Source organism: Lithobates pipiens, unplaced genomic scaffold (assembly GCF_037356315.1).
Source record: "Lithobates pipiens isolate NorthernLeopardFrog02 unplaced genomic scaffold, aLitPip1_a1.2 Scaffold_16, whole genome shotgun sequence".
Lineage (NCBI taxonomy): Eukaryota > Metazoa > Chordata > Amphibia > Anura > Ranidae > Lithobates > Lithobates pipiens.
The window spans coordinates 42,250,701-42,322,789 of record NW_027507748.1 but is presented as its reverse complement, the minus strand read 5'-3'; the positions used below and the strand labels follow the sequence as shown (position 1 = coordinate 42,322,789).

Sequence of the window (72,089 nt, the reverse complement as noted above, 5' to 3'; positions counted from 1 at the left end):
TGCAAATGTATCAGGAGCGAATCATCGACCATGTACGGTCACATCTGGTGCTCCCAGGACGGGCACATAGCTCCGCAGTGTGGGCTTTTTTTAACGTGTCCGCTGCTGACAATAGCGTTGCCATCTGCAATCTTTGCAGTCAACGCATTAGTCGCGGTAAGCCCAACACTCACCTAGGGACGACCGCCATAAGAAGGCACATGAGCAGCCATCACCGAGCCCAGTGGGAGCAACGGAACCCACAAAGCCACACTCCAGGCTCTCACCGTCCAGCCTCGTCTTCTACTTCTGCTTCTACTCTCTCCTCACAATTGTCCTCCACTCCACCTTCCATCACGCCAAGCTCACGTTTTTCTGCAAAAAGGCAGGCTTCCGTGGGCCTAATGGTCGAGCGTAAAAAAATTATGACGCCGGATAACCTTCTTGCCCAACGGTTGACAGCTGGCTTGTCAGAACTCATAGCCCGCCAACTACTGCCATATAAACTGGTGGACTCGGAGGCCTTTCGCAAATTTGTGGCCATTGGAACACCACAATGGAAGGTCCCAGGAAGGAAGTATTTCTCAGAGAAGGGCATCCCAGAGCTATATGGCCATGTTCAGCGGCAAGTGAATGTATCTCTGGCACACAGTGTCGGTGCCAAGATACATCTGACCACAGACACGTGGTCTAGCAAACACGGGCAGGGAAGGTATATCACTTTTACTGCCCACTGGGTGAACCTTCTGACGGCCGTCAACATGTAACCCGTGGCACCCGTGTAGATTTGGATTTACCGCCACGGATTGCATGCAGGCCTGGCTCTTCTTCTCCTCCTCCTCCTACTCCATCCTTCTCCCTCTCCTCCTCGGCTGACTCCTCCTTTTCCGCTGCTAGCGTCTCTTCCGCTGCGCCGCCCAAGCTCCCCAGAACCTATTCGACATGCCAGGTGAGACGTTGCCATGCCGTGCTGTGTCTGTTGTGCCTGGAAGCCAAGAGCCACACTGGCCCGGCACTCCTTTCAGCTTTGCATTCACAGGCAGATCAGTGGCTAACACCGCTCAATTTGACAATTGGTAAAGTGGTGTGTGACAACGGTGTCAATCTGCTTAGCGCATTGAAACAGGGCAAAATCACGCATGTGCCATGCATGGCACACGTCTTAAACTTGGTCGTGCAGCGATTCGTTGTCAAATACCCTGGGGTCCAGGACATCTTGCGGCAGGCAAGGAAAATCTCGGCCCATTTCAGAAGATCTTACACGGGCATGGCTTGCCTTGCTGACATTCAGCGGCGACACAATCTGCCGGTCAGACGTCTTATTTGCGATTGCCCGACGCGATGGAACTCAACCTTCTCTATGCTTGATAGGCTGCTCCAGCAGAAACGTGCAGTTAACGTCTACCTGTATGAACTCTGCGGCAGAACAGGTTCTGGGGAGCTGGGGTTTTTTTCACCGCGCCAGTGGCTGCTCATGCGCGACGCATGCAGACTTCTGCAGCCATTTGAGGAGATCACCAAACTGATCAGTCGCAGCCATGGCGCCATCAGTGACATGGTACCTTATGCCTTCTTAATGGAGCGTGCATTGTGTTGTGTCATTGATCAAGCTGTGGAGGAGCAGGAGTGGGAAGATGAGGAAGTCGCAATGCTGGATGAATTCCCGGGGGGGGCTACTCTATCTGAGACAAGTCAACAACAGGAGTCTGAAGAGGAGTCAGAGGAGGATGGTGCCGGGGCGGATGAGGAGGAGCAAGAAGAGCATGCTTTAAACCTTTCTGGGACCCCTGTTGTTGTGCGTGAATGGGGAGAGGAGAATGAAGAGGACGACATTATCCTGGATGATGAGCAGGAGCCAGGCCACCACACCTTCCAGTTTAGCGCAAATGGGGGCCTTCATGCTCCAGTGTTTTAATAGGGACCCCGTATAAAAAGCATAAGGGTCAAGGACCAGTACTGGGTGGCAACGTACTCAAGACATTAAAATCTTAGCAAAAATCCTAGCTACCCGCCTTAACAAGATAATTGGTAAAATCGTTCATAATGACCAAGTAGGATTTATGCCAACCAGGCAAGCAACTGATAACGTACGTCGAGCAACCCTCTTGGCATACATAGCCAAAAAAGACGAATTCCTACATGCTTTCTATCTCTTGACATAAAAAAAGCCTTCGATACAGTAACCTGGCCATATTTACATTACACTCTCCAGAAATGGGGATTTGGCCCCCACTTCACTAGTTGGATAACAGCTCTTTATAACAAACCCCAAGCCTACATAAAGTACACAGTATATAAATCGGAACATTTTAATATAGAAAGAGGCACTTGACATGGTTGTCCACTTTCCCTCTTAATATTTGCCCTTTTAATAGAACCTTTAGCTCAATACCTCAGATTAGAACCAACAGTCCCTGGAATAGAACTTCATCAAAAACGGAATTCATCGTAAACGTAGCTTATTTGCCGACGACATTTTATTGTTCCTATCATCTCCCAAAGTTTCAGGCCCAAATCTAATACCTATTCTCAACATATTTGCTGTCATATCAGGGCTACAGATAAACTCCAAAAAATGTATAGCATTAAATATATCGCTATCAACAATAGAATTAACCACAGCAAAAGTAGCACTCCCTTTCACATGGGTAGTGAAATCAATTCAGTTTTTAGGAATTCACCTTACAGTCTCTTTATCAGACTTATACTTTGCTAATTACACTAACATTTTAAAACACATTACGAACCTAATGAACAGTTGGTCCCACCTTCCCATCTCCTCGTTGGGGAAAATAAATGTTGTTAATGTCGATTTTACCTAAACTACTATATTCATTTAGAGTATTACCGATTGCAGTCCCCGCTCATTACTTACGTATTATCCAGAAAAGAGTATCTAAGTTTATTTGGGGATCCTCAAAATAGCGTATCCCTCTCAAAACATTATACTTACCTAAAAATGTAGGTGGTCTTGGAGTACCAAATTTTGCCACTTACTATAGAGCAGCTCAAATAGCTAGTTTAACTAAATATCATGCCACTAAAGGAAATTCCTTTATGGGTATTGATAGAGGCTTATGATTGTGAACCTTTATCGATCTCCAATATATTATGGCTACATTCCAAAAATCGTTTTAGCTTAAGTAATCCTATTACTAAACATTACTTTTTTCTCTGGCACAGGCTTAAATTTAAAAATAAATTGCAAAATTTGACCCACTTAACCAGTTTTGAATCCACATGTAAAAATGACCCACATGCTAGAGGACGAATTTCCTCCCTCTAGTCTCAACTACTAATAAACTCTGATAAAGATATACCTACTTATGTGCAGAAATGGGAGGAGGACCTGGAATACACTCTAGACGAGTGTCAGGAACCATGAATCAGACTGAGACAATCAAATCACACTTGTTTATTAATAAAAATAAAAAGGTAAATAGAAAAAAGCGTAGTCAAGCATAGCCAGAGTCCAGTAGCCAGATCGGGTAGTCAGCCAGTCCAAAGTTCTTAAACCAGATCGGGTAATCAGCCAGTCCAGACATCAGGGATCCAAGGATCCAACTGCAAGCAGGATAGAAGCCAGCTGGGATGTCAGCAAGCCAGTCTTGAAACAAATAGCAGGAGATGGTTCCCTGGGATGTGACCAATGCGAAGGCAAATGAAAAAGTGAGCAGGAAGGCTTTAAATTGGCAGGTCAGACAAGCATGATCAGGAACAGCTGGTAACTGTGGAGAGAGAAGAGAGCTGGCAATTAGCCGACAGCTGAGCGGCCAGCCCAGAGGAGGAAGGGCTAAGCCAGCCCTGACAACGAGGCAGAGTGGATTAAAATTTGGTCCACAATTAAATCTTCCTCCCCTAATGTACTAGCCATGGAAACCAACTATAAGGTATTAACTCAGTGGTACTTAGTACTAGCCAAATTCGCTAAATTTACCCCTGAATACTCAGATCACTGTTTTTGTGGCTGTCTAGAACAAGGTACATAGAAGCACATTTGGTGGTCCTGTCCAATAGTACAGACATTTTGGAAAGAAATATTTACATATGCCTCCAAAATGTTCAATATTTCCCTTCACCCTAACCCTACAATGACACTATTATGCCTAAAACAAGTGTGTCTAACTCATGCCCAATTTAAACTATTTGTATTTTCGCTCACAGCAGCAAAACAAACTGTGGCGAGAGCTTGGAAAACCCCCATTTTGTTGCTGTCCAAGACCAAACAAAGAATGAATAATTTTATGATACACACTAAAATGGCTGCTATTGAACAAAACCAAATACATAAATTTCATAAACTATAGCAGCCTTGGTTAGAACATTCCTTGCCATTATCATTCAATGACAATCTTTTATGGCCATGGTAGATGATTTAAACTCATACTGACAATACTGGTTGGACTGTGACTTCTGGATCGACCCATGGACCCTTCTTTTTTTTTTTTTTATCTTTTTCACTCTTCACTTTCTACCTTATACTTCCACTCTATACTCTGTCTCTCTTTACATCTTATGATTTAGCTTTACCTTTGGTTACAAAGATATCATTAGTAGTGTAACATATTTCATTAACTCATGATTATTGAGGAAATCTTTATTTCGTTTTTTTATAATTTTAAGTATTGCATGATATTTGAATGTCTCCTTCAATATTGGTTTAGTTCATAATTGTTAACTAATTACTTCAATTTTTCACAATGCCTTACCTCATAATCAATTCTATAATTGTAACCACATATGATTATTATATAAGTATTGTTGTGCTTTTAAGGACATTTTCCCGCACAATATTTACTAAGTAATTTTTAACTAAGATATTTTTAAGATACATAATCAGTCTATATGACACAGTCTATATATGTGAAACTTATTCACGGAGACGAGTGATCATACAAAATAGTTACATTTATTGGTTGACAGAAAACAAATATTTACATGAAATATTAAAATACAGATTGCATTACTTGATCACTTTGACAATTACTGGAAACACCCTCAAACTGGGCGTAGTCGTACCTTGGACACAATTATCACCATTATCACTTCTCGGTAGAATCAATAACCTTTTGATACTTGACAATTAAACAGAATGTCTGTATTTCACACGTCCAACCGTTACTATACTGCAGGTAAGTAAGTGGTTAACAATGTGAAATAAATTAGACATTTGTTTGTCAATAAAATTGGCATCTATGCAAAAAGAAATATAATGAAAAATTTAATTTAGAGAAAAATCTAAAAGGCGGTTATTGATTCGGGAGAAGTATTTCAATAATAGAATATTCAAAAACATCAATATTTAAGAGAACATAGAATAGATGATAAACATATATTTACCCATTTCCAATATGGCTATTAGTGTGGAGTGTTGGTTACCAGGAATTTTAAGATGGCTGCCGTGGCTTCAACATGGATTCTCTTACAGAGGAATTACTTGGTGTGACCTCCGAGTTCCAAGGAGCAGGGATCTTCATGAATGTAAAAATGTGTATTCATGCATGTCTTCCATTGTCCCTTCTCAGGGGGGTCCCTAAGCTTCCCCCTGACTCTCTCCCCCCAGCTCTCCCCGAGCTTTCTCCTCCTTTCCTCCTTTCTATTTCTTAAATATCCTCTTCCACAAAAAGATCATAAAATTATACTAAGTTCTGCCCAGAGGGTATGTGTTCCCTCCTCATTGGCCGGCAACATGTAATGGTTAGCTTTCCCGGGAGTCTCGTGATTTTAAGGTAATATCACCTTCCACCACCAGGTGTCTCACCTGTGTTTGGTGTTTTATTTCTTTAAGTTAATATTTTTCTATTTCTGTAATATGCGCTCGTTATTATATATGTTCTCACGAATATATTTCTAGTGTTCAAGAATTATGGCATAATATAAAATACGCTTTAACATAATTTTCAATAATCACTTGCATAAAATGGTGATATATATGTATATCAATGTATATCTTTAGTCCATTTAGAAAGGACCCAGGTTAGATATATATCAAACAATATCACATACAATTATTATCTATATGGATACATGTATAATTTAGGTATCCAATCAATATTTGTTTATCTAAACATAGGTTAAATTCTTATACAATTATAATCTTGATGATATGTTTTTCATAATACTAATTTGTTGCTAAAACACTTCTACTTATAATCACACTTCATATATAAATTCTTTATGACAAAGTTCTTTAGATCATTAGATACCAAACCACAATATCTCCTTGTTGACCCATGTATAATTTGAATGGCTTAGAAAAATATGGATGATACTGGTATATGAATCTTACAGCATGTTTTGAGATGAACTCTGAGCTTCCAATAAATGATTAAATGGGTTAGCTGTGTCCTTCAATATGTTTCGTTGGATAAGGCATCAGCTATTTGCATGGTTGTATACTATCCAAACAGTCTTTTTACTTACGCACAATGGGGTTCTCTAGTTAAGGGTTATTTCCATGTGATAAAACTTATGCAAGTTGATCTTCTCACCCTAACCAACAAAATAAGTAAACAGCTTTTTGTTTGGTGACAGGAAATACCATTGTTTCAGGCTCTTTTTTCAACACAGGTTTTGTAAAAGTTTAAAAAGAACTAATCCTTTTAACATTTGGAAGAAAAAAAACCTGCGAGATCTTGTACTTTGCTTTAAAGGTCTCCAAGAGGTCACAGTTCAATAATATCAACATTATAGTTCATCCATCTTTTTTTAGGCCTACTGAAATCCCTCATCTCTGCCAGCGAATATTAAATGTATTTTTTCATGAATTCACAACAGTATTCTGAATTGTACAATACTCAATATTAAAATATTTTTGGCAAGGAAAATACCAACTTTAAAAAATTCAGTTGTCTTATCAAAAATACAAATTTTGGGGGGCTTCAAAGGCAGTAGCTGGTTGTGGTGAATGATGGTCATTATGTTGCTTATTATACAGCATGAAAACATCAACAGTAGATGTAGACCCCTAACTAAATAACTTTTTTTACGTCTCAGGGCTGCCATAGTCGCTTCCTGTCTACATAAACTCCAGCAATTGTTGCCATGATTTCTCAGGGCGGATTTCCTGATGGTGATAACAGTGGACCTCCCCTCCATAATGTGTTTGGAAACAGCCATTTGTAGTCTCCATTAGAAGCTCATGTGACAGGGTGACAACGCTGTACAAGGACCTTCACGGTAGAATTGAAAGAGATTAATATAAGGAAATCTGCAGTTTTCAAGCTTTTGAAAATGAGAAATCGCATGAATATATCAATGCTTATATTAGAATTCATTGATTGGGTTTACATACTGTATATGTTAATTAGAGGTCGACCAATATGGGTTTTTTTCTGGCCGATGCCGATATTTAGAAATCATGGCGGCCGATGGCCGATATATAATGCCGATTTTTTTGGGCCGATATGTTAGGCCGATTTTTAATTTTTTTTCCCCCCTTCATCTCATAAAATCTAAGTTAGACACCTTTCACACTGGGGCCTTTTCAGGCGCTTTTGGGCTAAAAATAGCACCTGTAAAGTGCCTGAAAAACGGCTCCCCTGCAGTCTGTGTGAAAGCCCGAGTGCTTTCACACTGAGGCGATGCGCTGGCAGGACGTTAAAAAAAGTCCTGCAAGCAGCACGTTTGGATTGGTGTATACCGCTCCTCCACCACTCATGCCCATTGAAATTAATGGGCACCACTGCCAAAGTGCATGCAATGCGATTTGGCAGCGGCGCTTCACGGGCATATTTAACCTCTTCCTCGGCTGCTAGCTGGGTTATAAGTGCCCCGCTAGTGGCCAAATAGCGCCGCTAAAATGACAGTAATGCGCCGCTAAAACTAGCAACGTTTTACCGTCAACGCCTGCCCGCTCCAGTGTGAAATCAGCCTTAAGTAATAAGTGATACAGCAAATTTCTTACATTTAAACATTTATTAAACAAAACAAACCTCAAATAAGTTCACTTGTATGTATAATTTAGATTTTAAAAAAACTAACTATATATTAAATATTAAATACACAAAAACAGGTCATCAAAACTTTTGGACAAAAAAAATGGGCTAACTTTACTGTTTTCGTTTTTTTTTAATCATTAGTGTCTTTTTTCCAAAAAAATTGCGTTTGAAAGACCTCTGCGCAAATCCCGTGTGACATAAAATATTGCAACAACCGCTACTGTTATTTTAGCAGGGTCTCTGCTAAAAAATATATATAATTTTTGGGGGTTCTAAGTGATTTTCTAGCAGAAAATACAGGATTTGTACTTGTAAGCAACAAGTGTCAGAAAAGATTTAGTCTTTAAATGGTTAAACTGAGAACTCTACACACAGAGCTCAGTTCATTCATAAGTGTAAACATTGTATCACTTTGCTCTTTTCTTGGCAGACCAGAGAGGAAACAAGTCGCTTCACTGAAGACTCAGGCAACTTGCATTGACTTCTATTACAGAAGTCGTTTGCAAGTCACGCTGAAGATATATCGGCCTTTTTTTCAGCACAATCGGCTGATGACGATTAATTAAAAAATGCCAAATATCGGCTGATATATCGGTCGACCTCTAATGTTAATTATATTTCAGTTTTAAAAGGTTGTGTTTTTGTCTGTCTATCACTTTGTATTTATATGCTCTCTCACGGGAAGGCTATTATAAAATAAATAAAACAATTTTCTAATCTTCTATTTACTCAGTGGATTCCCCAGTTAATTCTTCTGTCTCAAACAGCTTGATGGGAATTTGCTAAAGTCTAAAATATGCTAATTTCATGGTTGAATTTCCCAAAACCTTTTCCAATACAAACAGAACTGAGAAAATATCAACACATTACAGTCTGGCTATGGGATTTTAATATTATGAAATCATCTATTCTCACCAAAGGGAATAAAAAATGCGCAGAGGTCGTGTGTATTTTTAGCCACTGGTTTTTATCTTGGACACTTTACAAAACAAAATGGGGTTGATTTACTGAAAGCTCCAATCCACCCTCCCTCAGCTATCAGGAAAGCCCTTCAAGAGTATGAAGTCCCCTGTCAATGGTTGGATTGACCTAATGTTCTCTAATGCAGCCTATCTCAACCGAGGTTCTGTGGAACCCTAAAGTTCCTGCAGAGGTTTCTAGGGGTTCCTTGAGCAAGGAGCAATTTCTGCTTTTTAGATAAGTTCCTACTGACACCAATGATCTCTGAAAGACAAGGATTCTTCCCACTGACCATAAATGTAAAGAACATTCTTCCCACTGATCACCAATGTAAGAAGCTTTATTCCCATTGTCCACCAAAGTAAGTAGCATTCTTCCCACTGCCCCCAATGTAAGGAGCTTTTTTTCCCATTGATCACCAATTTAAGGGGAATTTTTCTCAATTACCACCAATATAAAGAGCATTCTTCTCAATGACCGCCAATGTAAGGGTCATTTTTACTCACTGACCACCAATGTAAGGAGCTTTATTTCCATTGATCGCCAATGTAAGGGGCATTCTTCCCACTGACCACCAATGTAAGAAGCATTCTGCCCACTGATCACCAATATAACTTATACGGCAGCAAGGTGGCAGCAACATACCTAGTACGTGATCGGACACTTCTGCCCTGTTCCTGCTCATCATCAGCCACAGAGAATGGTGGTCTTCCAATGTAAACAAGGCAGATCGCAGTTCTGTCAGTAGGGAAGGCACATGTGTTCCTGCAAAGCAGGGACATGGATCCATGGCTTCCCCTAGTAAAAGCACCTCCCACAGTACAGTAAAACACTGGTCAGACAACAGTTAAAGCGGTAGTGAACCGCAGTTAAAGAGGAAAAAAAAAATATATCCCATAGTTATAGACGTTATAACTTTTGTGCAAACAAATCAACATACTCTTATTGGGATTTTTTTTTTTTTTTACCAAAAATATGTAGCAGAAAACATAATGACCTAAATTGATGAAGAAATGTGATTTTTAAAAATTTTTATTGGATATGTTTTATAGCAAAAAGTAAAAAATATTGGGCAATTGTCAGTTAAAGTAATGCAGTGCCTTATCGCCTGGTCATGGAGGCGGGTAAATCTTCCAGAGCTGAAGTGGATAAAGAGCATTCTTCCCAATGACCACCAATGTAAGGGGCATTCTTACTCACTGACTACCAATATAAGGAACATTCCTCCCACTGACCATAGCACTAATGTACTGTGAGCTGTAGATAAAGTTATAGTAATTATTAGCAATTATTATTAGCAGGGGTTACATATTTACATAGTTACATAGTAGGTGAAGTGTTGAAAAAAGACACAAGTCCATCAAGTCCAACCTATGTGTGTGATTTTATGTCAGTATTACATTGTATATCCCTGTATGTTGCAGTCATTCAGGTGCATTTCTAATAGTTTTTTGAAACTATAGATGCTCCCCGCTGAGACCACCGCCTGTGGAAGGGAATTACACATCCTGGCTGCTCTTAGCCCTTGTACACACGGTCGGATAATCTGTCGGAATGCGTCTTATCGGACCGTGTCGTCAGATAATCCGACTGTGTGTGGTATGCATCGGACTGATTCCGTCTGAATCTCCGTCGGACCCAATTTTCCAACATGTTGGAAATATTTCCCGACCAACTGGGCCGGTCGGACATATTCCGATCATGTGTAGAGAATTTTGATCGGACCAAGTGCCACGCATGCTCAGATCAAATTCCTACATCAAAGCTATTGGCTACTAGCCTGAATGTAGTCCCGTCATAACGAAATGACGTCATCACGTTCTGAAAGATCAGATTTTTCGCCAACTTGGCCCGACTGTGTGTATGCAACAGTTTCGGACACAATCCGTCGGACTAAATCCGACGGGCAAAATCCGACAGATTTGGTTGGCAAAATCTCCGACCGTGTGTACGTGGGCTAACAGTAAAGTACGCAGTTTAAGGTTAAACCTCTTTTCTTCTAATCTTAATGAGTGGTCACGTCTCTTATTAAACTACCTTCCATGGAAAAGTTTTATCCCTATTATGGGGTCAGCAGTACAGTATTTGTATATTGAAATCATATACCCTCTCAAGCATCTCTTTTCCAGAGAGAATAAGTTCAGTGCTCGTAACCTTTCCTCATAACTAATATCCAACGTAAAACTGTAGTTTTACGTCGGCTGTTTGAAGGAGGATATCGTTGTTATGGCAGCAGTGGGCGGTCTACTACAAGATAAAAGTGGTCTCTGCGGCGGATTCGCTGCAAGATCACTTTTATCTGTGGCTGGAGAGGGACTCCTCCTGCCACGATCTGGTGCCCTCCACCACTTACCGGAGCCGTCGGCAGCGGCGGAGGCGATCGCATCCTGTCAGTAGCTGGGTATGGAGACGAGTGAGGGATGGCCCCCACCCGTTTCCATACAATTGCTGGGTGGAAGCGATGTCAAAACATCACTTCCGCCCACAGATCTTAAAGGGCCATTTTTTTAAATGCCAATTTTTTTCATTTTTTTTTTTTTTGCATTTGAGTCTAAATATGAGATCTGAAGTCCTGTCATGATTTTTTCTATTACAAGGGATATTTACATTCCTTGTAATGGGAATAAAAGTGACAATTAAAAAAAAAAAAAACTGTGTAAAAATAAAAAATAAAAGCTAAAATAAATAAGAAAAAAAAACATTTTTTAAATGTGCCCCGTCCCGACGAGCTTGTGTGCAGAAGCGAACGCATAAGTGAGTAGTGCCCGCATATGAAAAGGGTGTTCAAACCACACATGTGAGGTATCACCAATCCAGATACACCACGTCTACAGGCCTTTCTTTATCTAGATGGCAGCTCCCCTCCTCATAGAATGTTAATAAATTGGTTCAGCAAGACCGATTCTTCATGAATCCATGCTGATTACTACTTACCGTTTTCATTACTATAATCTTGTATATAGTCCCTCATCATCCCCTTCAAAAGCTTACATACTACTGAAGTTAGGCTAACTGGTCTGTAATTCCCAGGGATGTATTTTGGGCCCTTTTTAAATATTTGTGCCACATTGGCTTTTCTCCAATCAGCTGGTACCATTCCAGTCAGTAGACTGTCAGTAAAAATTTGAAACAATGGTCTGGCAATTACTTGACTGAGTTCCCTAAGGACCCTCGGGTGCAAGCCATCTGGTCCTGGTGACTTATTAATGTTACGTTTTCCAAGTCTATTTCTAATTCTGTCCTCTGTTATGAGGGTGTTTCCAGTAATGTGTCATGAGGATAAACACTGCAGTTTTGGTTACTAAAGCCCCCTGATTCCCTCGTGAAGACTGAAGAGAAGAATAAATTCAATACATTCACCATCTCCTCATCCTTTGTAACCAGATTTCCTTCCTCATTCTTTATGGGGCCAATATGGTCTGTCCTCCCTTTTTTTACTGTTTATATAATTAAAGAATTTCTTGGGATTTTTTTTGCTCACCTCCACTAGATTCCTTTCGTGTTCTATCTTAGCCGCCCTAATTGCACCCTTACATTTTGTTGCATTCTTTGTAAAGAAGTCTGAATGCTGATGATGATCCTTCAACCTTGTATTTTATGAAGGATTGTGCAAAAATGTGCCCCATTATTGGTGTGAGTGGGAAAAAATGTGCCTCATTGTTGGTGTCAGTGGAAGGAAAGAGCCGTAAAGGTACCTGGGTTTATTGAATTGTCTTCGTATGCAGGCATTTCATGATTGGCTGTGTTACCCTTTAAGTCTGATCTGCCAATACAATTCACTTTTTTTTCTAAAAGGTCAGTGTGTGCCATCTTTGTGTGACTGACGGGAGTTCCCAGCCGGGGTATTCTGGCGATCTCAGTGGGAATGAGGATTTGCAGAGGGTCAGAGAAAGAGCAGAGGACCCAATACTACCAGTGGATCGGCACGCCAGGCAAATAGCTTTCCACTTACCACTTGGACAATGAAGTCAGATGTCAGCAACGACATGATGAACATTAGTCAGGGTCAGAGATGCAAATAATAAAAAAAGGGAAGGCATGTGTTCCAATTGTCTCTAGAATCATGTCTGTCGGTCCTTCCTCTTTGAACAACAAAATGATAGGATCTAAGCAATAACTGAAAAAGTAGGTTATTGTAGAACAGAACCAGCAGCAAACGATTGCAGAGTTCAAAAAGATTGGATTACTTCCTCTTTCTCCATGGGAATGTCCTTCTCAATCCCAATAGGTAGTAAATCAGATTACAGCTGCTATTCACAGACATTTTAATCGGCTTTACATTGAAAATTACCTTTCCAACGTGGCAGATGAAACTGGAAAAAAGATGCAGATCCTTAATAATTTAACATAGAGCTTTCAAAAACTTTACAAACCTGCAGGAATATATTCCAGACATGTACGGAGCTGTATTAAAAAGGAAGCACATGACCTGCGTAGCCCAAATGTCCCCTTTCTTTCTACCCACTGCCACCTCGACCTTCTTATCAACCTTAATAACGAGACCACACCTTCTCTTTGGAGTAAACTGGCCACAACGGGCTTTATTAACACAACCAAAACTTTTTACTCACTCCAAAGATATATATATAAATATATAAATATATAAACATGTATATCAAACCATAAACAACATTTTTTAAACTAAATTCCAGTCTGGTGATCTCTGACGGTGACCCACTTTAAACCAAAAACACCAACCTCACTGCGGTACCTTTAACATACCAGGCCTCTAGCTGTGACCACTCAGAGACAACCAATTCATGCAGTGAAAAACATCCCAGTATTCCGTCCACCGTTCAGGAATACACAACATCCCAGTATTCCGTCCACCGTTCAGGAATACACAACATCCCAGTATTCCGTCCACCGTTCAGGAATACACCGGAGGGGCCCATCTTACCGATGAGCCCCCCACCCCTTTTTGATCACCTCCGTTTACCGCCACCGTCAAAGACCACCAGAAAGATACCGCTGCAGCCCCCCAAAAGGGCCGTTTTCCACCGTTGTGACGACCAGCCATCTGCGCCTGCAAGAAAAACAGAAACGAAAAACACCAGCCAGATACAAAACAGACCCGCACTAAAGAACAACCCCACAGTAGGGAGGGGGGGTGGGAAAGCTGCCTCCTCTGATGATTTCCCTCGTGCACTGGTGCTCGCTCTGGCTCCGCCCCCCTTTTATACCGCTCCTCCCCTTCTTCTATTTTCCTCACCTACCACACCCTCTTCTATCTTCCTGGCTCCTAAGGCACCAGGTCATGCCCGCCCCTCCATTACCCCTCCCCTTGGGGCGGATCATTATGGGGCTCCCTTGACCTGCGTAGCCCAAATGTCCCCTTTCTTTCTACCCACTGCCACCTCGACCTTCTTATCAACCTTAATAACGAGACCACACCTTCTCTTTGGAGTAAACTGGCCACAACGGCCTTTATTAACACAACCAAAACTTTTTACTCACTCCAAAGATATATATATAAATATATAAATATATAAACATGTATATCAAACCATAAACAACATTTTTTAAACTAAATTCCAGTCTGGTGATCTCTGACGGTGACCCACTTTAAACCAAAAACACCAACCTCACTGCGGTACCTTTAACATACCAGGCCTCTAGCTGTGACCACTCAGAGACAACCAATTCATGCAGTGAAAAACATCCCAGTATTCCGTCCACCGTTCAGGAATACACAACATCCCAGTATTCCGTCCACCGTTCAGGAATACACAACATCCCAGTATTCCGTCCACCGTTCAGGAATACACCGGAGGGGCCCATCTTACCGATGAGCCCCCCACCCCTTTTTGATCACCTCCGTTTACCGCCACCGTCAAAGACCACCAGAAAGATACCGCCACAGCCTGAAAGGGTGACCACCTTACCCTTGAGGGCAACCCCACACCCGCAATGCTTTCTGGAGGCCTCCCTGCAAACCCAGGGACCCTAAATCAATGCCGCCATCCAGGAGATGTACCCGATCCCTCCTCAGGTGCAATCCCACATTAGTCTCCAATTCCCTGTGTCTGAGTACCAACCCTCCATGCTTGACTGAAAAACTCCCCACCACCATATTCACCCAAACGAATCCTCGTCTGCTGGATACTTGCCACCGATCTAGCCCACCTTCATTGGGTCCGGTCACGATGTCTGACCACAATATCATTGTGTCCGGGAACCGCGCCGGAGCCGCAGAAAATCCGCCTTTAGGTCCCCGAGCAGTGCCCCAACCTTCCTGACACCCAGGGCATTCCCCCCAGCCCGGAGAACCAACACCTCCGGGGGCCTGGCTAACTGCACATACCTGTCCATCACACACATCGCTCTCTCCCACTGCACGCCCGGGGTTCCCGACCAATGTAACTCCGCTTCACCTGGAAATCCCCAGCTGCCTCCCATCCGGTCTCATGTCTCCTCTCCTGGCCCCCCAGCAAACATAAGAGAGGCCCATGATCCAAAACGAGGCGCACCGCATTTTTGTTTGTTGTTTTGTAGTTTTTCGTTTTTTTAGCAGTAATAACTTTCCAGACCCGCACCTCACCGAGATTGACCAACTGCCAGCTGCGGCCTACCGTAGGACCTGAACCTACGCGACTCCAAACGACCCATCTCACGCACCGACGCTCCATCCAACCCACACTGGGCCGCTTCCGTGGCTGCCCGATGCGGAAGGAGTGTGAAGAATATTCCGCCTCCACTAAACCGCTATTCCCCAAACACTGCCGAAACACCGACGCAGAACTGCAAGCTCGACAGGAAGGACCCAGCCTCGTGCATAAGGAACGGGCCTTCCCCTTCCAGGCGCACCCCGCGAAACCCTTGAGCCGCGGCCACCGGGCAAACCCGGGACCCAGGCAATTGAAAACAAGCAAACCTCCACTCCCTGACCCCGCCAGTCGGTGTTTGATCGCCTGGGCAGGATACAAACCGTAGCAGCCTCTACCCATACGTCCCGATCCAACAGTCCCCCAGCTACTCTTTTGGACAGGCTGACCAACTCCCCCACCCTAGAACGCCCCATAAAAACGATGAGGAAAAAGGCCGCCGTAAACAATAGTGCCTCAAACCGTGACGTGCAAACTGATCCCAAATCCTCACATAAGGCCACCAAAATCCGAAAGTTACCGGACGTCTTGTGTCCCCCCGATTTACCTGTGTCCGAAGAACCCCACAGCATCTGTCGCACCCAAAATCATTCGTCCAACCCTCCGAACCCATTAATTTAAAAAGAAATGACAAGCCTGTCATTTTCTTGTCAATCGCGGCCGCCGAGTGCCCGCCTTCCATATTCCGGACCACAAAATACAGCACCAGCGAACGCCATTCGCCTGCCTCCCCGTCTGAGGACACCTCACCCACTAACCCCTGCCATTCCCGCCATACCATTTTTGTATGCTGACCAGGTAGACCCCCATACGGACCGCGGTATCCAGCCCGCGGCGACTACAAAGGCAGCGCCCACATCCACCCCGGGCAAGGGACTCCTTCCACAGCCGCGCCAGTTCCCTGAACTTGCCCCACCGAAAACGAGACGGTGAGTCAGCCAAGGAATTATCCACCCCCGGGCTGCGAACTGCATACCGTAACATGTTGAAACGCAGGCACCGACGGACTAACGGACTGAAAACTCCAACAACCGGGGGGAGGATGCCGACATGCGCTCCACCACCTGCCCCACCCCCATGTTTTCTCAATTAATACGCAATTTCAAGTACCTGCAACTCCCCCCCCACAGCACCCAAGCAAGCACTCTCTGGAAGAGTTCCAGCAGCCAAATTACCCAGGAAAACCTGCCTCCGTCCATGACTGCGGCCAGGGCGCCGCACTCCACTTGCCCCGAAAGAACGCACCAAAACCCGTTGACCCGGCCGCATCGGTAACCCATGCCACATCGAAAACTGCTCACCGGCCCGGTCATCCATACCACTCGGCCGTTGTACGAGGGCAAAACTCATGCCACACGCCTAATTCACCCCCTGGTTCCGTCGTCAAGCGACTTAAGTGCCTCGGTGATTCTACCCCAGCCGTCGCAGCCGATAGCCGTCGGCGGAATAACCGCCCCATAGAAATAATGCGGCACGCAAAGTTCAGTTTCCCAAGCAAGCATGCAAGCTTTTAACTGAACATTCTTGGCGGCCCGAATCCCCCGAATCACCCCCAGCAAGTCCCCCAGTTTCTTCAACGACAGCCTGCATTCCAGGGCCTCGGAATCGATCGCTATGCCCTGAAAGCACACAACACCTCCCCCGGGCCCTCTGTTTTCCTGCCGCCAAGGGCACCCCGAAAAAGCTTGCGATGTGCTGCAACGTAGCAAGGAGGATCGCACACACAGCGGAAGCCCGGGGGCCAATCGTCCAAATAGCGAATGATTGATTCAAGGCCAGAGACATCCCTCACCACCCAGTCCAAGAACGAGCTAAACTGCCAAACATGGAACACGAAATGGAGCAGCCCATGGGCAAACACTTGACCACGCAGAACCGCCCCCGCCAATGACAACCCCACAGCCAAGAGCTGTCCGGGTGCCCTGGTAGCAGCCTGAACGCGGACTCGATGTCCCCTTTGCCACAAGCGCCCCCCAGGCCGTACCGCCGTACCCACCAGACAGCTGCGCAAAGGTCGTATCTGACACAGCGCAGACCTCCAGATCAAAGAAGCAACCGACCGAACCCCCCTTTGGAAAAGACAAGTGGTGTAGGAGCCGAAACTTGTTCGGCTCCACCTTGGGGACAACCCCCAGTGGAGACACCACCAGGTCCCCCCAAGGCTTCTCCCAAAACGGACCACCCCTGCGTCCCAATGCTATCCCCTCGCCCAACCTGTCGTCCACTACCGTGGGCTGCCGCAAGGCAGACCTGAGGTTCCTTGCCAACGGTCACAAGGTATCCAGAAACCCCCGGCCAATAGCAGCGCAGCCCCCCCGTCCGGATACTGACATAGGAAAGGAAGCATCCATGCCACCCTCGCCGGCGTCCTCCCTCTTGTCAGAAGCGTCGCCGGCACGCTTCCCCTACCCAAAGCACCGAGCCAATGTGCGGGCCCCCCCGCAACCCGACCATACGTGCTGGAATCTGCACGCACCCCCGAATGTGTAGGCGCCCTCGATGAACTGCCAGCCCACTCCCCACTGCTTTCCGGCCGACAGTCCTGAGGAGGGTGTACCCCCCTGGCCCCCCTTGGAAAACCGAGATGGGGCCCGGACCGAGGACATCCGCCTCCACCAAAGGCTGATGTCCTTGTGAACCCACCGTAGTTCCCGACGTACCGCCTTCCGCTGCCGTAACTGTTCATCGGACCAGAGCCATGCGACACCCCCGTACCCGTTGGGCCCCCCCGATGGCGTCTATCAAGCAAAACAACGCCGAGCAGCGTGCGGGGGATCTTCTTACCCCATGACGCTCGCCAAAACCGCAAAACGCCTGCAACCAAGTCGCAAAGTCCGCAGTAGCAGCCTGCAATGCCCCACTCCCCGTCACCTGTTTGGTGGCATTGGGCTTGACCCAATCGAAGCTGAATTTCTCTAACGGGAGGAGTGAGAATATCTCCACACACTCACCTTGTTGTTATCTTCTCACAGACCTCCGGCTTCCGGTGTGCTCCCGGCGGGCCCTCAAAGCAAACGGACACCCCCTCACTTTGCCGCGTCGCCAATCCTAAACCCGTCCGACCGGCCGGACACCACTTCTTCGCCCCCGGACCCTGTATTGGAGGTGCGGGCCCCGGCACAGGCGGGCCAGTCCGCACCACCCGCAGATCCCTCCCATTCCCACTCACCGGCATCGCCGGCATCGTATACCCTGTGGACACACCCTGAACTACCCCCAGCAACCCCTGCAAAGCATCATTAAAAACAGTATGCACCGACTTACCCGGGCCGACCAGGAACATGCCCCACAGCCGCGCTGCCGCTCTCCACCCTGGATCCGCACCTCTTCATCCGTGGGCAGCTCTCCTTCCGACCGCACCGCCACGTCCTTCTCCACCAGTGAAGGGAGCCCCCTGGGCGACCCCCCCAGAGGCCGCATCGCTCCGACGGCCGTAGAGTTGCTTCTCCGCAGGGGCCCCGCCCCCGGTGTGTGCCAGACCCGGGGCCCCCCCGCAACGTCCCTCGACTCCTTGAGCCTGCTGCTGGGCCCAGCCCGACCATCTGCTAAGTTGTGTCCCCTCCCCCGGCTGCCCGTGACCTGCGCACAGTCCTCTGCCCTCCGACCCACCTCCCCCCGTCCCCCGCTCGTGCCGGGGCCCACCCTGGGCTCCCCCACGCGACTGGCTGCCGGGCCGGAAGACGGGGAACCGGCGCCCCTGTCGCCCGTGGCCCCGCCCCCCGGGGTGGGCCGGCGGCGTGCTGACCGCCCCGGGCCCCCGACATTCCCGCTGCCTCCGCTCAGCTGGGGGGACCGACCTGTCCCCCATCAGGCTCCCATCCGCACGAGGTGGCCGAGGGGCGGGGCCCGGCGAAAAGCATGCCGGCGGCCGAGACCGCCGGACCCGCTGCACAGGCACCCCGCTGCCACCCGCATCTGTGTCCTCCCCCATTAGGTCTTCCACTCGCCTGGTAAGCCACGCCGTCGCCTGCACCTCCGCCTCCGTCCGCAGCTTCGTGAGCGCCATGACACGTGGAGGAGCAGCGAGGAAAGCTGCCTCCTCTGATGATTTCCCTCGTGCACTGGTGCTCGCTCTGGCTCCGCCCCCCTTTTATACCGCTCCTCCCCTTCTTCTATTTTCCTCACCTACCACACCCTCTTCTATCTTCCTGGCTCCTAAGGCACCAGGTCATGCCCGCCCCTCCATTACCCCTCCCCTTGGGGCGGATCATTACGGGGCTCCCTGGACATACATGACAGGGTGCAAGGGAATTACTGGGCTAAAGAAAGAGCAGCGTGGGGGTGGTTTAGGATGCAGGCGTACTTACCCCATTGGTGGATGGTCACAAGGGGGGGAGGAGTGTGGGTCCCTCGTCCATGTGCCAGGATGGAGCAAGTCAGCAGTTGGGGGTCAGCAAGCGAGGAGAGACGTTGTGTCCTGCAAGCAGATAGAGAGAGGTTAGTTAGGATGAGTGGGTTGCAAGAGCTTTGGGCGCAGCTTAGGGAAGCAGCCATTCATATCAAGGGGGCAACACTGCAAACGTAAGCCAAACACTTGGCTCTTGGTTGGGACACATCAGTCCCGTTATAAAATACAGTTTTTATAACAATAATAAAAACAGGCATTTAAGTGGTGGCTAGGTCGTCTCCTGAATGCCTGACAGCTGCTGGATTATTTTTAAAAAGGAAAAAATGAAGAAAAATAAAAGGAAAAAGGAGGCTGTTCACATGCTCCTTGCACTCCTTGTTTAAAAGCAACAGGTTTGCTATAACCCATCCCCAGCAGTGTATACTTACCTTTTTTTTTACTCCCCTGATGCTTTATTCAGCCCCCTGTGAAAAAAAAAGAAATACCCAGCACTTTCAGATGGAGCATGTGACTCCCCTTTCGAAGCCATCCACAACTCTGCCCCCAACTGCATCACTAACCTAGTCTCAAAATACGAACCTAATTGTTCTCTTCATTAATTCCAAGACCTCTTTCTCTCTAGCTCCCTTGTCACCTCCTCCCATGCTTGCCTCCAGGACTTTTCCAGAGCCTCTCCCATCCTATGGAATTCCCTACCCCAATCAGAGTACTTTATTTTCTCAATCAGCCCCACAGTTATTACCTTTTGTATCTCTTGACCCTTCCTTTTAGATTGTAAACTCTAACGAGCAGGGCCCCCTGATTCCTCCTGTATAGAATTATATTGTAACTATACTGTCTGCCTTCATTTTGTAAAGTGCTGAGCAAACTGTTGGCTCTATATACAGTAAATAGTGTATAATAATAATAATGATAATATTAGTGTGACAACACTGGCCCAACCAGTACTGTAAAATGGGGAGTTTATAGCCCTGGTAAACCACAACTGCAGTGACTCATAGCTTGAAAAGAACTGTCTCTTTTTTCCTGGTGGCTGAACAAAGCTTGGAAGGGGACATTAAAGTGGTTGTAAACCTACAAAAAAAAAACCTGCAAGAAAAAAGCATATTTCATTATGAAATACTAATAATAAATACTTTATAAAATGTGTGTATTTTACGAGAGGTAGAAATAGAAACCTCAAAGAGGACTAAAAATCCCAGCAATACAGAAACAATGCAGAATACCACCAGCTATAGGGGTGTATATAGAGAGCCATGCATTGTATATAGAGAGATCACTGCACTGTATTGTGTTGTAAAGAGATCCATGTACTGTACTGTATACAGGGAGATTAATACACTGTGCTGTATACAGAGAGACCCATGAATTGTGCTGTATACAGAGAGACCCATGCATTGTGCTGTATACAGAGAGACCCATGCATTGTGCTGTATATGTTACCGGCCTCAAAATGGGAATTAAGAGAGCCGATGATTGTAGACGCGATGAGATAAGGTTGGCGTGGACTGCAAAGAATCACACAAACAGCATGAGATATGACCACTGACTTTATGGCTGGAAGTAGTTTAATTTTTACATAACAATACATCTTTTACATTTTTATAGTCACATGTTTATAACCATTAACAATATATATAATACAGATTTTAACTAAAGTATTTTAAAACGTAGTTATAACAATGAACATTACTATATTTTAATAACATATATATCCCTGTTATTCAGTGTTATAGATAATTATCTTTATCTCTCTGGTACATTTTAAGTGTGCAATAATCATACTAGCAATTGCTTTAATACAAATATTTTCATGGTAGTACTCTTTTTTAACCACTAGATGGTGCACATTGCAAGTCTGTATGATGCAATACATAAGCTTTACATACAATAGGTTTTTTTCTATATTAAATAACAGAAAACATGTGCTTCTATAAATCTATGCAATTTCCAATAAATCAGGTTTAAATATACCTATTTAGAAAGGTTTAGTGTTTATCATAGACATTTGTTCTGACTAATGCAGTATTTTCATGTTCTTATGCACTTTTCACTTGTTTCTGACACATGCTGTTCTAAACTTCTAATTACAGCAAAACTATAGCATAAAATCTGCTGAGACTTTTTCTGCATCTGCTCAAGATGTTTAGGAATCTTTCTATCACAGGTTAATACAGATTAGAAACGATTTAGAGTACATACCTGCAAAGAATCACACAAACAGCATGAGATATGACCACTGACTTTATGGCTGGAAGTAGTTTAATTTCCAGTCACATGGTGTGTGGCCTTATATAGACTCTGTGTACCTTCTCTGCCATCTACTGGTTATTAATAGAATAGAAGGGAGATGTTTAGAAATATAAAAAAAAAATGAATATGTACTTTGCTTTGGGGTGTCTGTTTTGTGACCATATAAACCCCAGTCCGTCACATATACAGAGAGACCCATGCATTGTGCTGTATACAGAGAGACCCATGAATTGTGCTGTATACAGAGAGACCCATGCATTGTGCTGTATACAGAGAGACCCATGCATTGTGCTGTATACAGAGAGACCCATGCATTGTGCTGTATACAGAGAGACCCATGCATTGTGCTGTATACAGAGAGACCTATGAATTGTGCTGTATACAGAGAGACCCATGCATTGGGCTGTATACAGATAGATCCCTTTCATGGGAAATAGAAAATTTTTAAAACTTTTTTTTACCATGTATACCAGGCTCATCTCATTCTACAGAGGTCTCAGGTCACATGACCTTTCTGGTCTAGGCATGCCTTATATCCCTGACAGTAACACAGAGAGATGAGTGGAGGGTTCTCCACTACTGGTTTCTCTATTGTGTTGTATTGAGCTTAGTCTGTAAATGGCTAGATGATGAGAAAAATAACCATTGAGTAAAGAATAAAAATTATTTATTGGAAGATAAGGGGGTTATTACATGAGTGTCAAAATATGAGTTCAAATGGGGATATATCCATGCCAAATACAGGGGGTAGCAAACATAAAGGTTATACACAGCATATAATAATAACTATTGCATAACAGTACTGATGCGTTTCAAACCATGATGTTTGGGGTCTCTTCAGAGGATGAGTTTGCTAAGAAAAAGAAAATTTATAATAATATATCAAATTTATTTAAAAACAAGATATAATATATTCAACGTTTTTTGGTAACACGTTGCACATAATTACCACTGCATTTGGAGAATCTCCCTACACAGCCATCAGATCATTCTGCGCGCCCCCACGCCACAAGGAGACACCGGGAAGAGGATGAGGATCCACTCAATGCGGCTTACAAGGAGTCAAATGCCCCCCACCAAAGCATCCCAGAGGGGGCGGGGCCAGAACCTATGGCAATTACCAGAGCATTAGCTCATGGGCAAACCCATATCAATTATAGTGTATTCAATGTATATATTGAACGGTCAGACTTACACAACATAACTGAACCAGAACTTGCAGCAGACTTGCAGAGTGTTTGCAAAGAAAGTTGATCTGTAGTCATGCAATGCAGACTTGCTGCAATTGTGCAACAAATTTGTAAAGCCTGGCAAGTCTAGCAAGAGCTTAGCAAGTCGCTTTCAAACTTGCAGCACAATTACTTGCTATCTGGGTTGGCATTCATGGTTCCCTCAATGATCTGTAGCCCCCAGTGCTGGCAGCACTCATGTAGCCCCAGACCATGACACTCCCACCACCATGCTTGACCTGTAGGCAAGACACACTTGCCTTTGTCCTCCTCACCTGGTTGCCTCCACACACGCTTCACACCATCTGAACCAAATACGTTTATCTTGGTCTCATCAGACCACAGGACATGGTTCCAGTAATCCCTGTCCTTAGTCTGTTTGTCTTCAGCGAACTGTTTGCGGGCTTTCTTTTGCATCATCTTTAGAAGAGGCTTCCTTCTGGAACAACAGCCATGCAGACCAATTTGATGCAGTGTGCGGCGTATGGTCTGAGCACTGACAGGCTGCCCCCCCACTCCTTCAACCTCTGCTTCAATGCTGGCAGCACTCATATGTCTATTTCCCAAAGACAACCTCTGGATATGACGCTGAGAACGTGCACTCTGTTATGAGTGGAACCTGTCCTGTTAAACCACCAGTTTCAGGGTCTTGGCAAACTTCTTATAGCCTAGGCCATCTTTATGTAGAGCAACAATTCTTTTTTTCAGATCCTCAGAGAGTTCTTTGCCATGAGGTCCCATGTTGAACTTCCAGTAACGGGTATGAGAGAGTGAGAGCGATAACACCAAACTGAAAACACCTGCTCCCCATTCACACCTGAGACCTTGTAACAGAAACGAGTCACATGACACCAGGGAGGGAAAATGGCCAATTGGGCCCAATTTGGACATTTTCACTTAGGGGTGTACTCATTTTCGGTGCCAGCGGTTTAGACATTAATGGCTGTGTGTTGAGTCATTTTGAGAGGACAGTAAATTTACACTGTTATACAAGCTGTACACTCACTACTTTACATTGAAGTAAAGTGTCATTTCTTTAGGCTCGGTTCACACAGGATGCGGCACGACTTGCCGCGCCGCGACCTGCCGCGACCTCAGCGGCGACTTGCAAACGACTTCTGTATAGAAGTCAATGCAAGTCGCCCGAGGTCGCCCAAAAGTAGTACAGGAACCTTTTTTCTAAGTCGGAGCGACTCGAGTCGCTCCTCTTAGAACGGTTCCGTAGTACAGAACGGGGGCGACTTGTCAGGTCGCGGCGCGGCAAGTCGTGCCGCGTCTGGTGTGAACCGAGCCTTAGTGTTGTCACGTGAAAAGATATAATAAAATATTTACAAAAATGTGAGGGATTTATTAACTTTTGTGACATACTGCATATAAATATATATATATATATATATATATATATATATATATATATATATATATATACACACACACACATGCACACATAAACTTACACACATACGCACGCACACATGTTTGAGCTTTGGGATGCATACCCTAATGCAATAGGCTGCGCACACCTATGTCTTTAGCTAACCCATAGTGCTCTGACAATTCTTTGTCATATATATGAAACATTTATTTGTAAAGCAAAGACTGTACCCATAATGTAAAACAAAACACACCAAATAAAATAAAAAATAAAATATGATTATGCATTTAAATAAAATTGACATCTATTATAATTTCCCTTTTAAAGGCACCTAAATGACGGTTGATAGTTTTTACCTCTAGGATAAAAAATCAGAAACTCTTCTTCCTCTACTAGAAAAGGAAGTAGCGTAAGTGATGAAGGTCTAGATAAGGCTGGTGATTTACTATACTTCTGAGCTGTGACTGTCTTCACACGCTCATTCTTTAGAGCGCAGAACTACTGCACCATCATCCGAAAGTGAGAATTATATTGTGTGCAGACTGCATGTTGCTCGCCATACACTCTATTAGCTGAACTGACAGCCCTTGTGTTAAAGCAGTGGCTTCTTCTCTGCACCTTCCTGTTTTTCTGTCTGCAAAACCAAGATTAGGTGCTGGAGAGAAGATGAGGCGTTACAACACTACGAACAGCTACAGCATCAAAACAACATGAGCATGGACGTGTCTGCTCCAGCCTGGGCTCCGTGGCGGAGGGCCCATTCTCTCCTGAATACGGTGCTTGCAGTGACACTGTTAGCTCTTCCATTACCAGGTAATATCTTCTAAATAAAACCATTTAAAAAAATATATCACTTGAAAAAAAAAAAGTATATATATATATATATATATATATATATATATATATATATATATTACACACACATAAAAAAAAAGAGCAGCACTCATGGGTCTTGAAAAGGTGAACGCACAATGGTGGTTTAATTCAACGTTTTTACGAACCGACATCGCGCGTTTACCTTTTCAAGACCCATGGGTGCCACGCTCTTTTTTGCTTTATATGCACTACAGTCTTTGCTGTGCACCTGGGCCCATTTTTTATTCCTCATTTGTGTACGATGACAACCGTTGGATAATATATATATATATATATATTTATAATTATATCTCTATCTATCTATCTATCTATCTATCTATCTATCTATCTATCTATATATATATAATTATATCTATCTATCTATATATCTATCTATCTATATATAGATATAAAAATAAATACAATAAAATTATATATATATATATATATATATATATATATATATATATATATATATATATATATATATATATATAGATAGATAGATAGATAGATAGATAGATAGATAGATAGATAGATATAGATATAGATATAGATATATTATTTTATTTTATTATTTTATTTATTTATTTATTTATTTGTTTATTTATTTATTTTCACATTGCTTTGGGATATAGAATCGATTTGTTTTGGGATATATCACTGAACTTTTGGTAATTTTTCTCTGCACAGATTGCGGACGCTAATCATTTATTGCACATATCCAAATCCTATTTGTATCGAAAAAGTCCAGCATTATATAAAACATTGCTGATAGGAGAATAAAAAAAGGGCATCCATCAAGGTTCAGGATTATTAACACTCATTATTTTGGCGATTCTATATTATCGTGTATTTGATACATTGTAATCAGTACTTTTATATTCAATGCGATGACATTATACATATAGACATTGGCAGATGTATTATGTATAACAGTCACAGCAGTCGTCTGCGCTCGCAGCCCGGCGTGGAGCGGGGAGGTTTCGGTACAGCTGCTCCTGATGCAGGACAAGGTAAGTACACGGAACAAGGTCTTACGATTGTGTAATTTAGCTTAATTCGCACTGCAATGTGTGCATTAAACACATGTGCGTTGACATGCATACGCTTGCATTTTAAAATGCACTGCGATACTTTTTTATTTTATTTGTAACTTCACTAAGCTTTATTTGTAGAATAAATTTCAACTGACTGTTTTAACATTTATGTGTTGTGCTTACATGTATTTGCACGCTTTGTGCCGAAAAATAGTAGGGCCTGTTCTACTTTTTTTTTTCCCCAGTACAGGGCAGTGCATAGGGGTTTATTTACTAAAACTAGAGAGTGCAAAATCTGGTGCAGCAGTGCATGGTAGCCAATCAGTTTTTTAACTTCAGCTTGTTCAATTAGGCTTAGACAATAAAACCTGGAAGCGGATTGGTTTCCATGCAGAGCTGCACCAGATTTTGCACTTTTCAGTTTTAGTAAATCAACTCCATATTGTGTATTGCTCCTATTGAAAGATGTTGGCAGGGGCGGACTGACCATTCGGGCACTCGGGCACTGCCACTAAGGGGCCCCATCAGGGTTGCCAGCCTCAATAAAACCAGGGACAGTATGTAAAAATCTGTGTTTTTTTTAAAATACCAAGATTATAGCTGCCCCACCTCTCTGGTACCTTTTCTGTGTGTGTATTCTGTGTGTGTATATTGTGTGTCTGTGTGTGTATTGTTTGTCTGTGTGGGTATACTGTATATGTGTGTGTGTGTATACTGTGTGGTCCCATAATCTCCTATTGCCCAGGGGCCCCATAATCTTCTCCTATTGCCCAGGGGCCACATTAATCTCCTATTGCCCGGTGGCCTCATGAGTTGTCAGTCCGCCCCTGGGTGTTGGGGTTGATTTACTAAAGGCAAATAGACTGTGCACTTTGCAAGTGCAGTTGGACTTCTTTTCCTTGGTAAATGTAATGTGGTGAAACTTCCCTTTGTAAAGAATACCCAATCGAGGTGGAAGAAAAATAAAAAAAAAAGAGCATTCTTGCTTGCACATGATGGAGATCAGCAGAGCTTTACCAGCGTGCAACAGCGCTGGCAAAGTGTACAGTCAGTTTGCCTTTAGTAAATCCACCCCATTGCTTTTACAATGCATATGCGCTGGCATGGGTTGATCAATGCAATGCATGCCAGCACATCTGGTATGGACCCGTAAGTGAAAAACACAAATCCACCTATTAGGCCCCTTTCACACGGGCGGATAGAATTGTGCTTTTAGCTGCAGACAGATTAAGTTATCTACCACAGCTAAATGCACGCAATGGGGGTTATTTACTGAAGGAAAATCCATTTTGCACTACAAGTGCACTTGGAAGTAAAGTCGCTGTAGATCTGAGGAGGACATGCAAGCAAAATAAAAAACAGAATTTTAGCTTGCACATGATTGGATGATAAAATCAGCAGAGCTTCCACTAGTTTCAGATCTACCCCTTAGATTAAGGCCCCTTTCACATGGACGGCTGTTCTGCCGCAGTTAAAAGCATATAATTTGTTCTGCGAAATTCAAGACTCCCGGCACTGCGATCAGCTGCATTTGTACAGCGTGATTACATGCGGTTGCGTTTAGCTGCTGTAGTAATTCCCCTAGCAACCCTTTTTTTATTTATTGTTTTTTCTTGGGTCCCTTGAATCTACCCATGATGCATTTCGGTCCTCTGCATTTCAAACTATCTATTTCCATCTATATCTTTTTTTTTTTCTCACGCTGCTATCTGCAAGTGAAATAGTACACTGCGATTACCTGCGGTTATGTGCAGATAGCTGCGCTAAATCGCTCCTGGACGCAGTCAATTCTATTTTTTCTATCCGCACCAAACCACATGTAACTAAATCGCAGCTAAACGCAGTGTGTGAATGGGGCCATAGGAAAGCATTGTGTGCTTTTAGCTGCGATAGAAAACTATAAAATCCGCAGCTAAAAGCACAATTCTATCCGCCCGCGTGAAAGGGGCCTAAGAGCGGCTGTACATTTGTCCTTTCATAAATAACCCCCAATGTTTTCCTATAGCCCCATTCACACACTGCGTGTAGCAACGGTTTCGTTACATGCAGTTTTGTGAAGATAGAAAAAATAAATTTGACTGCATCCAGGAACCATTTAGCGCAGCTATCTGCACATAACCGCAGGTAATCGCAGTGTACTATTTCTCCTGCAGATAGCAGCGGCAACAAGGAAAGAAAAACAACAGGAAGCTCATCAGAAATGGCAAGAATGTTCCAAACACAGCTAAACGCAGCCGCATATAAATGCACATAAACGCAGCTAATCGCAACGTGCAACTGCAAGTGAACGCTGTGCTAGGGTTCTCTGAATTTGAAGATAACAAAACATGCTTTTAACAGCTGCAAAACAGCGGCCTATGTGAAAGGGGCCTTAGATACAGTCTGTCATTATCATAAGCACACATTTTCCTGTCTCTGTAACTTTATTTCATTATGTCATTCCTGCCAGTAGATCTGTTCTTTATTTCTGTTCATGTAATAGGGTGACAACACTGTTAATTGAGAGGTGAAATCGGGCAGCAGCGTTGCCACCTTGTGGACAGGATAGTCTTACACCCTGTACACACGGTCGGACTTTCCAATGGAAAATGAGCGATCGGATCGTGTTGTTGGAAAATTCGATCGTGTGTGGGCTCCATCGGTCTTTTTCCGTCAGAATTTCCGACACACAAAGTTTGAGAGCAAGATCTAATATTTTCCCACAACAAAATCTGATTGTTTAAATTCCGATCGTGTGTAGACAATTCCAACGGACAAAGTGCCACGCATGCTCAGAATAAATTACGAGCTAAAAGCTATTGGCTACTGTCCACTTTATAGTCCTGTCGTACGTGTTCTACGTCACCTCGTTCTGAACGATCAGATTTTCCGACAACTTTCTGCGAGCGTGTGTATGCAAGACAAGTTTGGGCCAAAATCCGTCAGAAAAAATCAGACGGATTTTGTCGTCAGAATGTCCGAACGTGTGTACAGGGCATTAGATGGACATGTGGTTCTAAAATGATGTGAGCTACAAACTAATTAAAGCCCAACACATGCTGACACTTAAGTTACAGGAAAAAATAAAAATATTTTGAAGTTTAACACAACTGCTATAACAATATACAGTATATATATATATATATATATATATATATATATATATATATATATATATATATATATATGTGGCGCTGGTTTCTGAAGAGCATGCGCTATGCTTTTTGAAAGTTAAAGTTACACCTGAACTGCAGTTTGGTTTGGGTACAGTTGTTCTAAATTTGGACCTCAGCATCAGTCTGACTGGACTATAGGATGTTCAGCCTGTCCACAAGGGGCACTGTCTCTTCTGGCAGGCATAGAACCACAATATGGTTGGGTGCTTTAAGTTTACTCTCTCTCGGAGACCGCCCAGTGGGAGTGTCACTCTTGCTGTGTTTGCTGGGAGAGGGTACTTAAGATGCGGATGTCACGTGGTTCCGGTCCTGGTCCACCTGACCAGCCCCCAGGAAGGCTATGGCCTGGGGCTCGGATCCACCCGACTAAAGAAGGATTCCGAGGTGGTCCGGTGCCGTCTCCGGTAGTTGGAGAGGCCCAGTAACTTCATAGCTATCCAGGGGAGGACTCTTCAGAAGAAGGCCATGTACGGGTTGGCTTCTTAGCAAGAGCCTGGAAGGGCTGAAGTACCAAAGTGAATCCAGTGTCGTGGGTATCACCAAGCTGGCTGAAAGATCCAGGTATCACACGAGTGTTCCACAAGTGTTAGTTTCCTGAAGTTCTACAACACCGTCTGTGGCAGAGACGTATTCCTGTATGTTCTACAACAACGTCTGTGGCCGAGACTTGTTCCTGAGTAAAGCACCTTGTTGGCTGCTAGGCCTTGTGAGAGAGGGACTATCCAACCTGAGTGAACATCCAGTTGTGAATGGCTATTCTCTGTATGCAGTCAAAGTGAGCAAGTTCTTCATTATTGACTTTGACACTAATGCCGCGTACACACGATCAGATTGTCCGGCGTACTTAGTCCGCCGAAACGCATTTCAGCGGACAATTCGATCGTGTGTGGGCTTCAGCGGACTTTACCAGCGTGAAGTCCGGCGGACTAAGAAAGTATTTTTGCACTCCAATCTTTCCGCCGGACTTGGGTTTTTCAGCGGACAATACGTTCGTCAGTATGCTAGTACGGCGGACTAAGAATGACGCATGCTCAAAGCAAGTACGAAAAAGGAAGCTATTGGATACTGGCTTTTTCTAGTCCCATCATACGTGCTGTACGTCATCGCGCAAGCGAACGTCGGACTTTCTGTGTGTCCGTGTGTGGCCAAGTCCGTTCGGTAGAAAGTCCGCCGGATTATCTGCCGGATTGTATGTCGGACTAAGTACCCCAGACAATTCGATCGTGTGTACGCAGCATAAGAGTACCTGAACTTCCTTCCTAACCCTCTGATCCTATTTTGAGAGACTGTTCGTTGTCTACGTTTTGCAAATAAAAATCTGTCGTCAGTCTCTGAGTTTACTGGGCCATCTACAACAGGAACCCCTAGACACAAATCAAGGGGGAGAAGGTAACGGTAAGCCCAATCAAACCAGCAGCTCCTTTGGGGGTCGGTGCTACAGATATATATATATATATATATATATATATATATATATATATATATACATATGCCAGACAGTTGGGCCTGGTACAGGTAGTAAAAAAAAAGATACAAGTCTACTGGCGGATTCAAGTAATAAAACATATAACCCCCTGCAAGACAAAGGCATAATGAGATAATATGCATTGCATACTAGCTCATTATGAAATACATATCCTAAGAACGATGCCCTGGATCAGCGCTGGCACACTGCTGATAGGGCCGACATGTTTCCCAGAGTTACTTCCGGGTTTGCGGGCTCCGGCGCTATGATTGGCCCCAAAGCACGATTACGTCTCTCCCGCGCATGGGAGCCACTGGTCACGGCACGGGCCCAGAAGAAATGGTACAAGCAGGCCGTTTCTTCAGTGCGCATGCAACGATGATGTCGGCGGCAGCGTATACAATAAATATCTCCTAAACGGCGGAAGTTTAGGAGATATTTACAGTACCTATAGGGAAGCCTTATTATAGGCATACCTGTTGGTACAAATAAAAGAGGAAGACTTTACTTCCTCTTTAAAGCTGGTAACAAACTGCAGTATAAAGTTTGGGTTTGATTTATTAAAGGCAATTAGTCTGTGCAGTTTGGAAGTGCAGTTGCTCTAGAGTTTAGTAAACTAAGTGAAGAATACCCAATCACATGCAAGGAATATGTAAAAAAAAAAAACAGCATTTTTGCTTGCACGTGATTGACGTCAGCAGAGCTTTACCACATTTACCAAGCTCTGGAACCACTGCACTTGCAGAGTGCGACCGCACTTGCAAAGTGTGCAGTTTATTTGTCTTTAGTACATCCACCCCTATATGTCATCTTTTAGTCAATGTGTTTTGGTGTATTGCTGTGTTCTATTTATTTGAATGCAATGCCTTAACACAATGCACATTGCGGTGCGAAAAATACACATATCTGAACGCAATTCAGCATGATGCCACGATCTGAATATATTCCTAAAGTTCTGACATCACTTTGGGTTTACGTGTAATAAATGACTTGTATAGCGCTACCTATGCGAACTGAATCGCCTCAGGGCGCTTTTTCTGCCGGTGTCCATCTGTGGTAATGCTGCATACACGCGACCGGACTTTTGCGACAGCAAAGGTCCGACGGAACGAATCCGCCGGACAATTCAATCGTGTGTGGGCTTCATCTGACCTTTGCTGTCTAAAAATAAGATGGACTTTAGATTTAGAACATGTTTCAAATCTTTCCGACGGACTCGAGTCCGGTTGAAAAATCAGTTTGTCTGTATGCTCGTCCGACAGACGAAAAACAACGCAAGGGCAGCTATTGGCTACTGGCTATGAACTTTCTTATTGTAGTCCGGTCGTACGTCATTACGTTTGAATCTGTCGGACTTTGGTGTGATTGTGTGTGGCCAAGTCCGTTCGTTCGGAAAGTCCTTCGGAAACTCCGCTGAAAAGACCGTCGGACCTAGTCTGCCGGGAAGTCCGGTCGTGTGTACGCGGCATTTGGGTCAGGTTAGGGGCAAGCAGCTATAGAAGGCACAAATAATGGAGATCGTTAATCATTTACACAGTGGGGGGGGGGGCACACAAAGCACCCACAGACGCCCCCCCGGTCGGTTGGGCTACCCGCAAACTACCACTTCCCCCCACCGTGGGTCGGTCGGGTCCACCGCACAAATCAACCCCCACCACCCCCCGTGGGTCATTCGGGTCGGGTACTCTCTCTCCCTCTGGAAATCTGATGTGCTTGCTCTCTCTCTCCCATAGTGGGGGCATCTGCTGTACCATACAAAGGGGATGTGCAGGTCGGTCAATGAGCCCCACACTTACCCATGGGCAGCAATTCCCTCCGGGCGACGGGCTTCATCCACTGCATCGCCTCCTGTGGCCTCTGCGTCTCTTCCTTCCTCCTCTCTTCTCGTTGTGGCCCAATAGAATTGCTTCTCCTTTTGGGCAATCAGGAAACGGGTCTCAGGACCCACTTCCTGATTGGATGGGAAGAGAATCAGTGTGACAATAGCAAATATTCATTCGCTATTATCACACAACTGGGTGGGCTCAGGGCGCAGTGCTCTGTGCCCAGAGCCCACCCTTTTTTATAGCCTATTAGAGCCTCTGGCTCTAATCACATGCTTAAAAAAAAACAAAAAACATTGGAATCCATGTGTCCAGCGCCCTGCATGTAGATTAGGGGACCGGACGCACGGATAGGGTGACTGCGCCTGTAGTGGATGGGCCACCCCTGCCATGTAGGTACCTGTAATGTGTCTTGGCATCAGCCTCTTGCAGCCCTAGTACAGCAGAAATCAGTGGGGGAGAAGGCACAACACAAGGAGCCAATCAGTAAAGTACAGGGAGCATTCTGATAGGAGGAGAGAGCAGAGTGACAGAGAAGTAAGCTCATGAGTGTGTTTTATGTCTTCTTTCGCAAGGTGTAGTGAGGAAAAGACTTGTAAGTGAAAGTAGAACTGTAGCAGAGAAAAACCAGGTCCCCTAACCTGCCAGGCAGATTTGTGCTGTGTGGCAGGGCTCTGTAACTCTCAGGACTGGATGGACGGGAATACAAATCCTTTTGGCAGCTCCCATATATATATTGTGTATTTACAGTTGCAATAAAAGTATGTGAACCCTTTTGGAATGATATGTATTTCTGCACAAATTAGTCATAAAATGTTATCTGATCTTCATCTAAGTCACAACAATAGACAATCACAGTCTGCATAAACTGATGACACACAAAGAATTAAATGTTACAGTGTTTTTATTGAACAAACCATGTAAACATTCATCGTGCAGGTGGAAAAAGTGGAAAAAGTATGTGAACCCGTTGATTTAACCTCCTTTGGCAGCAATAACTTCAACCAAACATTTCCTGTAGTTGCAGATCAGACGTGCACAACAGTCAGGAGTAAATCTTGACCATTCCTCTTTACAGAACTGTTTCAGTTCAGCAATATTCTTGGGATGTCTGGTGTGAATCGCTTTCTTGAGGTCATGCCACAGCATCTCAATCGGGTTGAGGTCAGGACTCTGACTGGGCCACTCCAGAAGGCGTATTTTCTTCTGTTTAAGCCATTCTGTTGTTCATTTACTTCTATGCTTTGGGTTGTTGTCCTGCTGCAACACCCATCTTCTGTTGAGCTTCAGCTGGTGGACAGATGGCCTTAAGTTCTCCTGCAAAATGTCTTGATAAACTTGGGAATTCATTTTTCTTTTTATGATAGCAATCCGCCCAGGCCCCGACACAGCAAAGCAGCCCCAAACCATGATGCCCCCACCACCATACTTCACAGTTGGGATGAGGTTTTGATGTTGGTGTGCTATGCCTCTTTTTCTCCACACATAGTGTTGTGTGTTTCTTCAACAACTCAACTTTGGTTTCATCTGTCCACAGAATATTTTGCCAGTACTGCTGTGGAATATCCAGGTGCTCTTGTGCAAACTGTAAATGTGCAGCAATGTTTTTTTTGGACAGCAGTGGCTTCCTCCGTGGTATCCTCCCATGAAATCTTATTTAAATCTTTATTTATACTTTTTTAGTGTTTTATCATATCGCAGATTCACTAACATGGATGTTAGCATATGCCACTTTTGTAAGTCTTTAGCTGACACTCTAGGATTCTTCTTCACCTCATTGGGCAGTCTGCACTGTGCTCATGTAGTCATCTTTACAGGATGCCCACTCCTAGGGAGAGTAGCAGCAGTGCTGAACTTTCTACATTTATAGACAATTTGTCTTACCTTGGACTGATGAACAGCAAGGCTTTTGGAGATACTTTTATAACCCTTTCCAGCTTTATGCAAGTCAACAATTCTTAATCGTAGGTCTTCTGAGAGCTCTTTTGTGCGAGGCAACATTCACATCAGGCAATGCTTCTTGTGAAAAGCAAACCCAGAACTGGTGTGTGTTTTGTATAGGGCAAGGCAGCTGTAACCAACACCTCCAGTCTCATCTCATTGATTGGACTCCAGTTAGCTGACACCTCACTCCAATTAGCTCTTGGAGTTCTCATTAGTCTAGGGGTTCATATACTTTTTCCACCTGCACTGTGGATATTTACATGGCAACATTTAATTCTTTGTGTGTTATTAGTTTAAGCAGACTGTGATTGTCTATTGTTGTGACTTAGTTGAAGATCAGATCTCATTTTATGACCATTTTTTGCAGAAATTCATATCATTCCAAAAGGGTTCACATACTTTTTATGGCAACTGTAGCTGTTTGCCTGGAGTTCAGCTTTAAATCACAGCCGTTGACATTGTCAGTCTCATTTTCTCTATTGCTGTATGTACTCCAATGAGTCACACATCAACAACTGTGCTGGGATTTTCTATGGTACTGTAAAGGTTATATAAGATTGTGGGAAATTCTTTCAGCTGTTTTAGGTATTTTTTCTGATTAAAAAGGAAGATGTCAGGTGCAGCTAAAAAAAAAAAAAAAAAAAATTAAGAAAGTTTAAAGAAAGTTAAAGGGGAAAAAGTCCCTGAAAAAAAAAGTCTACATTGTCACAAAGTGAGTCATTTGTAGAACAATCAACAATTGTTTGCATATGAGCTTGTGGCTGATATGCGTACAGGCGTCTGCTTTTAATCACATGATTCCTAAATTAAATAAGAAAAAACTGCAACTGCTCAAGCTCCCCCAGCCTTGTTTATTTTTATATTTTTTTTGCTGGGCAGTTTGGTCATCTGGTCACGTGGGAAACATTTTAAAGACAGTTAAAAAAAAAAAAAAAGTAAAAAAAAAAAAAACACAAGCCCACCCCACCACAAATAAAAAAAAATCAAAGACCCCAAAAACATAATAAAGACTATGGGGGTTATTTACTAAAGGAAAATGTACTTTGCACTGCGAGTGCACTTGAAAGTGCACTTGGAAGTAAAATCGCTGTAGATCTGAGGGGTACATGCAAGGAAAATAAAAAACAGCATTTTAGCTTGCACATGATTGGATGATAAAATCAGCAGAGCTTCCCCTCATTTGAGATCTACACCTTAGATTTAGAGAAACTACACTTCCAAGTGCACTTGCAGTGCAAAGTGGATTTGCCTTTCGTAAATAACCCCCTATGTCTTTTTTTGCCATGACTTTTCTATGTTTGTTAAAAAAAAGAATTCATATACTAAATACAATTATTATATACTAACAGAGTATTATAAAAATAACTAATATATTAACTGCATACAATTGTCAAAATACCATTTTTAGTCATTAAAAAATTTATTTTCAGCAAATAATTATTTTAGAAAAATTGATTTCACCATAAAATACTTATTTTCATTGAAAGGAAAACCAAAACTTTGGCAACATTTGAAAAATCAACTTTTTTATGTACGGTCACTTTAATGGGTTTTGTACAGTCTGCTTTTTTCCTTCCCATGAAAAGCACGTTAAAGAACCACCAAAACCACCTTAATTTTCCCTTCTCAATACATTTCGCCAAAGTGGGAAAATCTTGGCAACTTCTCATTTTTGGTTGAGATTATGGGGAAATGAACGTTCTCAAGATCCTCATCCCAATTCAGGCAATATATTGGCCAGACTCATAGAGAGCATGGACTAGACATGGACTAGACACATTAGCATTTAGTCTATTAACCTTATTTTATTATACAGGATTTATATAGCGCCAACAGTTTGCACAGCTCTTTATAATATAAAGGGAGACAGTAGAGTTATAATACAATAAAATAAACAATATACAATATATACAACGGTGGTCCGTTTCTTCACAGCACATGCGCCGATGATGACATTGGTGCATTACAAGTGAAATATCTCCTAAAGGCCCACGTTTAGGAGTTATTTCCACTACCTATAGGTAAGACTTATTCTAGGCTTACCTATAGGTAAATGTCACACAAAAAAGGGTTTACAACCACTTTAAGTTTATGATCTACCTTAACACCCAGATCCTTCTTCAATATGTATCCCCCCAGTTGTACTCCCCCTAGTATGTATAATGCATGCATAAAATTAGCCCCCAAGTGCATACATTTACATTTATCAACATTTGCTGGAGTCCTTGTTAACAATAAGATATTGATAAGAAAGGAGTCCAGAGATGGGTAACAAAAACAGTGAAAGATCTGAGGTATAAAAAAAATCAGTCTGGAGTAAAGAAAGGAAATAGGTGGGCATGACTGAAACCTTTAAATGAATACATGAAGGGTGTGAATAAGTTCAGCAGGGCAGTATTTTCTATATGACGCTAAGATCAAAAACTCAGGGACATGACCTCAAACCAGCAGAAACAAAGTTCAAAACTAACCTTTGGCAAGATTATTTTACCAAAAGAGTAGTTGATAACTGACAAAGACTTCCAGCAGAGGTAGTGGGTCAGTCAACAGTAAATGTGAATTTAAATATGATTAGGACAAACATAGATCTATACTCAAACAAAAAAAAATCCCATTTCCTTTCCTATCCTGGAAGACAACGGGAAGTGAGAGAACATCTCCCCAAAATTAAGGAAAATCCCTTCTTAGCCAGATTTTGGACAGAACAGGCGTATCTAATGGAATATCTCCTCTCTCTTCATGTTCTGATGACAATTAGAACATTTTGGATTTCCTTTCACCTTCTGTTCTGGTGATAGTGGTCACCATAGCATTTAGAGAGGACTTTCCTCAACAGGGACAAACCTGACAGAGGTTTTACCTCTTTCACCATCCAAAACTTAAAGTGTAAGTTCACCTTCCTTAAGTTTTTCCCAGAAATCCCCCCATGAAATTCCTACATACCAACGCTCCTCCTGTCTTAAATGATGCATGTCCTCCCATTGTATAAATAAGATAAAAGCTGGCAACTCAGTGTTCTTTTGCAAAGAAAATTCTTTATTGGCTACACGTACTATATAAAAGCCTGATACAAAAGATGCTGATGCATTTCGACTTTTGCAGCCCATCGCTCCTATGCTATGAGGAAGGCTGAAAAAGCTGAAAATGCGTTAACATCTTTTGTATCATGCTTTTATACATGTACCCAATAAACAATTTTCTTCGCAAGAGCACTCATTGTCACCGGCTTTTATCTTCTTGATACCTACTACCTTGGGAGTTGAGTGCCCCAACCAGAGCACCGGAGTCCAGCAGCTGGATATGAAATATAGCGGTTGAGCTTGGATAAAACTTTTATATATGTCCTCCTAGTATACCTGCAGATATTGGAGCACCTCTCTAAAAAAAGTTTGAACAGCCTGGAGAGGACGCTAATAAGCTCAGCTGGAGTAGGGGAGAGCTTGCAAGTTGAATAGCCTGGAGTGGCCACTAGGGGTGCACAGTTTAAATATTCCAACCATCCTGCAAACGGCAGCACAGAGGGATATTGAAGGGCCAGCAGTTTTGTAGAGAGGCCCCCCAACAGCTGCATGTTTAATGGGAGGAGGTGCACCATTCAAAACAGGAGGAATGGTGGTATGCAGTGGCAGCCTCTCATGCAGGGTGCAGGGGCGCTGCATCCCTAATCCATGCGCCCGGCCCCTAATCTACATGCAGGGTGTCGGACACATGGATTTCAATGTGTTTTTTTAAACACATGATTGGAGCCTGAGGCTCTAATTGGCTTCAACAAGGGTGGGTTTGGGACACAGAGCACTGCGCCCCAAGCCCACCCACTTGTGTGACATTAGCGAATTAACATTTGCTAATGTCTTCCTGCTTCTTCTCCTGGCCAATCAGGAAGTGGGTCCTGAGAACCGATTGGCCAGGGAGTCTTAGGGAAGAGGGACCTGATTGGCTGGGAGTCTTAGGACTTCCAGCCACCAATCGGGTCCCTCTTCCTGTTTGGCTAAGAGGAGAAGAAATAGCCCTGACTCTTCCCTCTGAAAGCTGCCGGCCATGTGCAGTGAGGAACAGCAGGTGGAGAGACAGCAACAACCTCTTCCAGGAGCCCTACCCCGAATCCAGCAGTGCACCAACACCACCACCTTGTCATCTTCCCCCCCGCACCTCTACTGCAGCAACAGCGAGAGGAGACCACCCAGAGTGACAGCTAAGGATATGGTAAGGCCCTTGACCCCAGCCTTTGCTGTTTGTTCGATCGGTCGAGTGCCTGGATGTAGTGTGAGTGAGGGAGCCATGTTGGTTTGCCACCCCCCAAGAAAGTGAGGTAGCCATGTTGGTTTGCCACCCCCCCAAAAAAAATTGAGCACCAGATGCCACTGATGGTATGTACTATTCACTATTTGCATAGGGGGACTTGTGGAATATCTCGCTGAAGGTGAACTTATACATGGGGAAAAAAAGACTCTGGTTTTAGGTATACACTACATAGAAAAAGATTTGTGGACACCTGGCCATCACACCAACTATATGGCCAATGGTCCTGTATGAGAACATCCCTCTAAATGTTTGACTACAGGTGTTTCCAGTGAAGGGTACTGTTAATGTTACAGCATACAAAATTATAGATCCGGTATTGGTGCACATCCAACCTTTTGGAGAAGGCCCTTTTAATTTACATCATCACTGGGTCTCTGTGTTCAAAGCCAGCTCCGTAAAGGCATGGTTTTGGCCAACACAGAGCCTTGACTCACAAATACTCTTTTGACTAAATCGGCCAAACTTCCCCCAAACAGGTTCCAAAGTTGCATGGGGACCCTTCCCAGAAAAGTGGAGGCTGTTATTATGTCATTACCATATGATTTCAAAAATATTATTTCAAGCTTTGGAAATTTCACTAGCCAGTAGCCACCATGTTGACTCATCCAGAGAACATTTACAGGTTGTGACAGTTCACAGTCATTATGATGTCTCTGACATCTTTGTCACTTTCTTTAGTTTTACAAAGTTGATCGCGTCTCGTTTGTGAGCAGCATGACGTGGTTGGAAAATTGGCCACATAAGAAGAAACAAGTTGAAAAGTGGGTCAAATGCAATACATAAAAGAAACAGACAGGAAGAATTTGATGCAATACAGCTGGTACCGTAGGTGAATGTTCACGCCCTGTTACAGGAAAATCGGGGAGGTGTAGTCTGCAAAAAGCCCTCCATCTCACTACACAGATAGGTCAGAATGAAATCTAAAAGGTATCCAGATTTATTTTTCAATTCATTTTGACCTTCTCTTGTATAGTCAGTTGTGTGCAACTTCAAGGGAAAGTCGTTCCAAGTATGGGGGGAGTCTTGTGTTCTTACTGGGTGACGCAGTGTGTTGGGCGGAGCTTACAACTTATCTAGGTCTTTTTACGTCTTTATGTCTTATTTAGGTCCTTTTTATGTGCCAAGCACAGCAAAACAACACTTACTGGGGGAGCAGCAGTGCATCAGGTTCAACAAAATATGTTAAAAGTGTTATTTGGTTGTATTAACTTCCTTAGGCATATAAATATACCTACCTGATCTACCTGATCTGCCATGCTTTGTGATTCCCCAACAAGCTGTGCAGCATCCTTCTCTGTTTTGAATGTGGCTTTATGCATTGACATACCTTCATATATTTCCATCTGTCCGGACAGCATGGTCACCTCTTGTCATTGCTGTCTGTTTGCCCACTAGGGACATTCACCCTCCTTATTTGTCCTGTTTACTGTTATTATCGAAACTGAAAGTAAACAAAAATCTCAAATTATGTATTGCCCTCAGAACAGGAATAGAGGTGAAATCTTCCAATATGGACACTCGTTCTAGTGACTCTGGTGTCAGCCCTGTATACCCTCACTTTGCATTTCCTCTCACTTCCTGTTTGGCTATGGGACAGGAAGTGAAGGGAATTCTCCCCAATGGGGCACAGATGGCAAAGAAATTTGACAGGGGTTATAACCCTCCCTTACTCTATCCACATTGAAAAAAGTTTTGCCTTTAGTGACACTTTAACACTCCAATAAGATACGGAAAGTGAATCCAACGCAATTTTACTTCTCATAGTACTCTACAGTACAGACGATATTTTTTTGAGTCTCTTGTAGTGTAAAAAGACAATGATCTGCCCAGCTTAGAGTGTGCTGGGACAATAATTAGGAGTTTAAAGCGGAACTTCACTCCTAAGGGTGAAGACACATTTCTGTCTCTCCCCTCCCCTCTTCTTTATCTTTTAGCACAGTATTTTTTATGGGAGGGGAGCAAGTACCTGGTTTTGGCAGGTACCTGCTCCCACTTCCATGCAGATTGCCTAGGAGATCCAAGCTGAAGTTTTCTCGCTCCCCTCTGCCCGCAGCCACTTGGGACAATCACAGGTCCAGATGGCACAGTGGTGCACATGGTTGCAGCCTATTCCATGGCCACAAAGCTTTGCAGATGTGTCAAAAATGATCCCCAGAGTTGGCTTCAGTGGGCAGTACCGCCTGACAATTGCAACCCATTCAAGCAAATGGGGCCCACACAGCAACCACCTCTCAGCTGCATACAATGCACATGGTTGAGGTGCAGTGGTGCAGGCTCCTAGGAGTTAAAACAGGTGGTGAGGAAGTGCCATATCTTTCAAATTCCCTTTTAGAAGCAATCCATCACAGACAGCTTGTCAGAGGGCTAAAACAGACTTGTATGACTTTTCTGGGACTGCAAAGTAGCATGACAAGTTGTTCCCCATGATTTCCAATGACAACCATTCATATTAGTACGACTTCAAGTTGTGCCGACTTTAAAGTAGTCCCTGCACTACTTTGGTCCAACTTTGATGCGAGTTACACAGGCATTCCCTGAAATCGCGGCAAAATCATGGTAAAATCTCGCGACTTTGAAGTCGCATTAGCGGGAAAGGGGCCTTAGGGTGCCATAATGGAATGAGGTAAGATAATAAAGCTCAATAAAGTGCTACCTGAACAGGTATGTACGCAAAATTTTATTTGCAGCAGGTTGAAGAGCTGACCAGTCATCTCAGCTGATCAATTAAGAAAATCCGTTCTGCCTTTGAAATAAACAAAGTTCTTCTGTCAACCTTTTAACCTGCGGTTGTTTTTGGCTTAAAAGGTGATTTTGCGTTCTTCTGTTTTTTACAAAAAGGTTATTAAAATCTGTTTCAGTTCGGTTTAGGTTCTCCCTAAGGTCGTAAAAGTCCCTTTTTGTGAAAATGCAACAGAACAGTCAGTAAACAATTTGTATCGTTAACCGTGGTTTACACATGAGCAATCTGAAGTGCTTTTCTAGAAGTGCTTCAATGCTTGACATGAGTATTTTAATGAAATCTTATGGTAACCATTAACTGCTGATTAAAAAAGAAAGAAAGTTTGAAATTGTTATATATATTTAATCTAAAAAAAGGACACAATCCGAATTTTAAAAAAAATGTCAACATAGGACAAATAGAAGCTTTGCCTGTATCCATCAAAGGGCCACAATGGCTTTAACAAATGTTGGTTTGGTCCAAGTCTGGTCATGTGGGTGGATCTTTTCTGGGTTCGAGGGAGGCCTTGGTTGCGTGACCACATTTCTTGGGAATTCCAACATACATATTTAGTGGTGCACCTCCTAATTAATTATATTTATTAATTATATTTCTGGGTGCATAAGAGAAAAGAACTATACTTTTTCCTTAAGGAAGGGGATGAGTAAGATGAGTCAAAAATCATAATAATCAACATAAATCAATACTGCTCGATAGGGTGAAGCTTTTTCAATCTTTAATAGACTTAAGAATTTATGAACAGGACATTCTGCCAACCAAATCTATCGTATTTTGTCCAACGGATTGTGTCCGAAACTGTTGCATACACACGGTCGGACTAAGTTGTCGAAAAATCCGATCATTCAGAACGTGATGACGTAATTTCGTTACGATGGGACTACGTTCAGGCTAGTAGCCAATAGCTTTGATGTAGGAATTTGATCTGAGCATGCATGGCACTTGGTCCGATCAAAATTCTCTACACATGATCGGAGTATGTCCGATCGAACCAGTTGGTCGGAAAATATTTCCAACAAGTTGGAAAATTGGGTCCGACGGATATTCAGACGGAATCAGTCTGATGCATACCACACACAGTCGGATTATCCGACAACACGGTCCGATAGGACACATTCCAACGGATTCTCCGACCGTGTGTACAAGGGCTAAGACTACCGGTAGCAATACCAGTGTATGCTCCTTTGGTTTAAGTTTATCTGTGCTTACTTTTTTGTGAAATAAAGTGTCAGGAGACTGTTTACCAGATTATAGGTTTAGTTATCTTTTAATCATGTCCTGCAAAAAAAGTCACAAAGTCACCAGCTCTAAGTGCATTCTCCATGCAAATATAGAAAGATTACACCCCAGACTCCCCAAGAGAAATAGAAGTCCTCTTCGCAGGGATGTCCTGGTGGTCACCAGCAGGGCCAGGACAAGGGGTGGGCAGGAGTAGCGGCCGCCCTGGGCGCTATGGTATCATGTGAGGTGGGGGGAGACGCCGCAAGGGGGAGGGTATTTGTGTTAGAAGGGGGAATTTGGGAGGAGTGTAAGTATTGTTCTAGAATGGAAAAATGGGGGTACTAAGAGTGGTGATTTAGGGGATTTGTGTTGGGAGAAAGTATGGGGGGAAGAAGATTTGTGAAGATTTGTGCTAGGAGGGAGGATTGGGGGGTGAGTGGGTTTGTGCTGGGAGGGGGGGGGATTGGAGTGTGTTGGAGAAGATGTGTACTCAGAGGGGACATTTTAGAAGTAGGTGATTAGTGCTGGGAGGGGGGATATTTTGGGGGTGAGGGGGGATTGGTTCTAGAGGAATTTAGGGGATGGGGGGCAAAGATTTGTGCTGTAAGGGGGGATTTCAGCAGGGGGAAGTTTGTACTGGAAGGATGGGAGATTTATACTTAGGGGTAATAATTGCAGATTTGTACTTTGTAAGGGGATTTTTGAAACATAATGCTAATACCTCTTGGGGGGGGGGGGGGGGGAGTTTGGCATGGGATCTACCCGTTCCTAACTCTATCCAAAGCTAAAGAAGTTTAACTCTAAGTCAATGTTTTATTAGCTACATCCAACGTTTCACAAGTTTACACCACAACACAAAGAAATTACTGGCATATGACAAACACACTTATCGTTATAACTATATCACTATAAGTGAATGTCTTAAATTGCATTTCCACATTTTCTGTATTGCTTTCTACTAAATTATCACAGGATAAGCAGGTAGAACGGTTGGAACTCAACTGTCAGTCAATATTTTTCTGGCTACATCAGACTTTCCCCCACCACCACCACATAAATCACTGCCCTATGACAAAATTCACCACCAAAATTCAATGTGCATATAAGAAGCACACCACACCCATGTGCTCTCAATCTGCTTACCAGAAAGAAAAGAAAACAGGCATATAATCATATGATGCAGATGGTGGATAATAGACTTGGATGGCACACTCCAAACTTGATAGATGAATCATAGGGTTAACCAGGTACATCAGTATCAGATGGAACATCAGAGCTCACACCAGGGTATGAATTTAAACAATCATCACCAAAAACTGAAGAAAAGCAGCAACAATAGTGAAGCCCGTAAAGGTAAAACACTTTAAAAATGTATTGTAGTCTACTTACAGAGCAACAGCAACATCAGAACATATACAAATCTGCGGTACACAACGTGCTTGCATCAGCCAGCCTGACATGTTTCATCCTGTGTGGATATCATCAGAGGCGTGATTGTATAGTATTTTGCTTTGATCCTTTACCATTGTGTGAATAAGGCCAAATACGGGGCCATTGAACCAGAAGCCTTGTCTAATATCATAGGTCACTCTCCCTCACCACATTATCTACAAAGTAACCATTAAAGTGGAGGTCCACCCTAAAGTGGACCTTCCGCTCATTGGAATCCTCCCCCCCTCCGGCGCCACAATTGGCACCTTTCAGGGGGGAGGGGGGTGCAGGTACCTGTACAATACAGGTATCTGCACCCACATCCAGCGTAGATTCTGCAGAAGGTACGCCCTTTTCCACAGAATCTACGCCCCTTTCCGAAAGTCCCCCGCTGCCTGCTGGGAAACACACGGATCCCAGAGACAGCGGGGACCATCCTTATTGCGCAGCGCGACTCACGCATGCGCAGTAGGGAACCGGGAAATGAAGCCTAAAGGCTCCACTTCCTGATTCCCATACCCAAGATGGCGGCGGCAGCACCCGAGAGACGATTGAGAGATCAGCTTCGGGTGCCAACATCGCGGGCGCGCTGGGCGGGTAAGTGTCATTATTTTAAAAGTCAGCAGCTGCAGTATTTGGAGCTGCTGGCTTTAAAAAAAAAACAAAAAACGGCGGACTCCGGGCGGACTCCCGCTTTAAAGGTGATCTATGGTTTACAGCATACATTTGCATTGTATTATTACACAGGATTCATATAGCGACAATGGTTTATACAGTGCTTCACAAAATGGAGGGAGAAAGAACAGGTACAAATCCATACAAGAAGGATCGGTGGGCCCTGCTCATTAGAGCTTACAATCTAAAAGAAAGGGTCAAGTGATACTAAAGGTAAGAGATGATCTCACAGAGAAAGTAAATGTACAGTTTATTACTTGGAGGCATCTCTGAAGAGAAGGGGTTTTAGGGATTGCCTAAAGGCAAATAGAATAGGCGATAGTCATACAGATTGGGTTAAGGAGTTCAAGAAATTGGGAGAGGCTCTGGAGAAGCCCGGGATGTGAGCATGGGAGGAGGTGACAAGGTAGCTAAAGAGTAATGTCGCGTACACACAACCGGACTAGGTCACACGGTCTTCCCGACGGACTTTCGGCGGAGGTCCGACGGACTTTCTGAATGAAACGGACTTGACCACACACGACCGGACTAAGTCCATTCAAAAGTCTGTTAGTTTTAAACGTGATGACGTAAACGGGACTAAACAAGGAAGTTCAATAGCCAGTAGCCAATAGCTGCCCTTGCGTCGTATTTGGTCTGTCGGACTAGCAAACAGACAAATAGTTTTCTGGATTTTTAGTCCGTCTGACTCGGGTCCGTTGGATAGATTTGAAACATGTTTTATTTCTAGGTCCGTCTGACTTTTGTGAAAAAAAGTCCACTGGAGCCCACACACGATTGAATTGTCCGACGGATTCCGGTCCACTGGACCAAGTCTTCTGGAAAGTCCGATCCTGTGTACGCGGCATTAGAGGTCTTGGGAAGAGTGAAGAGAACAGTTTGGTTGGCATTTTAAAAATAGTTTAGTGATGTAGCTGGGGGTCGAGTTCTGGATGACTTTGGAGGTTGTTGCTGGTATTTTGAACTTTATTCGCTAGGTGAGCGGAAGCCAGTGGAGGGATTGACAGAGAGGGGGAGCAGACAATGAACAGTTGGTAAGGTAGATAAGTCTGGTAGCAGCATCCATGATGAACTAAAGAGGGGGTAGCCTAAGTAACAGTAGGCCAACAAGGACAATGCCTTTAAGTAGGATTACATTTGAGTGGAAAACCAGTATAAAATATAAAAAATATGGGGAGTACATACAACATCCCTGCAAATAGAGCCCCTTGTGAAAACTGAAACCAGAACCTCAGGATTGCATGTCAAATGCTAACGAGTAAACCACTGCACACAGAATAGCTTTTAAATAATGTTTTTTTCTTTACAGGGCTCGGTTCAGGTTGTACTCCAAATATAAATCTCCCAAAGAATTCAAAGGCTGGTCAAACCCTAAATCAATCACTTTCCCTGAGATGTCCAGTCAAGCTATGCTCCAATGATCAACCCAACGTGACCTGGTGCAGAGTAGAACGCGGAGCAAATAGTCAATGTATGAATGTAAAGTCAGATGATCGGATCTCCTCTGGATGGGAAGAAAAGACAGAAAATGAAGTAGTTCATGTTCTGAGGTTTCAATTTGTGCAGTTAAATGACACTGGATTCTATAAATGTTCAGCAGCCTTTAAAGATATGCAGATTGTAGGAAGTGTGATAGAAGTTACTGCACCTGGTAAGTATTCTCGGAAAATAATATGTAGTAATGATGATCCTATAAATTCAGTATGATTTGTAGAATAAAATATTATCTTTTTCATGCTGAAGTTTGAAAGTAGGCTGATAGTAGAAGTGTCTACATTAGTTGGTCAACTGAAAGCAGAGTAAGCCCTTGTACACACGGTCGGCGATTTCGACAACCAAATCCGTCGGATTTTGTCCGACGGATCTTGTCCGAAACTGTTGCATACACACGGTCGGACAAAGTTGACGGAAAATCCGATCTTTCAGAACGTGATGACGTAGTTTTGTTACGATGGGACTACGTTCAGGCTAGTAGCCAATAGCTTTGATGTAGGAATTTGATCTGAGCATGTGTGGCACTTTGTCTGATCGTAATTCTCTACACATGATCGGAGTATGTCCGATCGGAGCAGTTTGTCGGAAAATATTTCCAGCAAGTTGGAAAATTTGGTCCGACGGATATTCTGACGGAAACAGTCCGATGCAGACCACACACAGTCGGAATATCTGACAAAACGGTCCGATAGGACACATTCCGAAGGAATCTCTGACCGTGTGTACAAGGGCTTAGGTCTTATGTCAAAATCAACTTTTTCCATTTGAACACATGCATTCAAATGCAAGCTGCAGCATTTTACAAAAAAAATATTTAGGTTGACTTGCTTTGTTTGTTATCCATATGCAACTCAATAGGACTTGCTGCATCTGAACACCCTCTGAACTGTAATGTACACGACTCTATTGAAGTCAACAGGGATGTGGTGACTTGTGTTTGATGTGCATTTTAGGAAAATGCAAGAAAACAATGCCTGTGTATACAAGCCCTATGAGATTGACACAGCACTTTGTTTGGAGCTTCAGTGGTGTCATGGATATGGTGGGCATTGGTGATGGAACAGAGATAGCAGAGCTTGGGGTAAAACCAGTTTTCTTTTTTCCTGGGAGGACCATGGGGCCTGTTTAGATACCACCGGATGTGTTCTCCAGAAACATTTACATGTACAGCTCCACTGCCATGACTCAAGAGCCCTGTGACCAGCAATGAGCAAATCTATTTAGCCCAGTTAGAACTTGAATCAGTGGCAAAACCATTTAGAATGCTTTGCACCCATGTTCTTGGATATAAAGCAGTCTGAGGCACTGGGCCATTTTGGAATCATTGGCACATATGTTGTCACATTTGATGGCATTATCTCCTCTGACTTGGTAAACGGTGTGCTCCCTCCTTCCCTTCTATAGCATCAAACACAATGCAGCTCAGATTTCCAGGGAAGAAGAAATAAAGAAATAAAATTGCAAAATAATTTATTGCATTTATTAAATAGAAATTACAGGAGTATACTAAGAGGACTATAGCTATAATCTGTATATCATTTGGACTTCCCTCTAAATTTTCTTGTGAGAATTGCTAATTAACCAGTAACTGTAATAATAGTTGCTGCTGTGCAAGATAAGATAGAAATCTGTATTTTGTTTGTGTATTATACAGTATATTTCTAATATTTAGGTAATATTATGCAAGGCTTTACAGTGTACATACCCTTTTCACACCAACCTCAGTTCCAGAGGAAGTTTCCCCTCTGTTGTTCCTATCACAGTTATATAAATGTAGGTAGGTGTTGTATGTGATTATCACATAAGGGGTTAATGTCCAGTGTTTCAGGGTTAACATGCTGTGGTGTGTCTTCACTTTGGTTGGTGGTGCTTCTTGTAGAGGGTTATTCAAGTAGGAAGGGGCTGGACCAAGACGTGGGCTGTTGGTTGTGGAATTGAGGACCATACATTGGATGGATGGATGTAGTGCTGCATCTAACTGGGGTTATCCCTTGGCAGGACCCAAAAATGAGACTGTATAGTTCAGCAATTTTACCAGTGCTTGGAAACTACTACGGACTGAAGGCATGAGACAGCACAGCATATAGTTAGTTAGAATAAAGACATCAGTCCATCCTGAGTGAGTGTCTACAATTGTCCCTATCCCTGTACATTGCACACTCACATAAGTCCCTACCCTCAGGGAGCCCATGATCCAAGGTCCCCATTCATATACTAGGGTCAATTTTGGACAGAAGCCAAATAACCTTGTCTTTGGAGTATGGGAGGAAACCAGAGTACCCAGAGGAAACCCCACAACTTAGCCCAAGAACAGCCGTCTAGTTGAGAATAAACTCAGACACATTTTGTAATCCTTAGCAGTGTCGCGTGACTGATGAAAAAAAACAATATAGAAATGAAGAGGAACTGTACTATTATGCCTTAATTCAAGTAAAGAGAGTTCTGCTTTAATAACAAGCACTAGTCTGATTTACTGTGAGAAGAGAGTAGATGTGTATGGGGTGTGAATGGGAATGGGGAAGAGGTGTAAAAGCTTAACGTTACCCTTCTGTAACGCAGAGTAAAAGGAAGGTGGAGCAGTTAGTTTGGGAGAAGAAGTTTTAGTGGCAGGGATCCTATGTTAGGCACACTGCCTAACAGAGCCCACCTATGGACTGAGCCTGGACTACGAGAGTGAGACGCCTCGCAAAGTACATGGCAGCTTTCCTTCAGAGTAGAGTGTAAGTGCAGCAAGTGTAAAGAATTGGTGGAAAATCAGTGTTCTATGCTATTTCCCTCAAAAGGGCATAACAGGTGAAAAAGATGGCATCTTTCCGCCTGTGAGGCCCAATGTAGTACCTTGGCCTCCAGCCACAAGGGGTGCTAACTCACACAAGAGAGCAATTCCATTATGCTAACATTTGACCTAAGTAATCAAATAAAACTAACCGCATGCAGTTCCCCTGTGCTTCCAGGACACATAATGTTTGGGTGCCTGTTTGAACACAAATTTTTTAATGTTTTTTTTTTTTCATTCTGCTTCTAAAAAAAACAGGAGAAGCCACCGCACACAAGCCTGCAAAGTGGACCCTTGTCTGCGGACAAATAAAAAAAAAAAGCTGCACACAAATAATTTTAACGTCTTGTAAAACATTATTATCCCAAACAATTACTCAGAGGGCCTGCCCAAACCCTCCTCAAAAGAAGCGGTCTCTATGATTAAGCATTTTTTGGGTGAAAGGCATCAGATTGAGGAGGGGCCTTCTGTGTAATCATCCATAATAATAAAGTTTTGCAAAGCATTGACATAGTTGGAGTGTGTATTTTGTTTGTATAGCTCTACCCCCCATAAGAAACACTGGTTTAAAATGGTTCTTCCTCAAAACTGTAGAGGCTGCCTGTCCACCAAAGTAACAGTCCATTGATACGGTCTAGGGGTTGTCTTTTTGTGATTTATTACTGGTAAAACTTGTAATAGGAGAGAGGTTGGTGCGTGGGATACTCCAAAATGGCTAGTACTTGGCTATTTGAATTCTCCCACCCTAGAAAATTCTTCTACAAGCAGGGGGAAGCAATCAAACTCCCAAACTGTGGAACCATGAACAGATCAGACCAAACAATCCCAGCTCCCTTCATTACAGAAGGATCCAAAAATGATATGTACCAAGCAGCCTAACTAGGAGGGCGCTGCATCTGCCTATCAATAAAATCCTGGCAGAGCTTGCAACCCTCCTATACTCTCCACAAACACCATGGGATTTAGGGTAATGGAAGAAAACTAGAGCACACCATTCAAAAACAAGAAGATGCAAACTGCATGTATATAGCATTTCATTTAAGAACCAAGCCCAGAACACTGGTGCTTACCACAGCTTATTATAATAGTAAAGCAATTAAATCATATAAATTGTTTTTCTGTTTCTCTCTATGAATAATTCTGCATTTTCTTTTACATTCCTATATAGTTTCCTCTTCAGCTACAGCTACGAATGGGGATACAACTGCGAATATGCTGAATTCCAGTAAGTCCTAATATATATATATATATATATATATATATATATATAAGCTCATTAAAGGCAGCCTATCTTTCATTACAACACTTAAAGGATAACTAAATTCAAGAATACAGTAAAAATGCAATATTTTGCAGCTTACAGTCCTTGGATGTGTTACCTTTGTAGCACCCTGATGTTTAGGCAGGGCTGCTATTAAATTTAGTTGCCAGGCACTAGTTGCCTTTGCCAATTGTTAGGAGATCAATTGATTTCCCCCTAATTCTGGAATTGCTGCACTTCTTTCTCCTGACACTGGGTGGCCGGGTACCTAGTGACATTGGATAAGACAAGGGCATAGCAAGGACAGGTTATGAATGAATAGGGTGTCTCAGCCAATGGGAAGGGATTTTCTTTGTTCCTTTGAGACTATTTATTTGGGTGGAGTCAGGTGATCGAGGGTTCTGTGCCACCTGGATGGCTGCATGGGTGGACGTGTGTTGGAATGGCTCGGACTACTACGCTGCAAACCTAAGGCCTATCCCGGGGACATCTGGCTGCTAGGATGTCTGAGGGCCTATCCAGAAGCAGGAGAACAGTGTAGGGTTGGGACTGCAGGCTTGTAGTCCAACCAGAAGTAAGGGTTCCGCTGGTCGGGAACCAGCTGTCATCGGAGGTAGCGGGGAAGCTGACACCACTAAGGGACACCTTGTTACTGGATACCACTGTGAGTAAGCTGAGGCTAGTACCAGAGCAGACTTCTCGCCAACTGGGGACGGTGAAGAAGTGGGAAAACTTCAGAAAGTGCCAAGTCAGGGACCTAACATGTCTGCAGGGGTGACGCTTGAAGAGTATCTGTGAGTGCCAAGCCAGGGACCCAGCAGGGAAGCGGGGGTGGCGCCTGAGGAAGATGCTGTGTGCTAACAGTGAAAGAGCTCTGGAGTTCCAGTGGTTATTGGATCTGATATCTAGTGAGAGAGACTGGGAGCTCATTGAGTGAAGAACCAAAGTGAGTGATCGTGGAGTAAGAGGAGAACTGTTTGAGTTGCAAATAGTTAGTTATAATTACAGTTAGTAACTTTGATAAGATTGCTGCCATAGAAGACAGTGTCCTAAATATGCAGAAGTGGTGTCCGGCTGGAGGTCTTCACCTGTATAGCTGTCTGTCTATAGAAATCTTGGAGTCTGCTAATTAACATTGCATCTACCTATGGCTATCCTGGTCCTAACCCTCTCTCCCACCGTTTTGTTTAAGAGACAATACATCTTTTTTTTGCATTCTAAAAGTGTCTGGCGCCCACCCTTTCATCTTGCATTACACCCACCATGCCTTGTAACTCACTCTACACAGAAGGATGTCAGCTGTCCTTAACTCTGGAAGTCACCATTGAGCTTCAGGGGCCTTAGGACTTTGCTACACCTGCATTCGATTTTTTTTTTTTTAGGAAGTGCCTGTATAGGGAGCTTTATTGCAGGACTAGCGGTTAGTAATTTTATTTAAAGCTGTAAATTGAAAAAGATGAAAAGTTAATTTTGAGCTAACATGACTTTGTTAAATCTCATAAGACATCTTAGTCATTGGGTTTACATACAGTATATTTTGCCTCTCAAGGGCGGTCTACTTCCATACTTTAGCATGAGCTGAGCCCTCTACAGAATAGATAGAATTATGCTGGTGAATGAGATAACTGTTAACATCAGTGAGGTGTTTGTGCTGCTAAACTCTCAGGAAGGAAGCAGGAGAGACATTGTTCTGCTTGAGCCCCCGACCCACCATCATGCTTGAAGAATCTGAATGTCTGATCATGGCTCAGTTAGGCCTCATTAACATGGGCGGCCGGGGGGTATTAAAGCAGAGCTCCACCCAAAAGGGGAAGCTTAGTTTGTCTTCCCCCTCCCCCCTCCGCTGCCACATTTGGCACCCTTTAGGTGTAGAGAGAGGAGCGGGTATCTGGATTTGACAGGTATCTGCTCCCACTTCTGGCTCTGTTCGCCACAGCGAACTGAGCAAGACGTTTGGCCCCCTCCCCTGCAGCCTTCTAGGACAATTCACAGGTTCCAGAAAACTGCGGCCCATTCATAAAGCGCAGCTCACTTAGTGCATGTGCAATAGGAAGCTGTGTGTGAAGCCACAAGTCTTCACTGCCGGTTTCCATTCGTCAAGATGGTGGCACAGCAACCGATAGCCATTGAGGAATCGGCTTGGTTGAGGACATAGCTGGATGCCTGGACAGGTAAGTTCCCTAATATTGTAACTCAGCAGCTACGTTATTTGTAGCTACTGACTTTTATTTTTTAGGGGGGAGCCTAGAGCTCCTCTTTAAGAACAGGTGGTTGAGCTGCAGGATTATCACCCCTGACCACCCACCTAAAGACCACTATACGGCTGGAGGGCGCTATTCAACTGTGCAGCCATGTTTTTTTTGTGTCATGGCCACAGCAAATTGAATGCAGCCTGTAACATTTATGGGCAGCACCACCTGACAAACTTGCCCATTCAAGTCAATGTAGCCATGCTGCAACTGTGAGCCAAATGCTTGGCTCGCGGCACATTAGTCCCATAAAAATGCCTTTTGGCACACAGAGAACCAAAAAGAAACAGGCATTCAGGAGGTGGCAGGATCACCTCCTGAACACCTGACAGCGACTAAAAAAGAAGATCCACCGCAGATCACTTTTCAAAGGAAGTGCGAACGTAGCATTACAGTGAGTGAGGGCATGAAAGCTTTATCGTACAAGAGATGTGGGAATTTTTAATTATCAGGGAGGTTATTATAAGAGAAGTATGGGCAATCATTGTTTTTTTTTTTTTTAGAATTAGCTGGACCACCACCAGCACTAAGGGTGAGAACCAAGTGATCAAATACCACTGATCGCTCAGTACTCAGTGCTCCCTGAGCAGAGAGCTGGTGACTGCTGTCAGTCGCAGCTTTCTACTCTGCCTCCCCCCCCCCATGCTGGGCTGTGGAGGGGGCGGGAGCAGCTGACTCAGGCTTGTTGATAGGCTGAGACCCCAACCATATGGTCGCGATCCTTCCCCTGGACTGGCACTGTGACATCAGCTGGCAGCAGGATTCAGCCCACTGTCTGCTAAAAATGGGTCACAGTAATGCAGAGCAAACTGAACTCCTGTGATGCACAGGAGAAGTACAGCCAAACAAACTTTAGCTGTACTTCTCATTTAAATGGATTGGACAAATCCATATGTAAAGTGAAATGGGTGTGGCTTAGCTAAATGGGCAAGATTTTAGTGAAATGTGGGTGTGGTTAGGTCTGAAAAGAGGCACCTATGACCCAATAACAAATACTGCGCCCTCGGTTAGACAGACATTGAAAATATTTGGAAATATTTCAATTCACTGATATTTTATTTTTCCATAATACAGATTCAACATCATTACCAGCCAATTCGGCAAAGGAACAGCTTAAAATCGTGGTGTATTTTATGGCTTCTGCCGGAGGAGTTTGTCTCATGATTATCATTATCAGTCTTCTTGTTTTTTGTCAACGAAGAAATCGGGGTAAGTCGTTAAAGTACTCCTCTAGAATGGTGAAGAAAGACCATTGCCGAGAGGCTGATGAGATAAGACTACCTAACGTAATTTACTAATTTGTTAATATAAAAGAGTGTTATTTACATAAAGTTGACCTATTCATAAATGTCATGTCAAGTACTAAAATTGCTGATGAAAACTCTACCCCAAACTCTACCCCAAACTCTCTCTAGGTGCTGATCATGTGACCAAAATTCTAGGCATTAGATCATGTGATACACTATATTGTCAAACGTATTGGGACGCCTGCCTTTACACACACATGAACTTTAATGGCATCCCAGTCTTCGTCCGTAGGGTTCAATATTGAGTTGGCCCACCCTTTGCAGTTATAACAGCTTCAACTCTTCTGGGAGGGCTGTCCACAAGGTTTAGGAGTGTGTCTGTGGGAATGTTTGACCATTCTTCCAGAAGCGCATTTGTGAGGTCAGGCACTGATGTTGGACAAGAAGACCTGGCTCGCAGTCTCCGCTCTAAATTCATCCTGAAGGTGTTCTGTCGGGTTGATGTCAGAACTCTGTGCAGGCCACTCAAGTTCCCCCACCCCAAACTCACTCATCCATGTCTTTATGGACCTTGCTTTGTGCATTGGTCCAAATCATTTGGTGGAGAGGGGATTATGGTGTGGTGGTGTTTTTCAGGGGTTGGGCTTGGCCCCTTAGTTCCAGTGAAGGGAACTTGTAAGGTGTCATCATACCAAGACATTTTGGACAATTTCATGCTCCCAGCTTTGTGGGAACAGTTTGGGGATTGGCCCCTTTTTGTTCCAGCATGACTGTGCACCAGTGCACACAGCAAGGTCCATAAAGATATGGTTGAGAAAGTTTGGGATGGATGAACCTGACTGGCTTGCACAGATTCCTGACCTCAATCCAGACTGGGAGGAGGCGGTATATGATGAAAGCACTCAAGCAGAGTGTGGGATGTTTTGTTACATTGGTGTCAAGCAGTGGGATACAGAGGGAGAAGGTAGAGGAGGTGTTCGCCGTCCCTCCCCAACAGTCGGCCAGGGTGGAGTAAGCAGTCTTTCCTCCCCAGCAAAGATCTGTGCACCTGAGAGACAGTACAACAGACATGTCGGCCAGTAGCCAGATGAGGGAACGGAAGAGGAAGCACCCGGCTCACCTCCCCAATGGCAGCTACACAGTTTGGGAGTGGAGAAATCCAGCCTCCTGCCCCAACGGTTAGCTGAAGCGGATGATGTGGAGTCCCCAGCATAAGTGCTGGCAACAGGGCAGAGTGCTACCAACCTCTGTTCAGCGCCGGCAACAACTGTGAAGTTCGCTGGGGCAGTCGGCCCCTCTCTCTAGCGAGAAGCTGACGTAGTAAAGCTTCTACTCCCAGCTGAATCACTGGCAGCAGGATGGAGCGCTGCTGGCCTCTGCCTAGCACCCACAGTGTCTTTACAGCTTCAGGAAGCTGGAGTGATTGGCCCGTCTGCCCAGCAGCAGAACGAGCCCCGGAATGTTAAAAAACACCCAGCTGAAGCGCTGGCAGCCAGACAGAGAGTCAATGACCTCTGCCCCACACCAACCGATGACAATTATTCCTTGGAGCCAAGAATGGAGATCATGTGGACTGGCTATGTGAGTTAACTTTGCCCGACTAACAAATGTCCAGACCAGGTGGAGGTCTGGGACCTTGTTAGCCGACTTTTGATGGGGGAGAAATGTGATAAACTAACCCGGGGCAGAGGCCTTTGGAGGGGACTGAATGCTAGCCTCATACCGACTATGGGCCCTGGCATTTGAGGAAGCTACAAGCATTTAGGAAGATATTCTATTATGTAATGCAAAAGGACATTATTAAAGTGGTTGTAAATGTTTACAAACCACTTTGACCTACAGGTAAGCCTAGATTAAGGCTTACCTGTAGGTCCAAGAAATATCTCCCAAACCTATACAGTTTAGGAGATATTTGCCCGGAGACGGGCATCGCTGTCTACGGCGCATGCGCCGCAGACAGCGACGCGCAGGCGCACTGAGCATGGCATCCTCGATAACGAAGATGCCGCGCAATGCCGCGCGTCTCGGCTTCCGTGCGCATGCGCAGAAGTGACGTTATCACGGCTTCACCGAATGACAGCGGCGGAGCTGCGAGACCCCACCGAGAAGATGGATGGGGCGGACTACAGGGGACAGCGGTGACATCGCTGGCTCCTGTGTCAGGTAAGTGACACATAATGGACTACTATGCGATGCATAGTAGTCCATTATGCTTTGCCTTTGCAGGGGATGAAAGAGGAAGTAAACTCATCAGTGGTCACCTCCAGCGATGCGGTGTCAGGGTTCTCAGCTGTCCTGGTCGCTGTCATCTTCTCCTGGGTTTCCTTCTGAGCTCAGGCTCTTCAATCGCTTGAATGCTCGGGCTGTGATGATGTCAGTCCTGTACATGGGGGAGTCACATCATCACAGCACAGAGCCGTGCCATAAATGCACACTGAATGGCTCAGTATACATAAGGCCTGATTCACACTAAGGCTGGATTTATACCTATGAATTTTTTAGTGCTTTTTGCATTTAGCAGATTTGTACTACAGTCCATTCACAATGGTTTCCCATAGAATACACTCTGTAGTGCAAAATGTAAAAAAAAAAAAAATTACGTGGGGTTCCCCCCAAAATCCATACCAGACCCTTATCCGAATATGCAGCCCGCCAGGTCAGGAAAGGGAGGGGACGAGCAAGCGCCCCCACCCCCCTCATGAACCATACCAGGCCATATTCCCTCAACATGGGGGGGTGGGTGCTTTGGGGCAGCGGGGGCTCTGTGCCTCCCCACCCCAAAGTACCTTGGGCAGCACAGTGGTGTAAGGGCAGCACAGTGGTGTAGTGGTTAGCGCTCTTGTCTAGCAGTAAAAGGGTCGCTGGTTCGAATCCCAACCACGACACCACCTGCCTGGAGTTTGCATGTTCTCCCTGTGCCTGTGTGGGTTTCCTCCGGGTTCTCCAGTTTCCTCCCACAATCCAAAGACTTGCAGGTAGGTTAATTGGCTTCTGTCCAAAATTGGCCCTAGTATATGAATATGGACCTTGGTTTGTGGGCTCCTTGAGGGTAGGGACCAATGTGAGTGTGCAATGTACAGGGATAGGGACAATTGTAGAAACTCACTCAGGTTGAACTGGATGGACTGGTGTCTTTATTCAACCTTACTAACTATGAAACTATGAAACCTTGCCCCCATGTAGATGGGGGCAAGGGCCTCTTCCAGACAACCCTTGCCTGGTGGTTGTCGGGGTCTGCAGAAGGGAGGCTTATCAGATTCTGGAAGCCCCTTTAACAAGGGGGCACCCAAATCCCAGCCTCCCCCCTATGTGAATGAGTATGGGGTACATTGTACCCATTCACCAAAAAAAAAGTAGTGTGAAAAAATACAGTAGACAGTTTTTGACAAGTCTTTTATTAAAAATATCTTCTTCTTCCTCTGGTCTTCCTGCATCTTCTCCTTCTGCCATTTCTTCTTCCGCTCTTCTTGTTTCTCCGCTCTTTTTTGTCCGGTGTGCTTCTTCCATTGCCGCCGCTCCCTCCAACAACCCTCTTTCAATGCTGCGTCCCGCTGATCTGTCCCTGCCGATGTTAAGCATTTCTTAGATAACGATGGGGGCGCAGCCATCGTATGATGTCATGATGTATGATGTCATCCAGAGGCCCCGCTCCCTTGGGACATCAGGGATCCATCATGCCTCCTTGTTATACCCCTAGGGTATACGGTCTGGTATGGTTCAGGGGGGTTGGAGTGCTCGTTTGTCCCCTCCCTTTCCTGGTCTGCCAGGCTGCATGGTCAGATAAGGGTCTGGTATGGATTTTGGGAGGGGGGGGGGGGGGAGCAACACCATTTAGTTTTTTATATTTTGGCATGGGGGAGTCACCTATGCTTTTTTCACAATTTTTTTTAAGCCAGCGATTCTTTTTTTCTTACATTCAGCTGTCAGCGGGGAAGTCCGCTGACAGATGATGACTCATCGGTTGTTAAGGACGCAGCGGCCGGCTTCCTGGCCCCCTCCTTAGGAACAAGCTATATACAGTGTAAAAAAAACGCAAAAAACGCAAATCGCGGTAAAATGACCAAAAATGCGCCAAGCACTGCAATAAGCACTGCCGAAACAGTCAGAAGCAACATGCATAGATGTGAATCGAGCCTTAAAAGGACTGTAGTGTGTTTCTGAAAAACGGAAAACGCGTAAAAAAAAATGCATAGGTGTGAACCAGGCCTAAATGCTGACTGGCATGTAGAGGCAGTTATGACAGAAGAAACCAATAGGCCAGTGGTTCTCAACTCCTGTCCTCAGGACCCAACAACAGGCCAGATTTTAAGTATTACCTTGGGGAGATGCAGACTAGAATACTGCAATCACTGAGCAGCAAATGATATCACCTGTGATGTATTTCAGTTATCTTGCAAACCTGGCCTGTTAGTGGGCCCTGAGGACAGGAGTTGAGAACTACTGCAATAGGGTCTCTTGTCAAAAAATCCTGCTTGTCCATTTTTTTGTAGGTTTAAAGAACATGTAAACCCAACACTTCATATTCCTGATATGTGGTTGCTGTACCATGTACTTGTAGGAGAAAGTGTCTTGTTCTCTTTGTATTGCTTCCTTTGTGCGAAATCCCTGGTGTTCCTGCCAGTTCCTCTGCTTTCCTATTAAAAACTGACAACACTAGGCATGAGAGCACAGCATAGCCAGTTCTATAGATGTGTTGGTAACTCAGCCAGACTTCTGCTGACACCCCCTGCACAGTCTATCACTGGACAGATCAGTGTGCTGCTGTTTCTCCTCCCCCAGCTCTTATGTATCTGAGGGAATGTGATCACTTACTTATATAAAAAGGGGGGAAAAGTGTTTATAATGTTATTTTATATCTATACACAGGTGTTTTCTCTTTCATTTATATTTTAAGCTCAATGGGTTGTTTTACAAGGTGAGGTTTACAATCACTTTAATTCTGCATTAAATAGCACTGTAGTTTGTTGACTATTTGAGTATGTGTAGTAAACTTTTTTACTTATTATAATATGTATTTTTTTTTTCCAATTTCCCCTCTGCTTCCAGGAAAACACAGATCTTCTAAAGGCCCAGAAAGAGCAGAAGAGGTACGGCATAGATTGCCCCGTTGATATTATGTCCAAGCTATAATGATATCCGATCTAAATAAATACAAACTGACAGTGTTCTAGTAATAAAAGGATTCACTTCTGCTGCACAGGAGCTTTAACCATACTGTAGGTTCATACATGTGCATATTCCTGAGCTTTCCCCACACTCACTAAAACACGTTGCCCTTTAGCAGATGTGCAACAGTGCCATTCATTCCTAATGGCACCCACCATGCGTTTTAGTGTGGTGCAATTTTGTAGACATGTGCACTGGCAAAAAATGTGTTTTTCGGAAATTCAAGAATTTGGAAATTCGGATATCTGAAAATTTAGAGTTTCGCATTTCCGAATTTTGAATTTCTGAATTTCCAAATTTGAAAATTCGGAAATTCAGAAATTCGAACATTCGAAAAAAAGAAAGAAAATCAGTAAAATTCGAAATAATAACTAACTAATAATAACTATTAAATTAAAGGATTGGAATTTCCTTTCAAATTTGGCTGTCTGTGAATGTAACAAATACAAATTTCCAATTTCGAATTTCCGAAAATTCAAATTTCCGAAATTTTGAATTTCCGAAATTTATAAAATCTGAAATTTTCCAATTTCAGAATTTCCGAAATTTCGAGTTTTCCAATTTCTGAAATGTCAAATTTCCGAAATTTGGAATTTCCGAAATTTTGAAAATTCGGAAAAAGAAAAATTTGGGAATTCGGAAATTGAAAAATTTGGAAATTTGGAAAACGAATTCGGAACTAAAAGAATTGCACATGTCTACAACTTTGCAAAACAATCAGTGACTTCTTTTGTGTGTTTCTCACATGCAGGGTAGCCCATTCAAATGAATGTGCTGCCACAGGGCCCCCCTTCCCCAAAGCACCCCCCCATGTTGAGGGGACGTGGCCTGGTATGGCTCAGGAGGTGGGGGCGCTCGCTCGTCCCCACCCCCTTTCCTGACCGGCCAGGCTGCGTGCTCAGATAAGGGTCTGACATGGACCTTGGGGGGGAACCCCACGCTGTTTTTTCGGCATAGGGCTTCCCCTTTAAGTCCATACCAGGTGACGGGGCTAGCGAGGTGTCAATCTCGCCCATGGAGGCGGTGACATTGACCCCCTGCGCTAGTCCCGTCTACCTGGAGCCGCGTTCAAAATGAACGGACTTTCCTCCATGTGTAGGCAAGTCCATTCACTTCAAAAGTACGGCGGACTCCCACCGTAGTCCGGCGGACTAAGCCCTTGTACACACGGTCGGATAATCTGTCGGATTGCGTCTTATCGGATCGTGTTGTCGGATAATCCGACTGTGTGTGGTATGCATTGGACTGATTCCATCCGAATCTCCGTCCGACCTAATTTTCCAACATGTTGGAAATATTTCCCGACCAACTGGGCCGGACGGACCTAATCCGATCATGTGTAGAGCATTTTCATCGGACCAAGTGCCACGCATGCTCAGATCCAATTCCTACATCAAAGCTATTGGCTACTAGCCTGAATGTAGTCCCATCGTAACGAAATTACATCATCACGTTCTGAAAGATCGGATTTTTCGCCAACTTGGCCCGACCGTGTGTATGCAACAGTTTCGGACAAGATCCAACGGACAAAATCCGACAGGCAAAATCCGACGGATTTGGTTGTGGAAATCTCCGACCGTGTGTACAGGGGCTAAGTCCGGTTGTGTGTGGGCAGGTCCACTCGTTTAGAAAGTCCGGAGGACTTTCCTGCGGTTTGTCCGCCAGATAGTCTGATCGTGTGTACGTGGCATTAGGCACACTAGCGTTTTTTATAAGCTTAAAAATAGCTAGAAAGAAAACACTGGATGAAAAAAACACTAATTATAGAGTTTTTGTGGTGGCTTGTAGTAGCGTTGTCATGGCTTTCAGGAGCGTTAGCATTTTATTAGTTTTATAAGTTTGAAAAAAAAGCTGTTAGGAGCATTTTTTAGGGTTTAGGAGATTTTAGATCTTTAGATTGTGGCAGCAAGTGGGGAGAGGAGATCCCCTGCTTGCTGCAAAAAAAAGGGTATCAGGGGGCCGATACATTTGTAACATGTTACACTTTGCACCCTTATTATGGGTGTAACATGTTGCAAAATGTGAACTTATCCTTTAACATCCAGGCACAGCATACGTATCACTGTCTTGTTCTGGTGTGCACTCTATTGGCAATCCCAGAACTAATACCAATGGGTCAGCTACTAATGACCAGGAGAACAGGTTCCCAATGACATCAGCACTGTTCAGACAATCACAGTGCTGCATGATCAGCAGCTCCTCCTACCAACCTTGGGTGTCAGTGTAAGAAACCATGAAATAAGACCGAGACAAAAGTACAGTTAAATAACACTTGTTTAATAATAAAGATAAATAGAACAAACGTAGTCAAAACATAGCCAGAGTTCAGGAACCCGAACAGATAGTCAGACAAACCAAACGTCAAGGAGCCGGAGATTAGCGTAGTAAAACAGCAAGCAGGATCTGGAGCCAGAAGGGATGTCAGCCAAGCAAGTTTTTTTCACAGGAATTCAGGAGAATGTCTCTGTGATGTTGACTAAGGAATAGGCAAAAATCCACTGAGCTTGACGGCTTAAGTAGGCAGGACTGATGAGCAGGATATCAACAGCTGAGTAACTGTGGAAAGATAGCTGGCAATTAGCCGACAGCTGAGCAGCCAGCTCAAAGAATGAAGGGCTGAGCCCAGCCCTGACAGTCAGCCCCTCTTGCCTGGCTCCTGCCAGTATAAATGGCATGGCAAGTGCTCTTCAACTAATATAAATTATTGTGCAGTATGGCTAAAATATTCAGATTGCCAGCCAATTTATGACATTAACTCCCGAACCACAACTCACACACACATGCAGTAAATATGTATTTATGAATGCAAACACTTTTTTAAAAATACATTGTATTTTTTTTTTTCAGGTAGAGTTTATCGCTACATCAGTAGGTCCGGAGAACTGCTTGGAGCGTGTCAAGCCTTCATGTCCACCAGAAAATGAGTTCACTACAGTGCCCACCGAAACCACCTATGACAATGCCCATCTGGGCCGCCGGCCCAGCGTTCCCCTTTCACCAGAAGAAGACTCTATAGTCTACGCCGATTTAAACTATGATGCAAAAAAAAATTATTTCCAAATTGAAGAAGCAGGTGAAGTTGAGTATGCAACGGTGCGTTTGAACTAGACGAGGAACCTTACTGTGAACATTAACAATGGAGTTGGACAATGGAAAGCTTGATCTATAGAACTTTATACTGAAGACGTTCTTGTGATCTATTGTTCTTGCTCTTCAAAACTTTTTCAAGGGGACATCTGAGAATAAAAATCAAGTTAAGAGTAAGATCTCAAAGGATATTATTTGGTAAAAAAAAAACTGCTGAGATATTATAAAGGACTTCAGCAAAACTACAGCAAGACCGTTTGAAGTAAAAATCGAGTAATTATGACTTTAGTGGACCAGTTGAGCTCAATAGTCCAAGGGGTATGACTTGTGTCCTGTTCATCCAAAGAAAGTTTATGTATACCTTGACAATAGAAGAAAGTATTGGAATTCTCTTCAGGTCTTTCGGGACTCTGTGGAATTACTTACGGACTTCACTTTCTTCAGAGACTTTCAATATGACAAATAATGAATGTAAACTTTTCATAAAATTAAAATAACTTTATTTCATCTATAAGAAAACCATTCAATTTTCTTTATAAACCGAGTAACTAAATTTTAATCTTAACAAGCTTAACGCTTACAATGATGCTGAATGCCCCATGAATCAAACCCATGCATGTTCTTCCATCATTAGTTGCAACAATTGGTCTCCCTGATAAAAGAAAGACTAGTTTAGACTTTCAAAGATATCAGAGATCTCTAATATTAATGTCCATAGAGATGTGACCTTGTGCACCTCAAAAAGGTGTTTTCCACATTCACGAAATAATTAATAAAAAAAAAAAATTACAAAATATCTCCTATTGCACTATATCTGATGACCGAAAGGATTTAAAGTATACATTTATGTTGAAGAAACTTCAACACCTCCATGTGAATAAGAGCAGTGTGTCCTTCACCCCTGATGACATCCTCTAGGATGGAACCGCTAGGGTGGAGCTAAGGAGACACTGCTGTCAGAGACACAATCCATTGGGTCATCCATGTAGAAATTTTAAAGTTCTATTAAAGTTGTTTTAACAGTACCCAGACTATTGGAATCCTCCTCTTTTCTTCATGTGGATAATGGACGGATACACTTGGATGGATAGTGTTTACCTTGACAAAGCCATTATGGGAGAATATAGTCTTTCCTGGTATTTCTTTTATTGGTGTTCCATGAAAGGATATTTGTTTTCTGAGTCCAACATGATGTTGCTTTATCAAGCCCATATAGACCTTTTCTATTTCTGAGGTCCAACTATCTGGTGGATCACCTATTTTCTCTGTTGAGTGGAAGAAACATTGTTTTCTATTATTCTCATGGAGATATATACAAGTAATTTCAACATTGAAGTGCTGCATTACTAAGAAGATTCTCTATACAGTATATCAATCATATGTGTGCTGCTTATTGTTTGCATACTTGTATTATTTAGCACAGGCGTTTGTATTTAATTGTTATTTTATCGTATTTTTTAAACCCAAGATAAAATAATTAACAATTGGTATTGCTTCAACTGGCTCAGAATTTCTTTTCATAGTGACACAAAGTTTTTTCTGGATGTAGGTCTATATGGGTTGACAGCCTTACCAATTTTGGCATGGCCACAAATGGAGCAGCGGTTGAACTGGATGGACTGGTGTCTTTATTCAACCTTACTAACTATGTAACTATGTGTCGCCGATTTGACCACAGAGAGGGAAGGGAGTAGTGGTGCTGGAATAAGGGGAGCAGGCATCCCCTGGTGGTTGGAGGGTGACAGGTTGTGCAGGCTTGCTCGAAAGTGGAAACTCCCATCATGAGCCCTTCATGGAATTTAAACAGTTAGACAGATTCCATCAATAATCAAACTGACTCTAATTTACCTGAGACCTCCACAGACTCTAGGGAAGAAAGTCTACAAGCTAGCTTCAAATTCTTGGCCTATTTTATTCCTCATCTAATGACAGCTCAGTTGATCTATGCAGGTCCCATTAAAGGGTCAGTCCAGCCAAAAGTGATATTAACATTTTATAGAGCCTACAAGTTTAAAGTTGGCCTAGATATTTTTTTCATGTTAAAATGTGAAATGTGAAATGTTTCAGCGGGGCAGTCTTGAGGTGGTAGTGCACAGGATGTACTGGTTTCAATAATAAAGGTTCCTGGAGGAAGCAATGTGCTAGAGTGCTGCTTTTGTGTTTGTATTTGCTGTTCAGGCTCCAGGGATTGGCACCCATTATGCCCACAGTGGAAGGAATGAGTTTGGGTCTTGGAAGCAATGAGGTTCTGGATTATCGTCTAATTTCCAGATATTTACCGTTTTAGGAAAGCGTTTTAGGGTGGGTATTGAAAAGCACCTAGTACAAAAATTCAAATCACTTTTTTGAAATGCTTGTTGGTTAAAGTGGTTGTTAAACCCTTACAACACACTTTGACCTACAGGTAAGCCTAGATTAAGGCTTACCTGTAGGTCCAAGAAATATTTCCTAAACCTACACGGTTTAGGAGATATTTGCCAAAAGACAGGCATCGCTGTCTACGGCGCAGTAGACAGCGGCGCACAGGCACACTGAGCGCACCGCTATCAATGGCGCTATGCCGTGAGTGGCGGCTCCTGTGCGCATGCGCGGGAGTGACGTCATCGCGGCTTCGCCGAATGACAGCCGCAGAGCAGCAAAACACAACGAGAAGATGGATGCTCCGGACTACAGGGGACAGCGGTGACATCGCTGGCTCCTGTGTTAGGTAAGTGACACATAATGGGCTACTATGCGATGCATAGTAGTCCATTATGCTTTACCTTTGCAGGGAATCAAAGAGGAAGTAAACCCATCAGGGTTTACTTCCTCTTTAAGAACATCAAATACAGTCAACAGGTTTTGAGGAAAAAGGCCCGAATTAGGGCTTTCCAGGGATCGGCATGTTGTACATCAGTGGTTCTTAACCTTGGGGTCGGGACCCCCTCGATGGTTGAATGATGATTTGCCTGGGCTCACTGAATCCTGGTCTGTCCCTGAAGCCCGCACCACTCTCCCAGCCTTTTTGCGGCAGCGCAGCAGGGCTTTCCCTGGAGCCTGTGGCCTGCCAGGCTGGACTATTCCTGGAGCCCGCGGCCGTCCACTCACCCTCTTCGCGGCCGCCTATTCAGTTCACGGCATGGCTGGGGGACAGAGACTAGAGGTCAACTGACTGGAGAGGAATGTGAAGTGGGATGGGCTGGGGAGACCCTATATCCTGCTTTCGGCATAGGTGTCACTGCTACGAGACACCACAAAGTCGGAAACACAGTAAAGCCAGAGACACAGTGAGTAGCACTACCTGTGATTATAGTTGCCATTAAAAGTCCCCACTACAGTCCTCAGATCAACAGAGCACCTACGTTGGCTGATCAGAACTTCCCCCCAGAGCTGCCACTCATCCCATTCCCCACCAAGGAGTAAGAGAAGGAATAAAAATAGAGAATTCATGAAAGGGAGAGGAAAAGAGGAGGAGAAACAAAGAAAAAAGGAGAGAAAGAATAGGAGAAAGAACAAGAAAGATGGCTAGAGAGAGGGATGGGAAAAAAAAACAAGAAATTAGGCTAGAGATAGATAAAAGGGAAAGAAAGGAGAACAAATCCTAAAATATACCATAAGGGGTTTTAATACTGTACGAGTGGAAGGGACTCAGGGAGTGCTAAATCGGTTAGGGGAGCAAATTACTTGTCTTACCTTGGGTGCTGACAACCCACGCTACGAAAATAATTCTACTGTTAGGGGTCCCCACAACTTGGGAAATTTCATCAAGGGGTCATGGCACTAGAAAGGTTGAGATCTACTGCTATACATATAGTGTAGTATAGTGATCTGGGACACTAAATGATGTTCTCGCATCCCTTATAATATATTTAAAACAAAACAGTCTAATGCCGCAAACAAGAAAGACCGATGAGAGCTTTTGGTCAGAAAATGCGACCGTGTGTATGCTCCATCAGACTTTTGCTGGCGGAATTTCGGCCACCAAAAGATTGAGAGCATGTTCTCAATTATTCGGTCAGAAAAAGTTCCTATCCGTTCGTGTGTATGAAATCCCTACGTAAAAAAACCCATGCATGCTCAGATTCAACTACGAGATGGAAGCTATTGACTACTGGCTATTGAACTTCCTTTTGCTAGTCCTGTCTTACGTGTTGTACGTCACTTGACAGTCGAAATTTGGTGTGACCGTGTGTACGCAAGACAGCTTAAGTGAAATCCCGTCGGAATTCTGACGGGAAAACCATCAAAGCTTTTTCCGACCAAAATTCTGATCGTGTGTACGCGGCATAAGTGCTCATAGGATTATTAAGAGGTACAGAAAAACAAAAGAAAATAAATAAAAAAGATTTTTTGATACATTTCAAACAAAAAAAATTTAAAATAAAATTTAGTTATAGCACACAACCTTTAAAAACACAAGCTGATTTACTGTAGACATGTATATTTGCAAATCTTAATCAAAAAACACTTGTATTCGGTTTTCACAACGTGGCCATTGAGTATATTTTACGTTATTTTATCTTTCGCAAACAGAGCTAAAGGCTGGTAAAATGTTGTATTTCGTATACAATTCATGAGCCACCCTGCTGTGCACTTTCTATATTGGTTATACATTCATGATAGGAGTGATATTTTGTCTTTTTACTTAATGCAATCACCTCCACTTTTGACACCAGAAAAATAAAACAGTCCTGCAAAAATTAGGACTACTGAAAACAATGCAATTACCCTCCCCCCTTCCCCCCAACACCACATTTCTGTATTAGGTGATGCTATTGCTGCTTTTTTTTCCTATGTGGTAACCTAAATCACCAACTTGCATCTCTATGACTATTTTTACGCTTTGTTCTTGCTTCCACCTTACTTGTGTGGCTTACCATTTAGCGCTTGTCACAAAGTGGTATGTGATATACATGCACTTGTACTTTGTTTCAATGCTTCCAAGAATCACTATTGTCATGCAGAAGTTTGCTACTTTTTATGACCCAGAGAATCCAGTCGTGACTCCTGAGATGTGCAAAATTCCCAACTAACATACACACTTACAGCAGGTAAAAGAAGTATCGGACACGTCACCATTTTTCTAGGTAAATATATTTCTAAAGGTGCAATTGACATGACATTTTCACCACGTCGGTAACAACCCATGCAATCCATACATACAAAGAAGTGAAGTTATATGTAATAAAATGGAATGACACAGGAAAAGGGTATTGAACATGCTAACTGAAATGTTTTTAATACTTGGTACAATATCCTTTTGTTGGTAATGACAGCTTCAAGATGCCTCCTTTATTGAGAAACTAGTTGTATGCATTGTTTAGGTGTGATTTTGTCCCGTTCTTCTACAGTCTTTAAATTTTGAAGGTTCCATCGGCCGCTTCTATGAACTCTGATTTTTAGTTCATTCCATAGATTTTATATTGGATTCAAGTCAGGTGATTGGCTGGGTCATTCTAACAGCTTTATTTTCATTCTTTGAAACTAATTGAAGTTTCCTTGGCCTTGTGTTTGGGATCATTGTCTTGCTGAAATGTCCACCCTCGTTTCATCTTCATCATCCTGGTAGATGGCGGCAGATTTTCATCAAGAATGTCTTGGTACATTTTTCCATTCATCCTTCCTTCAATGGCATGAAGTTTGCCAGTACCATATACTGAAAAACAGCCCCACACTATGATGTTCCCACCTCCAAACCTCACTGTTGGTATGGGGGTGTTTTTGGGGTGATGTGCCATTTGACCTCCAAACATGGTGTGTCTTAGCCCACGTACACACGGTCAGAGATTTTGCCAACCAAATCCGTCGGATTTTGCCCGTCAGATTTAGTCCGACGGATTGTGTCCGAAACTGTTGCATACACACGGTCGGGCCAAGTTGGCGAAAAATCCGATCTTTCAGAACGTGATGACGTCATTTCGTTACGATGGGACTACATTCAGGCTAGTAGCCAATAGCTTTGATGTAGGAATTTGATCTGAGCATGCGTGGCACTTGGTCCGATGAAAATGCTCTACACATGATCGGATTAGGTCCGTCCGGCCCAGTTGGTCGGGAAATATTTCCAACATGTTGGAAAATTGGGTCGGACGGAGATTCGGACGGAATCAGTCCGATGCATACCACACACAGTCAGATTATCTGACGACACGGTCCGATAAGACTCATTACGACAGATTCTCCGACCGTGTGTACAAGAGCTTATGGCATCCAAAGAGTTTTATTTTTGTTCTCATCTGACCAGACTATATTACCCCAGTATTTCACAGGCTTGTCGAAATGTTGTGCAGAAAACATTAAATGAGCTTCAACATGCTTTTTCTTCAGCAATGGAGTCTTGCGTGGTGAGCGTGCATACAGGCCATGGCGGTTGAGTTCATTACTTATTGTTTTCTGTGAAACAATTGTACCTGCTAATTCCAGGTCTTTCTGAAGCTTTCCATAAGTGGTCCTTGGCTCTTGGACAAATCTTCTGATAATTCTTTTCAGTCCTCTCTCAGATATCTTGTGAGAAGCACTTGGTCGTGGCCAGTTTATGGTGAAATGATGTTCTATCCACCCCAACTGTGCTCACTGGTGCATTCAGAAGTTTAGAAATTCTTCTGTAACCAATGCCATTGGTATGTTTTGCAACAATACCGTTGCAAAGATCTTAAGAGAGCTTTTTGCCTTTACCCATCATGAGATGTTTCTTGTGTGACACCTTGGTAAAGAGACATATCTGTCTAGTATTTAGTATTCCTGCATGGAGCCTACACTCCTGCTTAGGGATGAGCTTCGAGTTCGAGTCAAAATCATGTTTGACTCGAACATTGCCTGTTCACCTGTTCGCCGAACAGCGAACAATTTTGGGTGTTCGCGGCAAATTCGAAAAGCCGCAGAACACCCTGTACAAGACTATGGGAGAAATCTAAAGTGCTAATTTTAAAGGCTTATATGCAAGTTAGTGTCATAAAAAGTGTTTTGGGACCCGGGTCCTGCCCCAGGGGACATGTATGAATGCAGAAAAAGTTTTAAAAACTGCAGTTTTTTTGGGAGTAGTTATTTTAATAATGCTTAAAGCGGAGGTCCACCCTAAAATGGACCTCCGCTCATCGGAATCCCCCCCCCTCCGGCGCCACAATCGGCACCTTTCAGGGGGGAGGGGGGTGCAGTTACCTGGATAATCCAGGTAACTGCACCCACTTCCGGGCTAGCTCTCTGCGGAACGGGCGTAGGTTACGCCCCCGTTCCGCAAGCGCCCACCCCCTTCAGCAAGTGCCCCGCTGCCTGCTGGGAAACACACAGCTCCCAGAGGCAGCGGGGACCGTCCGGATTGCGCCGCGCGGCTCGCGCATGCGCAGTACGGAACCGGGAAATGAAGCCGAAAGGCTCCATTTCCTGATTCCCATACCCAAGATGGCGGCGGGACCCGGCAGCCGAGCGAGCGATCGGCTTCGGGTGCCGACATCGCGGGCGCGCTGGACAGGTAAGTGTCACTATTTAAAAGTCAGCAGCTGCAGTATTTGTAGCTGCTGGCTTTTAAAAAAGAAAAAAAAAAACGCAGAGTCCCGGTGGACTCCCGCTTTAAAGGGAAACAATAAAAGTGTAATATTCCTTTAAATTTCGTACCTGGGGGGTGTCTATAGTATGCCTGTAAATGGGCGCATGTTTCCTGTGCTTAGAATTGTCCTTGCACAAAGTGTCATTTCTGCAGGAAAAAAAGTAATTTAAAAGCACTCGCGGCTATAATGAATTGTCGGCTCCCAGTAATACAGATAACAGTCATTGAAAGTCATTGATAAAAAAAAAAAAAAAAAAAAGCGCGGGGTTCCCCCAAATTCAATTACCAGGCCCTTCAGGTCTGGTATGGATATTAAGGGGAACCCCGCGTCAAATTTTTTAAAAAAATTACGTGGGGTTCCCCCCAAATATCCATACCAAACCTGAAGGGTCTGATATGGATTTTAAGAGGAACTCCACTCCAAATTAAAAAAAGAGAGCGCCCCCCTCCTGAACCATACCAGGCCACATGCCCTCAACATTGGGAGGATGCTTTGGGGGTCTGTGACCCCTCAAAGCAACATGTCCCCATGTTGATGGGGACAAGGGCCTCATCCCCATAACCCTGGCCGGTCTTTGTGGGGGTCTGCTTTTGGAGGTGAACAGGCACTCAAGCCAGAGGCATATCAGTGAAAATGGTGCCTATGGCAAGCACTGAAACTGTGCACCTGTCAAAACATTTGAAACCCATCTTTCAGATAACCTTAACAAGAAAAAAAAAAACAGCACCAGTTGGATTAAACATAGCACTGGATATGCTTGTTTACATTTCCCTGGAGTTCCCCTTTACGTAGCGCCATCCATGCCCACCAGCCTGCCTCTGACACCTCCAATACCCCCCCCCCCCACACCCCAACATTCCTCCTACCACAGCATGGACACCGTTACCACGCACTTAGACTGACTGTGAACTCTCCACCGGAAGAATTGGTAAACTGATATATTCCTTTCTTGTTTTGAGGTTCAGTACCACATTAAGGAAACCACTGCACATCTTTTACACAAACCAAATGAAACAAGAAAGAAATACACACAGGGATACTAGTTTAATACTAATGAGAATAAAATAGGCAGCTCTAAAATAAATGCTCTGATTAACAATCCCGATAAAAACGTCTGGTGGGAGCCCACCAGGATGACCCTGGCAGGCACTATACACATATTGTCAGCCTTGGGTCACCATCTTCTCCGACTCACCTGTCTAGGAGAAAGAGTATTCAGAACCCCCTTAATTTACACAGCGTTCGGCCCCAACGGTTCTGGCACTCTTTCTTCCACTTGCCAGGTAACAAGTTCCAGCATCTCCTGCATGTGGATTGGTGCGGCTGTGTGCAACATCCAAAGCAGACCCCAGTGTACTTGGTCACTGAAAGAACAGTTCCAGGTTTTCCATTCACAGGATGTATGGTGCTGACAAGTGTATTGAGCTTTACATTTTGTGCAAGACAGTCGGGTGGCGCGGACAAATTTTACCGGGGAAGGATAGTAGTTCGGGGACTGCACGTCTAGTCACCCTATGTTAAGTGCCTTGCTGCCCAGCCACTCAGGATCGCTCCCTCTTCATATGGCGACCATGGCACTTGCCATATGTGCCATACCTTAGATACGCCACTTCCAGTTAGAGGTGGTGGACACTAAAGTCACTGGAAATTCATGAACGGTCACTGAAAGTTGCACAACTGCGGAATTTTGTTATTTGGACTTGATTGAATTTTTTTTGGTTGCGCTATACTATATTTTGTTTTGTTTAATATATTGAGAGTCACATGTGGATGCACTCTAAGTGGTGTTGACACCAATCATGTTTAGCCTATTAGTAGGCTAATTATATTGATTATTTTATTAATATATTGATTTCACACATATATTGAGTATTGCTCTGACTATATATTTTTTCAGTATCTTGCTCTTGTCTTCCTTGCTGTTGCCTATATTTTGCTACCATTCGTTA

The 72,089-nt window shown here is 43.7% G+C and overlaps 1 protein-coding gene and 1 long non-coding RNA gene across 3 annotated transcripts; one reads left to right on the top strand and one right to left on the bottom strand.

Annotated features, from left to right (window-relative positions):
* Nucleotides 1–3,379: 3,379 nt before the first annotated feature.
* LOC143984232 (uncharacterized) lies at nt 3,380–5,533 on the bottom strand. The gene is made up of 2 exons (XR_013274733.1): nt 5,320–5,533; nt 3,380–3,707 (listed from the first exon to the last, which is right to left on the bottom strand). It is a non-coding gene; the product is annotated as an uncharacterized LOC143984232 (long non-coding RNA).
* Nucleotides 5,534–25,136: 19,603 nt separating this feature from the next.
* On the top strand, nt 25,137–64,103 carry LOC143981735 (B- and T-lymphocyte attenuator-like). 2 transcript variants are annotated; one of them, XM_077479786.1, is made up of 6 exons: nt 25,138–25,502; nt 46,647–46,988; nt 50,776–50,832; nt 54,192–54,326; nt 59,411–59,451; nt 62,378–64,103. In XM_077479786.1, the coding sequence occupies exons 1-6, from the start codon at nt 25,400–25,402 to the stop codon at nt 62,636–62,638; spliced, it is 939 nt and encodes a 312-aa protein (XP_077335912.1). In that variant the 5' UTR covers nt 25,138–25,399; the 3' UTR covers nt 62,639–64,103. The 2 variants fall into 2 exon arrangements, with proteins under 2 accessions (XP_077335913.1, XP_077335912.1); XM_077479787.1 differs by lacking the exon at nt 50,776–50,832 and having other exon boundaries at nt 25,137–25,502.
* Nucleotides 64,104–72,089: the final 7,986 nt, after the last annotated feature.

Excerpts from the sequence above, each read along its gene's own strand:
- LOC143981735 (XM_077479786.1), top strand. The coding sequence starts at position 25,400 with ATGAGCATGGACGTGTCTGCTCCAGCCTGGGCTCCGTGGCGGAGGGCC. Across the intron at positions 25,503-46,646 it reads GTTAGCTCTTCCATTACCAG|GGCTCGGTTCAGGTTGTACT; the intron begins GTAATATCTTCT and ends TTTTCTTTACAG. Across the intron at positions 46,989-50,775 it reads GATAGAAGTTACTGCACCTG|TTTCCTCTTCAGCTACAGCT; the intron begins GTAAGTATTCTC and ends ATTCCTATATAG.